Consider the following 72089-nt stretch of genomic DNA (forward strand, 5'->3'; position numbering starts at 1 on the left):
ACTGCCCCAGTAATGGAGCAACATTACTTTCAAATGAGGCTGAAAGTTATTTGGAATGATAATATCGAGAAGCCTCGCTCAATTCTTTATTAATGAGGTAATGCTTCACCCTTAGAGGGACAAAAAATAAATATATAGCTGAAGCATGTAGCGGTTTTAGATGCAAGTCATGTGAGGACTTAGAGCAGATCCTTGCTTGGATAATAATTGCTTTAAAGCCATTTAATAAGCTGTAGGATATATTGTTTTAACTCAGCAGTGTTTTATGTTTTATTGGCTTTGTAACAATCTGAGAAAAACATTTTTCATTTTTAAATAACCCTTACTTTTATTTAGCAAAGACCTTTTTCCCAAAAAGGGGAGGTGTGAATGTGTTGGAGTCTCCTTGTTGTTCTCTTTGGCTCTTTTGTCACAGTGTCACAGTGATGATGCTGACAGTGCTGTGGTAATGACCTTTCACCATTGCCATGCCAACTTTCCCAGGTCCCTCTGGCCAGCAGTGTCCCTGTCACCTATAATCAGCACCACAGTCTGGCCACCGAGCTGACTTGCGAGTACGACCAGTGGAGACACAGAAACAAGCCTAGAGACTCGTGCAATTTGTCCCTGAATAGAGGTGAGCGGGCCGTGAGCACCACTTCATTCAGTGGATTAATGCTGGCTAATGGAAATTAGGCATGTAATAATATTCACACTATTACACGATTAAATGTGGCATTGGCTCCCCCTTTTTTTGGTCAATTAAGATGACAGCCATTTCAGCTGGACCAAACAGGCCGGGAATAAACAAGAGACCAAGACATTACAAAGGATGGGAACGGATGATCTGTCGGTAATTACATTAATAACTGTATGAGGGCTCATTCTGATTAGCCTGTGTACATGAAGGTTTGATACCGTCCAGTACTGTTGTGGTTTAAGTGAAAGGAACAACAAAGGCCTGTAAGCGTACCAGACGTCACTGGAATATATAAATCAGAGTGTTGGTAATGTAGCGTTGGCAATCTCACATAGTGACAATAAGACAAACCACAGTCGGCCTGAGTGTCTGTGATAGTGAGGGTGATGGGGAGAGGACTAGGTCAGTCACTTACTAACCCAGTCACTGTTACTGTGGGGAGCTTTCTGGCTCAGCCATAACCGGCACTGCTTGTGAACTCTATGAGGCCCAGCTTTGAGGACGATTGACTTCTAACTCTCACGCTCGCTTTCATGGAGAGCCCAGTCCAGGTTCACTCTGGTGGAAGATGATGGAGGTATTGAGCCATGTATATGTCTGACTGATATCTTAAGAGAAGATGACACACATCAAAAACTGTGTGTGTGTGTGTGTGTGTGTGTGTGATGTCTGACTGAGGCTGACAGTTAAACCCATGTCCTCAGGGGGGGTGGCTTGTTGATGACGATTGCTGACATGTAAACACAGCAGCCAAAAACAAACACATTGGTTCAGTGTTGCAGAAATGCACAACATGCATCTGTGCAGGCAGAGCTAGAAGTGAGCAGGGCTGAGTTCAAGCAAGGATAGAGTAATGTGATTGATGTTTGAGTAATTAGATTGCAACCTAGCATGATGTGCTTCCTAAAGTTAAAATGTGCATTTGTTTCGTCACTGCTTTGGATGCGCATACAACAGTTGAATATGTGAACATTCGTCTTGTGCTGTGTACTTTACGTTAACAGAAGCAGTGCCTCAGATTCGTAGGCAGAGCTTGAGGGAATTCCTTTAAGCGTTTGTTCGGCTGAAAAATCAGCTGTCCTGGATTTGAGCTGATCAGATTGTATTATTTAAAGCTTCAGCTAGTGACCAGTGACAGCAGCAGGAGGAATTCACTTCAGTTTTGTGATGATAGATTTCTTTTGCCTCACATTGGGCAGAATCACAAGCCCAAACTCTGGCAGCCAATCCACGTGGGTGTGATTTACTCATTTTTCAGATTTTTGTGACATGAGGCACAAATACATTCCTGGCAGCTGAACTTAAATAGTGGCTAGAGCAGGAGGAATACATTATATTGCATTTGGCAAATTAAGTGTAAGCTTGTTGAGTAGGGTTGACTTTGAATATTGATCAGACGCATCATTTACACTTAAGTGAGTTTATATCATAGTGTTTCACTGTACATTAGCTGTTTTTTCAGTCCAGTCCTTGGACCTGAACATTTTTAGATGAGTATTTTTTGTTTGCTAAGCTGCTTAACACATACATAGTATTCTTTAGATCAGGGGTGGCCAACTCCAGGCCTCGAGAACCGGTGTCCTGCAGGTTCTAGATGTGTCCTTGATCCAACACAGCTCATTTAAATGGCTAAATTACCTCCTCAACATTTCTTGAAGTTCTCCAGAGGCCTGGTAATGAACTAATCATTTGATTCAGGTGTGTTGACCCAGGGTGATGTCTAAAACCTACAGGATATTGGCTCTCAAGGCTTGGAGTGGGCCACCCCTGCTTTAGCTGAATATACAAGAATGCCGAAGGTAACACAGTTTGACAGGCATTAGATAGAATTTCTGCACCAGCAAAGTGATTACTAAAGAGCTATTAGCTGAAAAATTGGCATATCTCAGTATGGTGTCCAATGAGGACAATAGGACTAAAAACTGCAGCAAATGACAGTATCTGAAAGTCATGTCCTTAAGAAATATGGAAGCAATCGACCTGACACAGGACCTGAGAGATGCATCTGATCCTTCAATTGATCCATCTACTGTTCGCTGAGGCCTTGTCCATTGTCTCAGTGCAAGGGTGGCTGTCAAGAAGCCATTCTTCAGGGAAGGAAATGGCGTGACAAGGATGCCAAGTTCTACAAGAACTGGACTGAAAATCAGTGGCAGCAGGTATTATGGAGTGATGAAATTTGTATTCATATATTTGTTAATACATATGGAGGACGTCAGGAGAGAGGTACAACAGTGATCATTGGAGAACTATTCCTGGAGAGTACTTAAAGAAATGACAAAAAAGCTGTCTGAAAGAGTCCAACCTGTGCTGAAGAATAAAGATGGTCATACCAAATACTGACTTTCAAGCTACAAGAGTTGAACACTTGTATATTGCTTTTCTATTGGTTTTGCACATGTTTAAGAAATTACTATGGCGATGTCCCAATTTCTAAACAAAATATGAAGAAATCAGGGGTGACTCAAAAATCTTGAATGAATTACAAAACACTTCACAAACAGCTCAAAACAGCTCTTTAGTGTGGTAACTGAAAAAAAAATCATTAGATGGCGTGTTGGTAAAATCTAGATAAGTGCGCCCCAGGAGTAAAATGATTGGAATTATCCTTTAAGGCATATTTCTGTCTGAGATAAATGGATCTTTGAAGAACACATCAAGTGGAGTAAAACCTACAGCATATGGCAAAAGCCGAGCAGCCTGGGAAAAATATAAGAGAACGATGGATCTGAGTAAACATGGAAACAATCTGTTACTCCTGCTCGTATGATGCACTGTGTGCATCCTCTCTTTTCTGCATAAACATTGTGTAATTGGGAAGATGGTCTGATAATGGCTGAGTAGCAGGGACACGTCTCAGGTACTTGAGAGATTTCCATTTTGTTAGTGTGTTTATTTTGTATAGTCTGTGCATGTGCTGTGTGTGTGTGCGAGTGAGTCATTGGTTGCTTGGCAGCACTGGTGCTGGGTTCATTACCCTCCTAACGACAGACTGATAGAGGTGCCTTAAGAGGCTGTCCTTTCTCTCGCTCTCCTTCTGTTTCTCTTCTCCCTGCTTTCATCTTCGAGACACATCTCCTGCTGATTGCCATCTCTGTGACTTCGCAATACCAATATTGAGAGAGAAAGAGGAGCGAGACGCTGCTGGCCACCTATGCTTGATTCAGCCTCACCTTATTTTTCATTCCTGCTCTGGCCGCCTGTTTATGCTCAGAAAATTCATGTTTCCACAGGGAAGCCGCACGTTCTCCATCAAACCTGAAACTAGTCTCATCCTAAACACTGCGCGCAAACACATTTAAATAGCGCTGCACTAACAAAGCAATACACATTCCTATCCGCATTCGGTGTGTGCACTTTAATGCGTGCCACATTGCACGTGCATGCACACAAAAAGTGTGTCAATACCCGTGTCAAAATCCAGTTCAGACCAAGAGCTCTGTCTGTTTTGTGTCTTCTGTCATTTTACATGAAAAGAAGTGGTACGGGAACAAAAGGGCCTGGCAAGCCACCCCGCGCTGCTACTCACAGATAACATTCACTTATTAATTTGTTCCCATTATAAAAACAGCCAGATTGTACATTTAAAGCCCATGGCAGCCCATGTCAGATGCTTCTATTCATTTTACAGAGAAATGAGGGGGCTGAAATGCCCACCGCTTGGAGAATTTACCAGAGAATTAACCGTGATGGTGGTGGAGAAAGGCAAAATGAGGAAAAGAAACAGGCATTTCTTCAGTGTGCACTCAGAGCTTTTTATTTCTAATTAACCATCTGCCCATATTTCTCAGACTACAGTCCAGAATTGTTTATAACAGGAATAAAGACAACGATTAAGAGAAGGCAGTTACCATTTGCTACTTCATGCCTTCAGCATTTTTTCCTTCTATTCTATACGATCTTTTGTTTAACTCCGGTGTGGTTGGCACCAGGAATGGAAACGTCCGCCATGAACAAAATAAGCACATCTTTTAAACATATTTGGCAAAAGTCCTAACCATCTAAACCGAGCTGGATCGATTTAATGTCCGAAGCTGAGACTACTCAACAACATCAAACTCGTGTGTGAATGTTGTGTCCAAGTGTTAGCGCTCGAGTGCCTGTGCTGTGACTTGTGTGCTCCTTGGAAATAATCTGCTCTGCCCTCCCCAGCATTGCTAGTTATGCCTTTGGCATAATATTTCTGGAGCTACTTGTAATGATGTTTCATTGGAGGCCTTCTGGCTCTGCTCCATTTGTTTCAGCCCATTTTGCTCTCACATGAACACACACTCACGCACACAAACAGAATGCATTGTCTTTGTAACCATTCACGCACACTCATATGTGTGATATCCTTTCTTCCCCTCCCTCGCTCTTGCTATCTGCCTTTTCTCATTCCATTAGTAAGGGATTTTCAAGGCCCTGGCAGCGAAAGCCCATTTTCTCCATTTTCCCCCGGTGGCCTCATCATCAGAATTCAGCCGTACAGCCTCAAGCTAATGTTTTTAATTCAATCCCAGCAATCCATATCCAAGCACCCATTCCTTTTCCTTCCTACTCTTTTCCAGTGGGGAGGAGGGAGGCTTGAGAAAGGGCATGTACATGTTTTTATGTATCCGTGTGCACGTGTGTGCGTGCACGCGCATAAATGGGACCCCTCTTTGACCTCAGGGCTCACATCTGGCAACCCTCGATAAGAACAGTCAAGTGTCACACACATGCCCCAAAGAAATGAATCAAATGTGCGTGTACGCGCACTCGCAGACAGACTTTTTCTCTTTTCTGCAAATGCACAAAACGAAAAATGTTTGCGAGAAAAATAAAAAATACAGAAAATCAGCAAAACAGAAAGATCCATGACCCGTGGCGAAGAGCGCTGGACAACCGAGGCAAAAACGAAGTATTTACATCAGCTTGCTTTCTCTCCCTTTGTGCTAGAGGCGAGTCAATGTGCCAACTATTTGTACATAACAGAACACAAATGGCTGTAGCCTTCACTTTATGCCTGCTGAAGTAGGGAACTGTCTGGCGGAGGTAGCCGGCGAGAAGAGGGGTGAGGGAAGGCAAGGTAATAGGGTGCATAAACAAGGAAAAAGTGCGCGAGCATGTGTGCATGCAGGGGATTGAATCATGCTCCGGTGCCTATGGAACCCAATCGTGTGTGGAGTGTGTTGTTTATGAATTAATAAAGGCAACGTTTCAAGCAAAGCAGAGATGATGGTGGTAGAAAGAGAGAGAGGATACCGGAGAAGCAAGATGGGATGAGAGGAATAAAAAGAGAATGTTAACAAAAATGAGGTGAGGGGAGGACAAACAGAGGAAAGGGCGAACAAGAGACACTGTTGTGTTTTCGCCAGCAAATAAATTGGCAAGCTAGCAGTCAAAGAGAAACCTAGCCTACACAGCACCTGTACCACACACGCGCGCACAAGCACACACATGCACATATATATACACTACATATACGCACCCTGTCGGTCCAGATGACTATCATTACCCAGGTAAATACATCTGGCCTTGGGTGGTGGGCGCACTCTCATCGTTTCTCTCTCTGGTGATGTGATTTTTCTCCCTAACCTTTTTCATGCTCCACCTCCTGCCCATTACTTTGCTCCCCCACCCCGTATGAGGCGCACACTTTGCAGGAATACATGGCAGAGCGAGATGGAGAGAAAGATGGAGGTGCAGAGATTCACCTGCCTCATCAAGTAACCAATTATTTAGACATGATTGCATTTGCATTGTGCTGTACCAAAAGGCACTTAGAAAGGTCAGTGCTTCTGGATGTGTTTCTGTTTTATGGTCTTTAATACACAGACACACACGCACACATCCATACCACACATACTACATGCATATCCACTAAGATGACCTACACTTCCCCTCCGCCTGTCCTCCTGTCCCCTCAGTTGTCTTTTTGTTTATTTAAACTGTGGATTTTTTCTCTCTCGTCTTTCTTCTTTGACAGCCGCTCTCTCACTCAAGCTCTCTCCCAGGGGTCTGTTTCACAGATGAGTCCCCTAGTTACAGCATCACTCATTGATTTAAGAACTGCCAAGGGCATTGATCTGAAACATGCTCCAAGGTGCAGAAAAAGTCATTTCTGCTTGCTAGACTGCTAATGACATGATGAAATGCGCCCTGCCGTCCCAGCACATACACAGAGACACCCCATGAATCACTTGCTAACGTGCTTACTAAATGTTTACAGACTGAATGAGTTTTGTCACACTTAATAAACAACAGGGATTTTCCTTATATCCTTATTTCTGTAGTTACTGACTGAACATGCAGTGTGTAACATGTGTTTACATGTTAAATTTAAAGAGACAGTTTAAATAAAATCACAAGCTTGTAATGACCCAAATACAGTAAGCACTCACAGGGTTGTAGTTTGACAGTATATACAGTGGGGCAAAAAAGTATTTAGTCAGCCACCGATTGTGCAAGTTCCCCCACTTAAAATGATGACAGAGGTCAGTAATTTGCACCAGAGGTACACTTCAACTGTGAGAGACAGAATGTGAAAAAAAAAATCCATGAATCCACATGGTAGGATTTGTAAAGAATTTATTCGTAAATCAGGGTGGAAAATAAGTATTTGGTCACCTCAAACAAGGAAAATCTCTGGCTCTCACAGACCTGTAACGTCTTCTGTAAGAAGCTTTTCTGTCCCCCACTCGTTACCTGTATGAATGGCACCTATTTGAACTCATCATCTGTATAAAAGACACCTGTCCACAGCCTCAAACAGTCAGACTCCAAACTCCGCCATGGCCAAGACCAAAGAGCTTTGGAAGGACACCAGGAAAAGTATTGTAGACCTGCACCAGACTGGGAAGAGTGAATCTACAATAGGCAAGCAGCTTGGTGTGAAAAAATCAACTGTGGGAGCAATCATCAGAAAATGGAAGACATACAAGACCACTGATAATCTCCCTCGATCTGGGGCTCCACGCAAGATCTCATCCCGTGGGGTCAAAATGATCATGAGAACGGTGAGCAAAGATCCCAGAACCACACGGGGGGACCTGGTGAATGACCTGCAGAGAGCTGGGACCAAAGTAACAAAGGTCACCATCAGTAACACACTACAACGGCAGGGAATCAAATCCCGCAGTGCCAGACGTGTTCCGCTGCTGAAGCCAGTGCATGTCCAGGCCCGTCTGAAGTTTGCCAGAGAGCACATGGATGATACAGCAGAGGATTGGGAGAATGTCATGTGGTCAGATGAAACCAAAGTAGAACTTTTTGGTATAAACTCAACTCGTCGTGTTTGGAGGAAGAAGAATACTGAGTTGCATCCCAAGAACACCATACCTACTGTGAAGCATGGGGGTGGAAACATCATGCTATGGGGCTGTTTTTCTGCCAAGGGGACAGGACGACTGATCCGTGTTAAGGACAGAATGAATGGGGCCATGTATCGTGAGATTTTGAGCCAAAACCTCCTTCCATCAGTGAGAACTTTGAAGATGAAACGAGGCTGGGTCTTCCAACATGACAATGATCCAAAACACACCGCCCGGGCAACAAAGGAGTGGCTCCGTAAGAAGCATTTGAAAGTCCTGGAGTGGCCTAGCCAGTCTCCAGACCTCAACCCCATAGAAAATCTGTGGCGGGAGTTGAAAGTCCGTGTTGCTCGGCGACAGCCCCAAAACATCACTGCTCTCGAGAAGATCTGCATGGAGGAATGGGCCAAAATACCAGCTACTGTGTGTGCAAACCTGGTAAAGACCTATAGTAAACGTTTGACCTCTGTTATTGCCAACAAAGGTTATGTTACAAAGTATTGAGTTGTATTTTTGTTATTGACCAAATACTTATTTTCCACCCTGATTTACGAATAAATTCTTTACAAATCCTACCATGTGGATTCGTGGATTTTTTTTTCACATTCTGTCTCTCACAGTTGAAGTGTACCTCTGGTGCAAATTACTGACCTCTGTCATCATTTTAGGTGGGGGAACTTGCACAATCGGTGGCTGACTAAATACTTTTTTGCCCCACTGTAGTTTGAAATTATTTCATTGTGCCATTTTTATCAAATTGATTAGTTTTAATTATGTGTGTTGGGAAAACATCTTGAGCCACCTTCAATTTCTTTATATTTTGCTTGAGAAATGTTGCAGCTATTTACTGAAATACAAACATACATGAAAATACAGTACATAAGGAAAAAATACCAATCCAGTGCTTTCCACATAGTTTTCCATGGTGGATCAAAATCTGACTGTACTTTTTTGTGTTAATATTTTCATCATTTGCAACACCATCTGCATTTTATAAATGGCTGTAGACACTTGCTACAGTAATTTCAACCAATAATGCAAAACGTTTGGATTCCTTACTCCATCAGGCCTGTTTTCACTGATTCTTTCAGTGACAGTTCTTGTGTAATTTGGGCAACTTCGGCCTTTTCTTAATTTTTGCCTCCCTGAAGAATCCACTGACACCATTTCTGATGAGGCTTCAGTGAACAGTAGATGGATCAACTGAAGGGGCCAGATCACAGGTCCTGTGTCAGGTCTGTGCTGGATTTTTTTCACCATATTTCTTAATATGGAGATCCAGGCTCGGCTGGAGGAGGAGAGGGCCAGACTGGAGCTTGAGCGGTAACAATGGATTTCTAACTCTTATTATGGCCCTTTATTATTTTATTTGTGATGGAGATCTGATATATCCATGAGAAGTATTAACATTTTCAGTTGCTTCTTCCCTTTTTCCCCTCCTTCAGGTTGCTGCAGGCTGAAGATGAAAAGAGGAAACATTTCCAGCTCCTCCAGGAGCAGCAACGTACAGTGGGGCAAAAAAGTATGCCTCATCATAAGAGGCATAACTGATCTCACCGTAGTCCCATGAAGACTCAAGATGAGTGTTTTCATGACTGCCATCTTGGTGTTTTGAAATCAGGCATGATGAATGAAGGGAAGAACTGTCTGTTAAGGTTCTCAGTCGTTCAGGTCATCGTAGTCTAAGGAGCTTGGAAAGATAAGCATCTGGACTTCTTTAAGTTTCTTGAAGAGCGTTTCACCTCTCATTCAAGAAGCTTCTTCAGTTCTCTGAAGAAATTGTGAACTGAAGAAGCTTCTCAGATGAGAGGTGAAACATCTTCAAGAAACTTAAAGAAGTCCAGATGCTTTTCTTTCCAAGCTCCTTAGACTGTAGTTAAACTTCACACACTGGACTTGTCAGTCACACATCCTTCGCCAGTAGGCATTCCCAGAATGATCTTTCCCCCTCTGACGCTTAGAATGACCAAATATGTGCAAAATGGACAATTCAACATGCCACCATGTCGGTCTTTTATTAAATATGACATGGAACAAATGACTGAGCCATTAAATTTGTCACAAAGGTGTTCACCTGATTCCAGGCAAATGGAATAGACTTCTATGGGACCATAAGTCTTTTTGCACTTTGACATTTGTTTTACTTTTCAGATCTGTAACCTATAACTTTTATACTGTATGTGCTTTGATCATAGGAGTCTACGGGGACTTACTTACTTTTAGCACGTTTAGCAGTTGATGTTGGCTTCTTTTTTCAGTACTGGAGCTTCCTGCTCATTGAAGACTTTTCTAAAAGGAAATGCTTAATGCAAAATGGCGTTTTAAGGGCTTGGATTAATGTCAATTTCAGCAAATATTCTTTCTTATATTAAAAGAACATGGATCTCTGTCAGTGATAACTTCTGACTTTATAACTCAAATTTTGAGAGCTTCACTGCTAAGCTCTCATCTGTGTGGGTGTCACGGTTCGCTTGAGGACTCACAAGCAGGACTCAGAGGCACAGTCAGTATTTATTACAGTTCCACCAGGTGCAGGGGATAGTGCTATATACATATATATACAGTGCTATATACAAAGCGGTGACAGGGAAAAGGCTCCGGGGAAATCCAGGTAGGGAAAAGCCACTTGCTCCTCTTCTGACTCTCTCTCCAAACACTCACACAAAAAGGGAATCCGCTCGGGGAATGCAGAGTCGGGTCCAGGGGATCTATGTACAGAAGAAAACACACGTTAGAGGTTTTGCACAGGGAAGCAAAAGAGAACTTGCTGCACTGGCACGAGTCACACACAACGGTCCAGCGATGAGTAGAAGCCACTCCCTGGCTTAAATGCTGGCTGCACTGATGAGGCCCAGGTGTTTCCTCTTCAGAGGGGCGTGGGCCGAGGGCGTGAACCCACCATGAGTTCCGCCCTGGCGAGAGAGCGAGAGACAGAGAGCAAGAGAGAGAGAGAACACTACTAGTCAGCGGCCTGCTGATCCCCTGGCCGTGACAGTGGGGTTCAAATCCCTTATTCAGATTAAGATTTTATGTGACATTACATTGGCAAAAATTAAATTTACTTGAATAATGTGAGTATTGGAGTAAGTACTTGAGTAATTTTTGAATAACTTTAATTTTGTAATGTGCATATTTTATGAATAATGATGTTTCAATACTTTAATCTACTGAATAAGTAAGAATTAGACTTAATAATCTTTTTACTTCAAAAAGGGAAATTGTGTACAATCTTTTATTCTCCAAAATGCACATAATAAAAATGTTTTGGGGAATGTATATGCTTTTTAAGAACCAATTGCTTCTTACCTGATGCATGCTATAACTTGCAGCAAAACTGAACTAAAATTTGTTAACAAGCTTACCAAATAAGAAATGTTTTGTGAATTTTCTTTGCAGAGCGACTATCAAAGCCCACATGCCCTAAAAAGGAGGGCGCGCTGGCCAGTAATGAGTTCATCACTAAGTTTAAGATAAGAGTTGATCAGAATAGAGGCGATGATGAAAGTCTGGAGCATCAGTTGGAGGCTGCCAACCTGTCTGATGAATCGTTCGAGGCCCAGACAGAAGTCAACGGACAAACATGATCACAGACATTTTAAAAACGCGAGTTGAGAGTTAAGGGGGAAAAATATTGTAATAAGTATATATTTGAATTGCACACTAAGATATAAAGTGATGGCAGCGAGCACAGTGTTGCAGGATTGAATTAAAAACACATCTGACTAAGACCAACTGAAATTTAGAGTTGTGTATAATAAAGTTTATTCTTGATTAATAAAACAAATCTGTAATATTTTTCTTTCACTTTTGTCCATTTGAATCTCGCTACAGCTTAAATAAAAGAAAAGAATGTGTTTTGAATAAATTAAACTCTATTCTCTTTTTTTTCTTTCTTTTTTTCTTGGTGGGTTTTCTTTTGCAATCAAACGCAACATTACACAATTATATAGTATAGTAAGAAATATCCTTTAACTTAATTTAGTATTTGTTTTTTAATTTTTGTTTTTATTGTTTCCCCTTCAGTTTTGTGCTTAAAACATGTTCTAATCTGACATATTATGCAGTAAATTATTTTTGCAATAACTTAACAGGCCATTGTGGGAGCCAACATTCACTTATCAAAGACATATTTGTATATTCTGTGGGCTGCTTTATGGTTGTGTCATTTAGAAACATAAGCCACAACAGACTTCCACCGGAGAGTACTTAAAAATGTATTTTTATGTAAAGATATTTTAATTAACTACTATATTAAGAGAGAACCTATTGTTACATGGATTAATTGTACAAACTGTAGAGAAATAAGTTTAAGCGTGCAACTTTTTATTCATTTTTAACTGTATTAATGTTTTTATGTTGATACAGATGCCTCATATCTGTTTCCTGAGTGTTTTTTAAACCATGTACTCCATCTATGAGTAAGAACATGAATGAATTCCTTTCCAAATTTGTAGTTCTTTTTTCTTTTATGCTTTTACAACCCACTATGAGCAAACACTCAGCAACAGTGGGAAGGAAAAACTCCCTTCTTGAAGGAAAAAACCTCTGGTAGAACCAGGAAATCTGTCTAAACTAGTTGGGGGTTAGAGCAACAGATGCAAGTCTTCAGATCATTTGCAGTGTGACTGTCTTTGTGCACACTTTGACCTGATTCAGTTTTCTTATTTGTCAAAATGCACCATGGGTAATAAAAAACAAAACAAAATAGTAACGAAGGAGAATCCTCAGCAAAGATGAATTAAACAAGTTTTATTTTGATCAAATTTTTCTTTAAGTAAAACACATCTTAATTTGATGGCATTAAAGTCATCAAATAAAGACAGTTTTGATGGAGCTCCTGACCCAGCCCAAGCTCTCTATGAAGACGAGGAAAAACTCCCCAGGGGGCCAGATCGATGGGAAGAAACCTCGGGAAAGCCCATTCAAAGATAGATCCCCTTTCCTGGGATGGCTGGGGGGGTTACAGGAGCTCCAAAAAAGCTAAATTTTTATTTATTTATTTTTTAAGATTGACCCATCCTATCTATTCCTGTCCAACAGAAAAAAGAAAGGAAGTTACCACAATGTATCACACTTGCATGATAAGGTGTGAATTGTGTGTTTGTGTGTGCTATCTTAGCCAGGGGTGAAGCTGGAGCTCCTCCAGTGTTGGGCGCTTCTCCGGGACTGTAGTTAAACATGCCTCCAAGAAATTCCGGCATCCTTGAAAGAAAGAAAAGATCAAAAAGATGAAGATGATAGTTCTAGTGATCCAAGGCATCAGTGAATCTGGAAGTGTGAAGTTTTCTTACCTGCGGACAGACGCTTTTTGATGCTCAGTTTCTTTGCGAGGAACCTCTCGGTACTAAAGTCCCGTGCATGAAGCGCTTCATACAACACCACTCCCATTTGCCACACCGTGGTGGGTCCACACCTGTAGCAGCTCCTCCTGTACCACTCGGGAGGGGTGTGAAGAGGCGTGCCTAACAAACAGACACAATTACAATTTCTTCTAAAACAAAAGACACAAATTGTTACATCTGTGAAAAGCAGGAGCAGAATATGTTACCATAGAAGATGCGATACAGAGATCGCTGTTTAACAAAGCAGCTCAGTCCAAAGTCGATGATGCGAACTCGAGGCACATCTGAGCCGGTCTCAATCAGAATGTTTTCTCCCTTGATGTCCCGATGAAAGATGTGTTTATCCTCAAGTTCCTTTACAGCATCAACTAGTTGCTTCAGAATGACCTGGAAAAGATGAAAAACACAATAATGAGTTAATGCTTTTCTGCCTTGATTGAACGCTGTACAGTCCAAGGCTCTCCCAGTCAACCTACCTTGGCCTTGTCCTCTGGTAAAGTTCTTCCTTTTTCTGCTTTGTATTTTTGCAGGTCCACAGCAGGGACAGGTCTCTCCAGCACCAGGATCAGCTCTTTGCCAATGTCGAACCACTCCAGCAAGGACACAGGTGCTGATATTCCCACTGACCCTTCTGCTTCACCTGCAAGTTTAAGCATAATGGCCACTTCCACCGAGAGCTTCTTCCCGCTTTCATCCTGAAATGTTACAACAAAGTGGATGATGAGGAACGCCGCATTCAATCCAGTAATGTAAAACTGATTCAAGTGTTGGACGCTTACCGCCACTTTGCAATAGACTTTATTTTTGGGAATGTGTTTGATGGCAACCTAAAAGACACAGAGCATTGGTGAGCATTTCCTCAGTATGACATAATGAAAGGTGGAAACACAGCAGACGTTTCAGTTTACGATATTATCCATTATCTGCGTTACTGCCTGTCTTACTACCATCATCTGAACACTTACTGGAAAACGATCTTCTATCCGGTAGCCCGCAAACACTGCTCCGCAGCCTCCTTCTCCGAGCTGGTGCTCCTCCACATATCTGGCTTGGAATTCACCTGAACAGACAAAACAGCAAATCTTGTTTTATTACAGCTGTGACACAAATTACTCTCCTCTGTAGCCTAAATGTTCCTTTTGCCCTTCCCCTGAATATAAAACCCAAGCTGCTTGCTACTTACGTTTTTGGTCTGCCACTGATTTTTTGCCCTGGTCCACATTCCTTCTTTTTTTCTTGGGTGACTCTCTGTTGTCTCCCGTGGCCTTTCTTTTGCCATTTTTTGTGCACACCCGTTTGTTGTTCAAGTCTGGAGATGTGGAAAACACCAAAAGCACATCAGCTCACTGGATGATAGACACAAACACTAAACACCAATATCTTAAACCTAGCAACCACACTTAATCTACCCCCTTATTCAACTAATTAGCCTACCTTTACCAGAGTCCAACGAGGAGGATGCTTGCTCCTTGTCACCGCTCATATGATCAAGCAGTTTAGCCCTCTTTGCTTTCTTTGTTGTGCCCTCTTCATCTTGCACAACCTTGCGTTTCACTCCTTTGACCACATCTGAGCTGGTGGAAGGACCAGCCTGGTCAGCGACCCTCCTCCTTTTTATTGGGGTCTTCTTTTCAGGACTGGCCTTTCTTTTAGCAGTCCTGCTCTTACAATCTATAAACGACAACAACACAGTGGTGAAAAAGAGTCCCCGACATCAGGACTGGAAGTAGTTTGATGGCAAAGAATTTGAAATTGCTTTTGCTTAAATTATCACAAGTTTATTCTTGGGATAAAAAAAACTGACCAGTGCGAATTGATACTAGGTTCACTAAGTCTTAGATCTTGATGACACTTGTTGGTCTGTTTTTACTGTTGAGTCCAAGAATAAACTTATTACCTTATTTTACCAAAAGACCGGTAACCTTTCTTTGATTAGACATCTTGTATTAAAGCTATTTTCAATCAAACATATGATTCAATTGCTCTAAAAATGATTCACACAGTGTCAACAGTTCTAGGATTTGTATTTTACCAGGATTTTATTTTATTATTTTACTTACCTTGATCTCCTGAATCTTTCTTATCGCCTGGAGTGGTCATTTTTCTTGTTTCCTCTTTCATTGTAATTTCGGAGACCCTTTAAAATCGAAAATGTAAACCGTAATGAGTTAATACTGACTTAATATTCCTTCAAATGTGCACCTTTCAAATGCTTGACTTTTCTAACTGAATTCTGTAAGTGAGCTTTATAAGTAAACTGGAAACTACGGCAACACAACATAGAATCTTGCCTTTCAGTGACTTCACTGACTGCCAGCAGTTCAAAGTAGTTTACAGAAAAACACTCTGGCAGACAAAGCCATAATATTTCATATGATTCAATCATTTCATATCAATTAAACAGTTTCTTTCATTTTCTTTCATCATTTGTATAAAGACCTCATGTATGGATGACAGTATGAAGATTTGTGGTTGACCACACACTAATAAACACAGTGTCAGCTACATTGTCATCTGATTTAAAGTATTTATTATGTACATTTAACTGTCATGGTACTGAGTCTGTGACCCAGTGTTTTGTGTTTGTTCATTTATATTCATTGATTATTCTTATGTATGTTTTTGGTTCTCTTTATTGTTTTCTTCTTGTGTCATATTCTTAGGCTTTAGGTTTCTGTTACTTTGCCTTGCCCCTGTGTCCCACGTGTCATGTCTAGTCACTCTTAATGCCAGTAGGCATTCCCAGAATGATCTTTCCCCCTCTGACGCTTAGAATGACCAAATATGTGCAAAATGGACAATTCAACATGCCACCATGTCGGTCTTTTATTAAACATGACATGAAACAAATGACTGAGCCATTAAATTTGTCACAAAGGTGTTCACCTAATTCCAGGCAAATGGAATAGACTTCTATGGGACCATAAGTCTTTTTGCACTTTGACATTTGTTTTACTTTTCAGATCTGTAACCTATAACTTTTATACTGTATGTGCTTTGATCATAGGAGTCTACGGGGACTTACTTACTTTTAGCACGTTTAGCAGTTGATGTTGGCTTCTTTTTCAGTACAAATTCAAATTCAAATTTTATTTGTCACGTACACAGTCATACACAGTACGATATGTAGTGAAATGCTTGGACAACTGCTCGTGACCTAAAGAAAACAAAAAAGGAAAAGGCTATGAAAAAGATAGGAAATAAATATGAAAAATTAAAAAGGGTAAATTTAACTAGGAAGGAATAAAATATAAATTAAGGTTAAAAATGAAATAACTGTACAACACAAATTAGAATGAAGGGTAAATTTAACTGGGAAAGAATAAGATAAAATATATAAATTAAAGTTGAAAATAAAATAACTGTACAACAAAATACACAATATAGAACTATATAAGAATGTATGAAGAAATATAAATAAATAAATATATATATATACACACAATAACAGCAGCTGTACAAGTATTAACCGGAAATGAAGAATGTAGTGACCAGTGACCAGGAAGATGGCGGCGTGATCAGATTTGCCAAACGGAGGGCGGGATTGTGCCTTGTAGCCGTCCTTGACCGTAGTGTAGCAGTGGTCCAGTGTCCTTTCACCTCTGGTGGGGCAGGTGATGTGTTGATAAAACTTCGGCGCTGCGCGTTTGAGGTTGGCGCTATTAAAGTCCCCCGTCACAATAAGCGCAGCGTCCCGGTGTTGTGTCTGGTGCTGTGTGAGTGCCTCATGCAGCTCGCATAAGGCGGTGACCGTGTCCGCTTGTGGTGGAATATAAACGGCACTTACAATGACCGATGTAAATTCCCGAGGTAGATAAAAAGGACGACACATGATGGACAGAAGTTCCAGATTTGGTGTGCAGGAGCGTGTGAGAGGAACAACGTTCGCACTGTTGCACCAGTTGTTGTTCACCATTAAACACACGCCGCCTCCCCTTGACTTCCCCGAGTCCCGTGTCCTGTCCATGCGGTGAACCGAGAAGAACTCTGCCGGCTGGATGGCGTGGTCCGGCACCGCTGGGTTCAGCCATGTCTCGGTGAAGCAGAGGAGATTGCAGTCCCGAATGTCTCTCTGGAACTTTACCCTGGCCCTGAGGTCGTCAAGCTTGTTCTCCAGTGACTGGACGTTGGCGAGCAGGATGCTAGGCAGAGGTGTGCGGTGTGCACGAGCTCTCAGCCTGTTCCTGACGCCGGCTCGCTTCCCTCTAGGCCGCCGCCGCTTCCCTTTGTTCTCCCTCAAGATCTCACTCGGCCAGCTCGGATCCGGAGTTAAAAACTTCGAATTGTGAGTACATTGTATACCAATAGAAACAAGAGTGTCACTGTCATACCTAATGTACCCAATGGTGATGATTTTGCCGATTTAGAAACGCTGAAAACTAACTTAAAAAACAAAGACAAAGAAAAAGTGGTCGGAGCAGTCGTGACGGCAGCCGACCTCACCGGCGCCAGTACTGGAGCTTCCTGCTCATTGAAGACTTTTCTAAAAGGAAATGCTTAATCCAAAATGGCGTTTTAAGGGCTTGGATTAATGTCAATTCCAGCAAATATTCTTTCTTATGTTAAAAGAACATGGATCTCTGTCCGTGATAACTTCTGACTTTATAACTCAAATTTTAAGAGAGAGCTTCACTGCTAAGCTCTCATCTGTGTGGGTGTCACGGTTCGCTTGAGGACTCACAAGCAGGACTCAGAGGCACAGTCAGTATTTATTACAGTTCCACCAGGTGTATATACAAACAGTGCAGGGGATAGTGCTATATACAAAGCGGTGACAGGGAAAAGGCTCCGGGGAAATCCAGGTAGGGAAAAGCCACTTGCTCCTCTTCTGACTCTCTCTCCAAACACTCACACAAAAAGGGAATCCGCTCGGGGAATGCAGAGTCGGGTCCAGGGGATCTATGTACAGAAGGAAACACACGTTAGAGGTTTTGCACAGGGAAGCAAAAGAGAACTTGCTGCACTGGCACGAGTCACACACAACGGTCCAGCGATGAGTAGAAGCCACTCCCTGGCTTAAATGCTGGCTGCACTGATGAGGCCCAGGTGTTTCCTCTTCAGAGGGGCGTGGGCCGAGGGCGTGAACCCACCATGAGTTCCGCCCTGGCGAGAGAGCGAGAGACAGAGAGCAAGAGAGAGAGAGAGAACACTACTAGTCAGCGGCCTGCTGATCCCCTGGCCGTGACAGTGGGGTTCAAATCCCTTATTCAGATTAAGATTTTATGTGACATTACATTGGCAAAAATTAAATTTACTTGAATAATGTGAGTATTGGAGTAAGTACTTGAGTAATTTTTGAATAACTTTAATTTTGTAATGTGCATATTTTATGAATAATGATGTTTCAATACTTTAATCTACTGCATAAGTAAGAATTAGACTTAATAATCTTTTTACTTCAAAAAGGGAAATTGTGTACAATCTTTTATTCTCCAAAATGCACATAATAAAAATGTTTTGGGGGATGTATATGCTTTTTAAGAACCAATTGCTTCTTACCTGATGCATGCTATAACTTGCAGCAAAACTGAACTAAAATTTGTTAACAAGCTTACCAAATAAGAAATGTTTTGTGAATTTTCTTTGCAGAGCGACTATCAAAGCCCACATGCCCTAAAAAGGAGGGCGCGCTGGCCAGTAATGAGTTCATCACTAAGTTTAAGATGAGAGTTGATCAGAATAGAGGCGATGATGAAAGTCTGGAGCATCAGTTGGAGGCTGCCAACCTGTCTGATGAATCGTTCGAGGCCCAGACAGAAGTCAACGGACAAACATGATCACAGACATTTTAAAAACACGAGTTGAGAGTTAAGGGGGATAAATATTGTAATAAGTATATATTTGAATTGCACACTAAGATATAAAGTGATGGCAGCGAGCACAGTGTTGCAGGATTGAATTAAAAACACATCTGACTAAGACCAACTGAAATTTAGAGTTGTGTATAATAAAGTTTATTCTTGATTAATAAAACAAATCTGTAATATTTTTCTTTCGCTTTTGTCCATTTGAATCTCGCTACAGCTTAAATAAAAGAAAAGAATATGTTTTGAATAAATTAAACTCTATTCTCTTTTTTTTCTTTCTTTTTTTCTTGGTGGGTTTTCTTTTGCAATCAAACGCAACATTACACAATTATATAGTATAGTAAGAAATATCCTTTAACTTAATTTAGTATTTGTTTTTTAATTTTTGTTTTTATTGTTTCCCCTTCAGTTTTGTGCTTAAAACATGTTCTAATCTGACATATTATGCAGTAAATTATTTTTGCAATAACTTAACAGGCCATTGTGGGAGCCAACATTCACTTATCAAAGACATATTTGTATATTCTGTGGGCTGCTTTATGGTTGTGTCATTTAGAAACATAAGCCACAACAGACTTCCACCGGAGAGTACTTAAAAATGTATTTTTATGTAAAGATATTTTAATTAACTACTATATTAAGAGAGAACCTATTGTTACATGGATTAATTGTACAAACTGTAGAGAAATAAGTTTAAGCGTGCAACTTTTTATTCATTTTTAACTGTATTAATGTTTTTATGTTGATACAGATGCCTCATATCTGTTTCCTGAGTGTTTTTTAAACCATGTACTCCATCTATGAGTAAGAACATGAATGAATTCCTTTCCAAATTTGTAGTTCTTTTTTCTTTTATGCTTTTACAACCCACTATGAGCAAACACTCAGCAACAGTGGGAAGGAAAAACTCCCTTCTTGAAGGAAAAAACCTCTGGTAGAACCAGGAAATCTGTCTAAACTAGTTGGGGGTTAGAGCAACAGATGCAAGTCTTCAGATCATTTGCAGTGTGACTGTCTTTGTGCACACTTTGACCTGATTCAGTTTTCTTATTTGTCAAAATGCACCATGGGTAATAAAAAACAAAACAAAAACAAAACAAAATAGTAACGAAGGAGAATCCTCAGCAAAGATGAATTAAACAAGTTTTATTTTGATCAAATTTTTCTTTAAGTAAAACACATCTTAATTTGATGACATTAAAGTCATCAAATAAAGACAGTTTTGATGGAGCTCCTGACCCAGCCCAAGCTCTCTATGAAGACGAGGAAAAACTCCCCAGGGGGCCAGATCGATGGGAAGAAACCTCGGGAAAGCCCATTCAAAGATAGATCCCCTTTCCTGGGATGGCTGGGGGGGTTACAGGAGCTCCAAAAAAGCTAAATTTTTATTTATTTATTTTTTAAGATTGACCCATCCTATCTATTCCTGTCCAACAGAAAAAAGAAAGGAAGTTACCACAATGTATCACACTTGCATGATAAGGTGTGAATTGTGTGTTTGTGTGTGTTATCTTAGCCAGGGGTGAAGCTGGAGCTCCTCCAGTGTTGGGCGCTTCTCCGGGACTGTAGTTAAACATGCCTCCAAGAAATTCCGGCATCCTTGAAAGAAAGAAAAGATCAAAAAGATGAAGATGATAGTTCTAGTGATCCAAGGCATCAGTGAATCTGGAAGTGTGAAGTTTTCTTACCTGCGGACAGACGCTTTTTGATGCTCAGTTTCTTTGCGAGGAACCTCTCGGTACTAAAGTCCCGTGCATGAAGCGCTTCATACAACACCACTCCCATTTGCCACACCGTGGTGGGTCCACACCTGTAGCAGCTCCTCCTGTACCACTCGGGAGGGGTGTGAAGAGGCGTGCCTAACAAACAGACACAATTACAATTTCTTCTAAAACAAAAGACACAAATTGTTACATCTGTGAAAAGCAGGAGCAGAATATGTTACCATAGAAGATGCGATACAGAGATCGCTGTTTAACAAAGCAGCTCAGTCCAAAGTCGATGATGCGAACTCGAGGCACATCTGAGCCGGTCTCAATCAGAATGTTTTCTCCCTTGATGTCCCGATGAAAGATGTGTTTATCCTCAAGTTCCTTTACAGCATCAACTAGTTGCTTCAGAATGACCTGGAAAAGATGAAAAACACAATAATGAGTTAATGCTTTTCTGCCTTGATTGAACGCTGTACAGTCCAAGGCTCTCCCAGTCAACCTACCTTGGCCTTGTCCTCTGGTAAAGTTCTTCCTTTTTCTGCTTTGTATTTTTGCAGGTCCACAGCAGGGACAGGTCTCTCCAGCACCAGGATCAGCTCTTTGCCAAGGTCGAACCACTCCAGCAAGGACACAGGTGCTGATATTCCCACTGACCCTTCTGCTTCACCTGCAAGTTTAAGCATAATGGCCACTTCCACCGAGAGCTTCTTCCCACTTTCATCCTGAAATGTTACAACAAAGTGGATGATGAGGAACGCCGCATTCAATCCAGTAATGTAAAACTGATTCAAGTGTTGGACGCTTACCGCCACTTTGCAGTAGACTTTATTTTTGGGAATGTGTTTGATGGCAACCTAAAAGACACAGAGCATTGGTGAGCATTTCCTCAGTATGACATAATGAAAGGTGGAAACACAGCAGACGTCTCAGTTTACGATATTATCCATTATCTGCGTTACTGCCTGTCTTACTACCATCATCTGAACACTTACTGGAAAACGATCTTCTATCCGGTAGCCCGCAAACACTGCTCCGCAGCCTCCTTCTCCGAGCTGGTGCTCCTCCACATATCTGGCTTGGAATTCACCTGAACAGACAAAACAGCAAATCTTGTTTTATTACAGCTGTGACACAAATTACTCTCCTCTGTAGCCTAAATGTTCCTTTTGCCCTTCCCCTGAATATAAAACCCAAGCTGCTTGCTACTTACGTTTCTGGTCTGCCACTGATTTTTTGCCCTGGTCCACATTCCTTCTTTTTTTCTTGGGTGACTCTCTGTCGTCTCCCGTGGCCTTTCTTTTGCCATTTTTTGCGCACACCCGTTTGTTGTTCAAGTCTGGAGATGTGGAAAACACCAAAAGCACATCAGCTCACTGGATGATAGACACAAACACTAAACACCAATATCTTAAACCTAGCAACCACACTTTATCTACCCCCTTATTCAACTAATTAGCCTACCTTTACCAGAGTCCAACGAGGAGGATGCTTGCTCCTTGTCACCGCTCATATGATCAAGCAGTTTAGCCCTCTTTGCTTTCTTTGTTGTGCCCTCTTCATCTTGCACAACCTTGCGTTTCACTCCTTTGACCACATCTGAGCTGGTGGAAGGACCAGCCTGGTCAGCGACCCTCCTCCTTTTTATTGGGGTCTTCTTTTCAGGACTGGCCTTTCTTTTAGCAGTCCTGCTCTTACAATCTATAAACGACAACAACACAGTGGTGAAAAAGAGTCCCCGACATCAGGACTGGAAGTAGTTTGATGGCAAAGAATTTGAAATTGCTTTTGCTTAAATTATCACAAGTTTATTCTTGGGATAAAAAAAACTGACCAGTGCGAATTGATACTAGGTTCACTAAGTCTTAGATCTTGATGACACTTGTTGGTCTGTTTTTACTGTTGAGTCCAAGAATAAACTTATTACCTTATTTTACCAAAAGACCGGTAACCTTTCTTTGATTAGACATCTTGTATTAAAGCTATTTTCAATCAAACATATGATTCAATTGCTGTAAAAATGATTCACACAGTGTCAACAGTTCTAGGATTTGTATTTTACCAGGATTTTATTTTATTATTTTACTTACCTTGATCTCCTGAATCTTTCTTATCGCCTGGAGTGGTCATTTTTCTTGTTTCCTCTTTCAATTTAATTTCGGAGACCCTTTAAAATCGAAAATGTAAACCGTAATGAGTTAATACTGACTTAATATTCCTTCAAATGTGCACCTTTCAAATGCTTGACTTTTCTAACTGAATTCTGTAAGTGAGCTTTATAAGTAAACTCTGGAAACTACGGCAACACAACATAGAATCTTGCCTTTCAGTGACTTCACTGACTGCCAGCAGTTCAAAGTAGTTTACAGAAAAACACTGGCAGACAAAGCCATAATATTTCATATGATTCAATCATTTCATATCAATTAAACAGTTTCTTTCATTTTCTTTCATCATTTGTATAAAGACCTCATGTATGGATGACAGTATGAAGATTTGTGGTTGACCACACACTAATAAACACAGTGTCAGCTACATTGTCATCTGATTTAAAGCATTTATTATGTACATTTAACTGTCATGGTACTGAGTCTGTGACCCAGTGTTTTGTGTTTGTTCATTTATATTCATTGATTATTCTTATGTATGTTTTTGGTTCTCTTTATTGTTTTCTTCTTGTGTTATATTCTTAGGCTTTAGGTTTCTGTTACTTTGCCTTGCCCCTGTGTCCCACTTGTCATGTCTAGTCACTCTTGTTTCCATGTTCCCCAATTTCTCCCCAGTCAGTCATGTCTCTGTGTCAACTCTGTGTCTTTGTAAAAGTCTCTTGTTTGCTGTTTTACTTTGATAGTCATGTGTGCTATGTTAGTTTTTTCATGTCTGTGAAGGTTTTCAGTCATCTAGGTCATCGTAGTCTAAGGAGTTTGGAAAGAAAGCGTCTGGACTTGAAGTTGCTTGAAGATGAGAAAGAACTTAAACTTTGCTTGAACGTCTTCAAGCAACTTAAAGAAGACCAGACGTTTTCTTTCTAAGCTCCTTAGACTATGTTAGTGTTTTCAGTTTTCCTTCCCCATGGTCTTGTTGTTTGTGATTTCTCGCAGCTGTGCTCTCATCCTGTGTCTTATTCCCTCATTTATCCCTCTGTGTATTTAAGCCCATTGTTTTCCTCTGTTTGCTGTTGGGTTGTCTGTGTATCCATCCATGACAATTAAATTAAATAGCAAATGCAACTACAATTTCAATGAGATTCATTCCTGGCATACTGCGGTGGCTGAAAGTAGACACCAAGCATTATCACTGTAACTGATGTAAATATTGGACTTGGAGGGGATTCATCTGATAGACTGATGCAAACATTACGGTGAGGAAAATTTTGAATCTCCCAATTTTCTTTTTTTCTGAAAGAAAGAAAGTTGGTTACTGTATCACATTTGTATGGCAAGATGTGAATTCAGTATGCGTGTGTGTGTTTGTGTCAGAGAGGAGTTTATCTGAGCCAGGGGTAAAGCAGGAGGTCCTCCAGCATTGGGCACTTCTCCAGGACTTTGTTAAAACTTGTTTTCAAGACGTCTGAAATGAAAGAAGGACAAGAGATATCCAGATGATAATTCCAGTGATCCAAGCGATCACATTGATTTTCTGCAAAATTTTCTTTTTGAGAGTCATTCGGCTGGGCAGGGGGTATAACACATCTGCAATGCAGCAACATCTGCCTACTGGGCCTGTGTGAGAGTGTTATCTCAATGGCGGGAATGAGGACGTTGGAATTTGGCATCTCAGGCACCAACTCATCTCTTTCCTTAACCGGGCTCACCAGAGACTGGTTTCAGCCTCTCTCCATGCTTTAAGGAGGTTGAGTTGATAAATCTGACTGGCCCCTCCCCTGTCTGACCCTATCTCTTCATAGTCAACACCAATGTTCTCACCGTGTGACCATGAACGGTCCTTACCACTTGGCAAGTAATTTCGAGCTAGATGAAGGGAGTAAGACAAGCACTTTATGTCCCCGTTAAAATACAATTACATTTTATCAAATATCACTAAGCAGTCCTTACCTTTAAATACAGCCTGGTTTCTTTCTCTTTCTTTCTATATCTCTGAGTGAAGTTAGCTCTCATTCTTTCTCTTCCTGTGAAATACAGCAAGTGGAGCTTTAGCTAGCAACACACTGTGACACAGTTAGTGTTTGTTGAGGTGATAGAAATGCTGCATTTGAAATTACCTGACACAACATTTTACTCCCTTTTATGTTCACTCCTTTTTTTTCTGAAGTACCGCAAATTATGGGCACGTGGGGTTGTTCTGGTGTTGTGCTAAAAATAAATAAATCAAAACTACGGTACATGGTTTGCTCTTTCATCTCTTTTTATGCGACATCCTCTACTGATTAAAACACGACTGCCTTTCACTGTTTAGGCTCAAATCTCATTGTTTGAAGGCCTGCAGTGACGTGAAATATTAAGAACGTGACTTTCAGATACCGTTCATCTGCTCTAGACAGTTTTTAGGCCTGCAACTTCTTGTCCTCCACTTGTCAAATTTCCTCAAATTTTTTAAGGACTCACTGCACAGATCGCAGATATATTCCAAGTTTTGAGCTAATTGGGAATCACTTTGCTGGTGCAAAATTCCTACAGACTTGAGGCTTGTCAAACTGTTATTTTTTGGCATTTGTTTGCAGATTGGTTCTTTTCCAAGTTGTGTGTTTTGTGTAGACACAATACTGGTTCCTTGACTTTGGTGGATTTCTTATGCTAGAATGATTCGTGGGTCATTGTTAAGTAGCTTAAGGAACAAAAAACACTCAAATCTTCAGTTGCTGTATTTGAAATGAGTGAAAAAACAGCCAAAAGGCAAAGCCCGGAGAACTCGAGACTTTTTCACAGTACTGTAATTGTGTTTGTTTTTGTTTGTTGGGCTTTTGAAGGCCACAAATCAAGTATGAAATCATTAGTGGATCATTAGCAGTAATAAACCATTGTTTCAAACCCTTAGTGGGCTAAGATGTTTACTTTATAGTTGTGGCTTCTTGGTTTCAAATTCAACCTCTAATCTTACATCACAGCAATGCAAACATTCTTTTATGCCCTGTTTTGTAAACTGTATAGTTTACAGCTAAAATGAAGAGTGAAGATCCGCTCTGGGAGCTCTACCTAAAATCATTTGCATGTACTATGAGTTGTGGAGTCACAGGAGGCTCTCTTTGTAGTTGATGCCCAAATTAGAATAGATGTCCATAAGTTGGGTGAATGCATTTCTTCTTTGCACACACACACACACACACACACACACACACACACACACACACACACACACACACACACACACACACACACACACACAGAGTCCTATACTTTAATGGTGTAGAGAGAGAAACACTTCTCACACACACATTCAACTATAGACATATGCAATCTTCGAAGTCCATCGGGCTGGGCAATACAGAAGCAGAAGCCCCACGAGAGGCAGTGGATGACAGGAATGAGGAACATGGAGAAGAGAGTCTGTTTGGAGGTGCGGGGGGGATTGGGGGTAAATAATGAATTATGCATGATGGCTAGCTCGGCCTGGCCTTCTCAGATGGATTCATTATGGGGGGCTGGCCAGGTAATATAAGGACTGTCAAGAAAAACACTAGCAAAACAGTGGAAATGGTACCAAATGAAAGGTGTGTATGTGTATGTGTGTGTGCGTGTGCGCGTGTGTGTGTGCGTGTGTGTGTGTGTGTGTGTGTGTGTGTGTGTGTGTGTGTGTGTGTTGTGCGCTCCACCTGCTCCTGCCCTAGAGCAGTAGTGGAGAGGTGACCCTGCTATGGTAATAATGTGCTGGGGATTACAATTTGATGGAACCAAGCCACAAGGGTTCTTTCCTGCCCACTCTAATGACAGCTTGTTGCTGCTGGGACCGCTATACAAGGCCCTCTTGACACACACATACACACAGACGTGCACATGTGCACACAAACGCACACAATCTTCCTCACCGTTTTCCTCCCGCCACGGCTGGTTGAAGTGATACAAAGCAAAGCGTAAAGAGATGGTTATGAGAGATTTGAGAGAAAGGCGAGGAAGAGATGAGACAGATGTGTGAGATTTGTGTAGCTTGAAGACACGTTTAAAGAAAATAGCTGTGATAGGTGGACATCTGAGAAGCTGATCACGGGAGCGGGAAAGGAGGAGTGTTTGAGAAGGAGTTTGAAAGTGGTTGTCCAGGCAGATAAGTGTCAGGAGAGTGCCGCTGACAACAGAGGTACCTGCTCCTTGCCTTGTCCGCCTGTCTGACTGCATTGATTCACTGCTTCACTGAGCCAACAGCGGCTGACTGACTGGGTTCCGCTGTCTCGCTAAAGGTATTTTCTTTCTTCCCATACTAAGGATTTGACAGACCAGACGCTTTAAGCAATTGTTCTGTTTCCCTCATGTCTGTCTTCAAAAGAACTGCTAAAGAGCTAAAAAAAATATATATATAAACCCAAAAAAGAACACAGTCACTTTACTGCATGTGAACATCACAAGTTTCACCTCTCCTTTTCTCACACTGAGAACAATTACAGCTCTATTTATCTGACTAGCAGCCTCGGCCTTAAACTCGCTTTTCTTGTCACCGCTAACTACCTGCTCTTGTAGCAAACACATCTAATTAATTAGACAAATGTGATTCTGTTGTCGAGGATAATTGTTTGCCAACGCATCGGGAAGCTGAACATAAGCCAGCCAACCAATTAGATGGAGACTCAGACACAGACAAACTGTCAATCAGCAATTACTCAGTCAGTCAGGTGGTACACAAACTGCTGCTGGTGAAGAGAGATGTGACAGCGCCTCTGAAAGGCCCAAGCACAAATGTCTTCTTTCATTAGATCCACCTCAGTCTCCTCATCCATCAGCCTGCGTGCGTACAGTATTCACAGTACATTTTCTAAAAAAGGAGGTCACCATCATCTTTCACTAATATTGCTCGTCCATCCTGAAGTTGTCTGAATTGAAAACAGTCTGGACAGAAAGTCTCTGCATTTTCAAGAAAAGACAGCGTTTAAAAACAAGAGCAGCAGAGACATGGAGACAAATTATGGAATTTAGCCAGTTCACTAAAGCTGTCAGCACTGTTTCTCAAGCCTGAGCTGGTGCTTAGGATTTAGTGGCTTGTCGTTACATAGGGGGGATTAGGCCCTTGACAAAGTGCCTATTGATTTACCTACCTGTTGTGTGTTGAATTAGACCAAATATATTAAATACCCCCACCCCCCTCGTAATAAGTAATATGGGCTGATGGAGGGTTTTGAAGAAATCGTGATTGTGTCTAGAGATGCCACGATACCACTTTTTTATGTCCGATACCGATACCGATATCATAAATTTGGATATCTGCCGATACCGATATGAATCCGATATAGTGTTTTTTAATCAACAAAACTGTTTTTTAAATATCTTGCTGCATTTTGTATAAGTTCATACTCAAGTTTAAAACAACAACTACACTAAAGCTATTCTGTTATACCTGTATGCAAAAAAAAGTTTCATAGTTCAGCAATACTGATCAATCTAATAAACTTAAACCTACACCATCCTCCCTATTCTGGTATTTTAAAGAGTACTTAGCATAAATATTAAGCAACCTAACTAACAGGGTTCCAACTCCCAGCAACAACAAAAATAAATAAATAAAAAATAGGGAACCACCCCTCACGCTCCACCTCATGATGTTTAATCGACGTAATCAACCTTAATTTGATGCAGTGTGAAAAAAAATGCACAGAAATCAATTATTTTTCAAGAAATATTAAATAGATTCAACATCTTTCTTCAACAAAATTGCAGACTGCACAGATGGTACCTTCCCAAAGGAAAAAGTACTATAGCTTACTAGGGTATATATATTAGACTTAATAGTTACTATATACAGTAATTGACTTCTATTCATTTTACATCAAATTGAAACTTTGGGTGTCAGATAATTATTTATTAAAAGCTTGACATTTTAAATGAGAATAAGAAAGAAAAGTATGTCTTTGTGCCCCCTTTTCCCTGTTAATGCCCTATCGGCCCCCCTGGCTAAACTTTGCTAGATCCGCCCCTGCACAGTTACCAGTGTCAGCTACGTAGAAAAAGATCCTCGAGTAGAAAGTAATATTAAATACATTCTAACAACAGCTGATCAAGCTTAAACGTGCTGCTGTTGTTCAGCCGCTGGTTTCCTCTTTCTGGTGCAAAGTGGGCCAAAAGCAAACTAGAGACACGGACTCGCGACAGAAAAGCCGATCAGCTGATCATTAAGCAGTTTCATGATTGAAGTAGCAGCAAGAAGAGGCAGTCGCTCCATATATCGTTTGTTAAGCTTAACGCAGGAATGCTTTACAAACATTCAGAGATGGACTTACACACTTGCTTTACTTCTCTCGGGGATAACTTTGTCGGAGATGAAATGCCGGGTTGCTAGCGAAGCTCCACATGCTATCCAGACCACCTACAGGTCCCGCATGCCACAGCCGCTCTATCACGTGATGCATACTGCTCCGACGTGCTAACGTTCTGAGGTGAGTTACGGCGTGTTGCAAGTTTTGTGAGGTGCTTTCGTGATATTTAATGGATCGGATTACATTTTTTATTTTTCTCCGATATCCGATCCAGTAATTTAGGTCAGTATCGGACCGATACCGATACGTAATATCGGATCGGTCCATCTCTAATTGTGTCAACTGTTGAAAGGCATCAACACAGACTTACAGCCATGTAGACACCATGAAATGTCAATGAAATTCAGTGACGTTCACTGATGAGAGTCCTGAGTAAAACTGAACTTGGTTTTAGCAAATAAAGCATCTGCCAACAAAAGTTCAGTGTAGCCTTCACTTAAATATCAAAGACTGTCAGTCACAAAGTGTCATGGTCCTGGGTCATGTGGGCCCAGTATTCTTAGTTTTCATGTATTTTTGTATTTTGTTCTTTATTTAGGCCATGCTTCCTGGGTTGATCTGTTACGTTGTTCCTTATGTGTTTTCCCTTCGTGACTCTCACCCCCTGTGTGCCCCTCTGTGTATTTATGAGCCCTCGTCTCTCTTTGTGTTTTATTCTATGTTTTCCCCAGCCCGTTATGTCTGCGTTCTCCCCGTGCTCTCTCCCCTCCTGTTTGAACCTCTGTGTACTTCCTGTTTTACTTTGCCCATCTCCCATCAGTGTTACGTTTACTCCTGCCGTGTCTTGTTATGATTATCAGTGTCACCTGTGTTCCCCGTGTGCATCCACTTCCCCTGATCATCCCTCATGTGTATTTAGTCTCTGTGTTTCATACAGTCTGTGTCGCGTCGTCTGTGTTCCCACCTCTGTGTTCCGTATTCCAAGCCATAGCTTTTCCTTAGTTTATTTCCAGTTTAGGTTTTCGTTTGAACGGTTACTCTTATGCTGCCTTCACTCTGTTTTGTTCCTTTTCATCAGCCATAATAAACGGCTCGCTTTTGTTTAAATCCACTCCTGCATCCTCGCCTGTGTTCGCACCTGGGTCCACCACACACGTTTCCGCACGGTCTGCCTCCGCAGACCCTGACACAAAGTCATACATGACCAGGAAGTTTGTCCAGGTGTTTGTTTGTCAAGGTGTTGCAGAGTGTGGTGCAGGACTATTGCTGATGCATCATCCATTGATTAGTTAGTGCGTTATGCAAACTGGTCTATAGTGTCCAGACCCATGTGGTTGATGTGTGTGAGAACCATTTTTTCTAGACACTTCATGACGACTGGTGTGAGTGCCACTGGCCCGAAGTCATTCAGGGCGGATGTGTCCAGTCTTTTGAGGACTGGTATGATGGTGGGGGACTACTGCCTGGGATAGTGACAGGTTGAAGATATCAGTTTATGCACCAGCTAGGCCTTCAAAACTCTGGACTACAGCTCTGCTTTCGACACCATCCGCCCGGGCAAGATGATCAAGAAGCTGACAGACCTCAGCATACTGACTCCCATCAGCAACTGGATTCTGGACTTCCTGACATGTGGTGAGAATGGGAGGACGGGTGTCTGCTGAGCCCCCCTTCAGCACAGGAGCTCCACAGGGCTGCTGCCTCAGCCCCAAACTCTTCACCCCGTACACCTATGACTGTGTCTCCACCCAGGACAACTCAATGGTCATCAAATACGCTGACGACACCACCATCCTGGGGCTCATCAAGGAGGCGGGGGGACGAGTCCAGGTACAGGACCCTGGTAGACAACGTTCTTGAATATGGAGAGGAGAATGACCTCATCCTCAACACAGACAAGACCAAGGAATTAATACTGGAGCCGTACTCTCAACATTAACACAAAAGTGAAAAAAGCCCAGCAAAGCCTTATTTTCATTCGGCTGCACAGGAAAGCCGCCAATATTCTAAATGTCAAAATGTGCAATACTATGTGTGTAATACCTAGAGTGCTATTTAGATTCTCGCCAGCGAGTACTTGTATTACCACCCTCTGGTTTTGTTAAGTTGTACACCTTTGCCTGTGTAGGGCCGTTTTCCTCTGGTTGTGATTTACTTGTTTTAGCGCTTCAAAGCTTGTGCTTGGAGATTATGAAAAACAGTCACATGGGTGGATTCTTAGATGAATTTTCTCACGATCTCAAAAAATTGCCAGAAAGTAATGTCTTTGCTTTTCACATCAGACATCGATCAATCAGTCTAACCTTTATTTGTCACATGCAAAGTTTACACCTGCAGTGAAATCAGAAATCGGCAAATGCGATGAAGAAATTGAAGAAGAATGTTTGATGTATGGTGAGTAGGTATACCTTTGTTCCTTAGTGCAATATGTGATTTGACTCTGTCAACTCAATGCGTGGACAGTGTGGAGGAGTGGTGCTAAAATCATTTATCATCATGGGCCACATACAGCTCTATTTCATCTTAAGTCGGCCAGACCAGTGAAGATTTTGTCTAATAAACTTTTTTTTTTTTAAATACACCTCCAAGTTGTTACTTTCAGTGTAAAGGAGATTAACTACATCATTAATCCTTGAGAGTCTTAACATTATACAGTTTTTTTTTTTTCAAGATTACAAAGAAATGCTGTTGTAGTATACCAAAGAAACCTATGAGAAGGGCTCACTGAGCTCATACTGTTAAAGAAATGAAAGAATTCCTTCTGAAAAAGGGGAATCCTATTGTACATAGTAAATAGGAATAACTTTTCTTTCATTAAATCGAATACTAACAATAAAAAAATCTAATATTTAGCAGTTAATGCTTTAGCTGGTACTTACTCTAACCAAAATCTCTGAGGTGTGTTTCCATCACCCTGTTGAATCTATGAACACGAAGAGTTAATCCAGTTCGAAGGAAGTTCCGAGTGGGGGGGGTTCCAACCTCGTAGGTTTGATCTACCTAATACGTATCATTGGCAGTGAGTCTGTCCCCAGGAGATTTGGGGGAAGGCCAAAACCTCTTAAGGAAAGACCAAATTTCTGTATACAGAAAGATCCTGGTTTTATATGAACATGTTTGTTGTGAGCAATATGCCGGCTTCATATTCTCAGCATTAGCAAGTATTCAAGGGGCTATAACTCACCATATTTACCAGTCATAACTATCAAATCCATCTACAGAAGGATGCATTGTATGTTAATGCTGGCTATTGCCAAAGTACGTTTCAAGTTGCTTGTTACTATACAAATGGGCACTCAGACTGAATATAACAAGTAGAACCGGTTGATGCTATTTCAACATATCACTTGTTTGAGATTATACACATAAAACCTGAGTGCTTGGCCTTTGCTTTTGCTTCTCTCAATCCAAACCTAAAAGGTTTTGCCACCATTTTACAGTCCTTACCCCTAAAATTAGAACAAGCCGCAATTATTTCCCCAAATCCCTCTTAAATGTTCATAATCTCTTTTGTTACACAAACTGTCTGCAGTGTTTTTTCCTCCCATTTTCATGTGTTGACTCATTCACTGAAAATAAGCTTTAATCCTTCTCTTGTGGCTGGGTTTTCCCTGAAAGCTCAAAGAAATTAGAACATAAGAGTAAGAAAGAGGGCAAAGTACTTCAAAAAACACTTGCTGTTAATGGAACTAAATCACTACTAACAATGTTTCTGTTTGCCAGGCAATGTCTGATCTCCCATTTCTTTTTTATAAGGGAGGAGATTAGAGCTACGTGCTCAATTTCCAAAAAGCAACTTGTAATCACACAAGTCCCATTATGCAAATAGGCAACGAGAAGACAATACCAAAGCCAAGGATGCTTTTTTTTAGATGGGTGGGAGCCGGTTCCCATTTTTGTTCATCATTTCTCTCTCTTTGATTAAAGCCCAAGACAGGTAGGATGGATTTTTTTTCTGATCCCAGCATGAATGGGGATTAACACTCCAATAGCTGATTTTATATTCTATCAAATTATTAATCCCTAGCAATAAAATGTCAAAAATGGTACAGTGCACACCATTGTGTATTTTCTTTCCCCTACAAATGCAACATAACGTGTCACATGGCAAGCAACCACAAGATGAAAATGAAAAACAAAACAAAAGAAAGCAGAAGTCTGGCACAGTACAGGGGTGAGTAAGACCAAGAAATGAATGCAGGAGGACTGCCAAGCAGCAGTGGAGAGAACTGACACCCATGATTGGGTCCATACCAAAGAGGTAAATAAAAGAAGCCCCCTAAGCCCTTGTAATCAGCAGAGGAACAGACAAGGCCGGGCTGGTTTTTCCTCCTTAAGCTCTGGTTGAGTTTGGGGTCCAATGCTAGTCTTTGAGGAGGCCCAGCCAAATGGCACAACACATCAAAGTCTTTAGCTGTTAGCCTTCTTGCCTACTTACGTCAATGTCCCAGGGATTAGCATTAGCATAATTGAGGTTTATGTACAGATGCTTAGTGCAAGGGCTTGATGGATCTCTATTCTGGAATGGGAATGTGTTGTGTAATGTGGATTTTGCATCCATTCTGCTTAAGACTACGAACACCACCCCCGTAGCCCATTACACCATGTAGTGTGTGTGTGTGTTGAGTGTATGTGCATGCACACTTACACGCACAAGAACAATCACACTCTCACTGTAATACTGATCCCATGTGCACACAGCACACACACTTTATTCTGTCTATAGTTAGAGTCAAAGGAAACAACAGTGCAGTTTGTAGCCTTTAGATCATAAACATAACTTGCAATGCAATGCACTGCACACTATTATAGATGACAGACCTCTAAGTTTAATAGCGTCATGGTCCACACTCCTAACTTCACAGCAGGTCACACCAAAAGGATTATCCTTTGCAGTATTACTCTGTAGTTTGGTTTGGTGAGCAGAGGTGCTGGCATCCCATTTTTATTCTGTAATTACAGTGGCCAAAAATATCACTGTGTCAGACAACTATTAGTGATAGAATGTGGTAAAAATTATGTTTAATTTTTATTATATGAAAACTAATCCTAACATTGCTGCATTGTTGAAGTCTGCACTGACCTGAAATGAATAAGAATTGACATACTGTATGCAGAGAACAGTTTCTTTGAAAGTTTAAGATACTATAGCTGACTGGAAAGTAATAGGATTGCTCCTTGGAAGCTCAAGTCAAAGTAGGGCTGTGCGATATGACCAAAATCTCATATCCCGATATAAGACATCTATCATCCCGATAACGATATAAATCACAAAAATTTTACATTTTATGTACATTCTGAGAATCGCAGGCAGCTCGACTTGCATAAAGTGTTTCCAGCTGGGCGTCGTGTAGCTGGAGTCGAGTGTTTTAACCGAAGCATGAAACTATACATTTTTAGACATAAGTTGTTTCCTTTGTGAGTATTTATTACACGGCGTGCTGCGGGGAAAAGCCTGTTCTAACGTTTGAGTCTAAGGTTTATTTTTTAGCACCTGGCGGCTCTCTGGCACTCTGCATACTCTTTTACGTGATTAAGTTTATTTTGAAAAGTCTCAACAGGATCTTGAGCTTTATTGTGAAAGGTTTATGTGGAAGATAAACAAGCAGACACGCGATGGGCTTACTGTCGTTGTTGCTAACAACAACGCATAAAAAAAGTGTGGTTATATTAAATATAAGAGAAAGAGAGAACTTTAAGAAATGAATATAGCCACTACAGTGACCATCAAAAACATATTGTCGTAAACAGTTTATTTTGCGACACGACAAAACAAACGATAGCGTAAAATGAAACGATAGACGTTTTTATATCGTTATCCCATATATATCGTTATATGGAACAGCCCTAAGTCGAAGCATGAGCTGAGATCCCTAATTCGACTGAGCTTTTTTAAATAGTAGACTTTCTTATACACATAGCAATCTGAAGTAGACCGTTACTCTGTGACTGCTACTGTGTAATGTAGTTGCCTTGTTTTGCAAAGTTTATGACATAAGTGAAAAGCTGGTGCTAAGGGCCCAAAAGGGTGCCAAGGAAATATACCTCACACCATTACACCACTAGCAGCAACATGAACGCTTGATACAAGGCAGCATGGGTCCATGCTTTCATTTGATTATGCAAATTTTGACCCTACTGTTTGAATGTCACAGCAGAAATTGAGACTCACTTGACCAGCCAACGATTTTTCCAATCTTCTTTTGTCTAACTTGGTGAGTCTGTGCATATTGTAGCTTCAGTTCCCTGTTTTTAAGTGATAGGACTAGCACCTGGCTTCTGTAGTCCTCAAGTTTCAACATGTTATGTAATCAGAGATGCTCTTCTGCAATATCTTGATTGTGATGAGTGGTTATATGAGTTCCTGTTGCCTTCCTATCAGCCCTAGTATGGGCTAGCTCCTATCCCGACCATTGTCAACAAGACATTTCCCTCAAATGACTGCTACTATTTTTTCTTTTTTCCATTATTTTGTGTAAATCCTGATTTTCCACTCAGGAGAAACAACCATGCCACACTAAAAGTCACTTAAATTACCTGTCTTGTGATGGTGATGTTTGAGCTTCAGCAGACTGTCTGCATGGCTAAATGCATTGAAATGCTGCTGTGTGATCAGCTGATAAGATGTTTCAGTGAACAGGCAGTTGCAGAGGTGTACCTAATGAAGTGGCTGGCTCATAGCTTGAGCAACTTTTCTAGGGTTCATCTGTATCCGGCATTTGTCCAAACAAGCCCGACCAGCTGACACTTTTTAGACTGCATCAAACGATTCAGCCGTGAACGCACTATAAAGTCCAACTAACTACCACTACTGTTGCACACGCAGTGTGTTCCTATGCAGTGAAACTAGTTTATGTATGTATTAACTAACACCCGCGTTACTGAGTTCTCAACTAACCAGCCACAGCAGTGGCCATGCTGAGTCTGTTTCTGGTCCATGACAGGTGGGGTAATTGAGCTGCGCCCTCTTTTATGGAGGTGCTGCAGAGCCCCCGGGTGATGTCTTTACTTAGACCCTGTTTGTTGGACGGGACTCGGAAGACAAAGAAAATGAAAGATGAGGCTTGTACATTTGCCTATGATGCGATAAGCATGTGTGTACATGTTTGCATCTGTTTGCATAATAACATTTGTATCAGCAAATTTGAATTTTGATTGTGATGCTTCCTTCACGCACCTGGATTAATCTTTTATTACTGGTTGCTATATATTTGCTGGCAAAGAACAGGTGTCAGGAGGACGAGAGGGCTTCTACATCTCGTATTGAGACAATAAAGTTTTGTTTATAAAGAATAAAGTACTTTCATTTTTAGGTAATATTTGAATACAGTGGAGTAGGTTAGTAATTATTTTACAGAGTGGTGACCATGTCGCTGATTTGCATGTCGGTACAGAGTTCGTGATGTGTGTGTGTCTGTGGGTGGAGGGTATTTGCTGTTGAAACGACTGTGCATGCATTAGGAGGAAGGTACTGGGCTGTGCAAATGAGGTGGTCATTCCACCTGTTATATATTTGCATAGGTTTAGGGAAGTTTTCAACAAAAGTTCCCATTGGACTATTAATGGTCATTGACTATAGGCTTGATATCAATAGAGGGGTGAGGTAAGGACAGTCCTCTAAGAAATTCCTTCTTTAGGAGAATGAAAAGGTCAAAGGTAATGACTCGTTATGGTTGATTTGTTTACTATAATGACTTTATAATAAAAAAAAAACCATGAGAGTTAAGGCCTTTACACACCGAGTGCGTTGTGAAAAAACAACATGAAATTCAGAATTTTTTGAACACAAACTTATCACGTTATCGTCTATAGATATATTTTTTGCAGAATATTCGTCCTCATAAAGCGCACTATGAAAACAATGGAGTCAACATTAAACCATGATGAGCTGGTCTTGATGTTTCTAAACAAAAAAACGCAAGAAACAGATCCTGGCTTCATCCAGTTCCCAGGAGAAGGCAGCAGTGATTAGAGTTTGATCCAGGAGTTGAAGCTGTATCACAACAGCGTTCATACATATTTCAGGATGTCAGTTTGAGCACTTGTTGGCAGAGCCGGAACCACATCTGAGAAGGCGGAGGAATATCAATCAGCATCTACCTGCGTGTCACAGGTAAAATAGTATTATTCTTCTATTAACATATTATTGTATATTCAGCAACAGTGCATCATTCTGAGGGCGATCATTGCTAAATGCAGCGGCCTGATTGGTCAGATCTATTAACTCGTATTTCAAAAATTGGAAAAATCCAGCTTTAACGGAAAAATAAATGCCACAAAATCGTTCAAATTCTAAATCACATAAGCCCAATGTCAATAGCTGGCATTAAGAATGGTTGAGTCCACAAAAATAATTTTAATGCATGAAATATTTCATTTCATGGACATATCATGTTATGGTCACACTGCTGAAGCGTCAATTTGGCAGAAAACAGCCGTTATTCTGATTAGCTTTGGTTCTAAAATTGACTTTTTATTATGATGTAGAAAAAACCTGTTCGCCACTATGTGACAACTAGGACAAGATGTGAAACAAAAGAAAAACAATACAATAGGATGTAGAAGATCAATAAATTACTTTAAAAGCAGAGAATATGTTCTCCAAATTAAAAGCAGTCTGCACTTCTTCTTTTTTTTTTACAGCGGCAGGGCTGTAGAAAAAAATTAAATAAACTCTCTTTATCCATCCACTCATCTTCTTCCACTTATCTGGGGCCAGGTCATGGCCCCAGATAAGTGGCATGGCAGCCTAAGCAGAGAAGCCCAGACCTCCCTCTACCCGGCCACCTCCTCCAGCTTGTTTGGTGGAACACCAAGGCATTCCCAGGTCAGCCGAGAGATTCAATCTCTCCAGCGTGTCCTGGGTCTGCCCCGGGGCCTCCTCCTGGCGGGACATGCCCTGAACACATCGCCTAGGAGGCGCCCAGGAGGCATCCTTATCAGATGTCTGAACCACCTGGCTCCTTTCGATGTGGAGGAGCAACGGCTCTACTCTGAGCCCCTCCCGGATGGCTGAACTTCTCAACCTATCTGTAAGGGAGAGGCCAGCCACCCTTTGGAGGAGGCTAATTTCTGCCACGTTATGCGTGTGTAAAGGGAGGCAATAATATGCTCACAGATTAGTCATAACAACCTGCTTATCCAGTGATATGTGGTGGCAGCTTAGTTTTATACTTTTCTCCTGTTTTCTGGCCAAAACCTGATCAATACAGCTTTAAAAGTCTGAGCTAAGTCAGTGCAGAGAAGTGCTTCAGTGTTGGGTGTGAAGGACTACGTTTTATTTTACGCTTTATCCACAAGGTTTGTCGAAGCCTGGCGGTGTAGGTGTCCATGTGAAGACTGGTGGCTGCTTGCAGTCGATACAGGAAAGTGGTGGGTACAGGATAAATCTCGACAGATATCATTTATATGAGGTCATTTCTTACTTGCTGCACTTGTATTTTAACAAGCCTTGCACTCGTCGTGGACATCTGTCAGTGTGCACATCTATGTAAATCCGTGAACCACGCATCAAGGAAGTGGGAGGGAGAGAGAGACGGGGGAAAAACACTAGAGAACGAGGGTGAAAGTGAAGATCAATGTGCTTTGCCTGAACAGCATGTCTGAGCGTGGGAAGTTTAGAAAAACTTCTCCTGGGCCTCACAGCTCAAAGCGATTTGGTGTGTGTGTGTGAGTGAGCTCTTGAACATACTGCCAAGGCATTTGTCAGTCTTATCGCCTCTCTCGCCTCTCTGTGGTGGTGCTGGTGCTGGTGGAGAGTAATTGAGTGCTTAGAGTTATAGATGAACTAATTAGTAGGCGCATTGAAAGCTCAGCTCATTAGTGGGAGGGAGAGAGCCCTGTGTCGCCATGACTCTGAGGACTCTCTTTCATATCCAGTCTCAGCATAGGGAAAATTCTACTCCATACAACTTCATTAAAGAAGCTGCAGGGAGGAGAGGATGAGGAAAAAGGGTGGGTGTTAAAGGTATAGAGAAAAATGCTGAAATTTACTATATTAGTGAATGCGAAACAATACATGCATAATTAGAAGGCCTAAATGTGTATAGACTGGATAGGAAAGCTTTGGAAGTGGGATCAAAATGTAAAAATTCTGCCTTCTATACTAGAATCCACAGCATCTTTCTTCCCTGCTCTGTTGTCTCTGATACTGTTTACTGCAGCTAGTAAGATTTGTTTTAATGGTCTGGCCACAAAATTCCAGAAAATAATGTTTCCTAGAATTGAAGGTGATGACTTTGTGGGAATGTTTTGGCTTCATTATAGCTCAAAAATAAAAGAGAGTTCACCTACACAGGATGAAGTAAGGCAACAATGCTTGCAGCAGAGAAGCTGGGCCCAGTAAATAAAATATGGATTTTTAAGTCCAATGTTACCTGAGAGTATACACAAAATGAGCTTCTCCATCAACCTCCATAGTGAAATCTGGACCGTCTGTTCTCTGATTTGAGCTCCAGAGATTGTGGGGTCAAAGCCACAAAGCGCATTGATGTGAATCCTGCTCCACTCGAGCACACTGGATGAGAAAATCTGATGACAGTGATCATGTGAATCATGTCTACTCACATGTGTAGAGTCTGAATCATACACGACGTGACCCAGACTGAACAGTGTGTGCACAGAGTTTATATTGAACATGACATCATGATTATTTCTTTTTAAAGCATTCTTTCGATGCAGGAGTTGTTTTTTTCGGGGCTTACTCATTGATTGAGCGGAGTGGCTTTTTATCGTGTCCATCAGAAAATGGACTCGGGCTTTTTCGTTTTAGATAAGACTAAAGATTTATTGACTGCAGCTAGGTTGACAAAACACGCAGTGCAGAGTTCAAAGACGGCAATTGCCTGAATTGATTAAGGCCCGTTTCTTCTTTGTTAATTACCAGAATATCGAGGGACAGTAATGCTGACATGATGAGGAATTATAGGTAAATATCCATTTGTATTCCCCTCTGTTTGCAGAGAGCGCACCAGCAATGTCACCAAGAAATGGCTAAAAAGAAGAAATGGAGGGTAATGGAGTGGCCCAGTCAGATTTTAATCACACTGAAATGTGGGGGATTTAAAAGGACATGCACATGCAAAGAGGCCTTGCTTGTAATGAAGCAAAGTGAGGAAATCTGAGATGGAAAAGTGTTAGAGGACGGTGGAAAAAAACACAATATAAAAAGTTGTTTCTATCAAAGCTGAGAGCACTGCTGAAGCTTTGGATGCCAGATATAGTACTTTGTTATTATAGCTAGTAATAAAGATGGATAAAGCTACCGTGATGTCATCCACTGGTTTGTTGTTCATTGAAATCTTGTTTCGAAGCCGTGAGATTAGCGTTTTCACTGCTACCGTCTTGGTTTAAAGGATGTGACCAGAATAGAAGGACTGACTGTGAAACTGCCTGCTCATTGGCTAATAGCATGCCAATCACACGTCATTGACACATGGTTATGACCAAGATTTACAAAACAGACTAGTTGCTCTAATCCAGAATGCTTTATGATTCCTGTGTTTTTTGAACAGAATTGTAAAGTTTGTTTGTTTTTGTTTCATTTTAGATATTTTTGGGGGTGGGGATTGAAAAAATAATTTTACTCCTTCTTAGTCATTTTGTTCAAGCCACACCCGTCTTCTTCACAGTGCTGGGGTGTGTTCACTTCCAACAAAGCGTAGCAGAATATCTTTGGTTTTCCTTTGTTTGTTTTTTTAAATAGAAGTGGCGTTACATTGAACAGCCGGTTATGTTACAATGGCAACTAACTCGCTGTGTACACTGCCCTTTTATTAGCGCAGGTTTGTGCATATAGTATGTAGTACTTGGGACACACCCACCAAACAAGGGAAAACACACTTCAAAGGCCGCTGCACAACACTGCTCACTGTTTCAATGAGATGTGTCGATCAACCCGGAAACCAAAGCTGACTGAACATGCTGTAACCACCGGTTCACGCTTTGCCCATTTCACCTCTGCTTTTTGTTGCATCCGTTCACTTTTACACTTTTCAAAGTGTTAGTTGTCATCTGACGAGGATCACAGATCACCACGCCACATCACGCACGCTGCAACAGATGCCAAGCGGCCAGTCCGAGCCAGGTTACCTCAAAGCATTCTGGCCTGCAGTAGCTAATCTGCCTCTTCCAGCTTGTGTCTGTCTGTGCCACAATACATCACAGTTATGACTCCCCAGTACCACAGTGGGCGGGCACCATTAAGCTGGATGGATGTGGGAGCAGCGCCAGTCAGGGACTGCCATATGAGCCTCTCTTTTCTGCTTCTTCTTCCAGCTTGGTGCCCTTTAATGGGCACTTAATATGGCTGACAAATTTACAAGGCATTTAAAAATGACCCAGTCAGCCAGTCAGCAGAGGGAAGAAGAGGAGGAGGAATGAGAAAGAGGAAAGAGTGTCCAATCTCATTTTCTCCTGCCGACCAGTGCAATAAATGCTAGATATATATCAGAGCAGTGCCATGGGATGGTACGTGTGTGTGCGCGTGTGTGTTTAGTGCGCACACCCTGCCTCCCCACTACAAATAATTCACCCTGAACACCTGTCAACATGAGTCACGACACCAGAGAATTCCTGCAATTGAGCACATCCAACTAATTGGTGGCAACCTGCCAGACAGGCCCCTCTTTCTCTCTTTCTCTCGTTCCCTCTCTTTCTTACACACTCTTTCTTTTCACACATATTTATTCCTTACATCTTACTCCTCCTCCACTCCGCCCCTCCTTTCTCTCCCATTTTTCCCCTCATCTATTTTAGCATAACATTTATGGATGAATGGTTTAATACTGGTTATCAAACCCATCATTGTAATCGCATCTCTAATTACGCTTAATTAAAACCGTCTAATGGCTGCTGCTGCTGCTGCTGCTGAGTTGGTTTTTGAAAGCGAATCAGCCGCTCCTTTCTCTCCCTAGAATTCCTCCCCTGACTTAGCATTCTGTATACTCGCTCAACACCTCCGACAACCAATCAACTCCAAATCCTCTACCCGGCTCTTGTCAGGTCGTTAATTAAGCTCCCGAAGTGCCTAATGATTAAGATAACGCAGCAATCTAATGGTGAGCAGGCTCTTTCCTCCCTCTTCTTTTTACAGCTTTCGATTATAGCACCCTTGAGGTGTTACTCAATCTTGATGAAATGCAGACAATTGACAAATCAGTTGCTTTGAGCAAGGGCTTATTACCCTGCTGCATATTCATGAGTTGTTTGGGGAAGAGTGGGGTGATTTTTAATCAAAGTCACAGAAAAGGATGACGTGCACGCGGAGACCCTCCTCTCCCCCAACCCCAAAAAACCCCTCCACCCGCCACCACCGGCAACCCTGCTTCTCCCCACCTTGCTGTAAATAACATGCATCATTCATTGGATTTAGTTCACATTTGCTTGCATGCAGCTGGCAGTGGAAGGTGTGTGTCTTTGTGTGTGTGTGTGCTTGTGTATCAATGTGAGGACTTGCTTCAAGTAGCGTTGGACAAATGGAGGTGCCACATGGTCAGACCAGATGTTCTGGTTTCTTATGTGCATAGCTCATCAAAAACAACAACCGGTGCCACTATTGGGCCCCTGCTATCCGGTAAGGCCAGCCAACCCATCTGCTTCCTCCCTGCCAGACCCAGTGCATTCTGGGTCTGGCTATTTCTCTCGTGCATTTTCAGTTTCCAGCCTGTTTTGTATCTGATGAGAGCGGGGGTATCAGCACTTCTGCATTAGCAGTACCTCTTCAGCAGAACTGTGGTAGCTGTGTCACTATGTACAGTGTGTATTACAAGGTAGCACAAAATTTAATGTACGAGCAACCACAGAATGCCGGGGTATCAGCAGCACAGCGGTGCATACTCATTATCGAACACTGAACATTGGACACATATTGCAAAACATACACAAAACATATTGCACTTCATAAAGAAAGGAAATCCAAATGCATCCATTATCACAATCTTTCCTTGCCATTTCCCAGAAATTATCCTGTCACACTCTTGTTTAGCACCTTTGCAGATCAGCTGTCAACAAAGCTCATTTAAGTCTTAATTGTTGGCATTTGTGTCTCTGCCATTATTGTGCAATAAGGTCGGTTTTAAAATTCTTTCCAGTTGCTCCGTATAACTTGTGGCTGACGTGGAGAGCAAGAGACAGAAGATGAAGTGATTTTCAATCTGCTGGCGAAAAAAATTGAAGGTGCATTCATGCGTGGGTGTGAGAGATACTTTGACCTTCACACTTCTCTGAACGTATGAAACACAGTAGAATGACTTTTTACTTCCTTGGGCTATTAGAGTCCTTAAAATTCTGTCCAACTGTTCACCCCTTCACTTGCAGCAACAAATAGTTTTGAAGACAAGTGCATAAATCATACTAATATCTTCCAGCACATGTTGTACTAAAGCCTAGTTTCCTGAAATTGCATGTGGCGATCCTGCCCAAGCTTTGTGAGTTTGTTATCCTTTGTTGGCAGACTGTATCTCTTCCTTTAGCCTCCTTTTCTATGTGTGTCATTATGAAGGCAGACTGCGGTCTGTTGGTATGTACACTGTCTTGCTATCATTAGCACTTGGCAAATGTTAGCTTCACTGGGGTAAGCTGATCCATAACCACATTTATTTTTGTTGCCCAGTGAGCTGCAGCGTTATGATGAGTAATTTCAGGGGCCTAATTGTTGTTAGCGTGAGCGACTTGCGTGGCTTGAAATAGCAGGAGGGGATATTTTAATGATGTGCAGTTAATAGATTGAGGATGTGCTGGAAATTGCACCCACATAAAGGGCTGTCATTTTGGGGGGTCTTCATTCACTATTAATGACATTTGATGATAGCTAAAGCAGTCCAAAATAAGCACATGCAGTACTGTGCGAAACTCTTGAGTCACTCCTTACTTGTTTGTATTTTGCTAGGAAAATGGAAAATACATGATACAGTGATTTATTGAAACCTGTACAAACATACAATATACTGGGCAAAAACAGAGATTATATAATTCTAATGAGCTTGAAATTCAATATGTGGTGTGGCTACTTTTACTCTTCAACTGCCCGAACTCTCTTGCAGCTTTCTTGTCATTTCTTTAAGTAGTCTTCAGGACTAGTTCTCCAGGCTTCTAGAAGGACATTCAAAGCTCGTTTTTAGATGTTGGCTGCCTTTTTGCTCTGTTCTCTGATGATTTAAGATGATCCCACACAGCTTTATTGAAGCTGTGTGGGATCTATCAGCCAATCCATGACTGATAGTGTCTGTGAAGGTTCTCAGTCATCTTAATCTAAGAAGCTTGGAAAGAAAAGCATCTGGGCCGTCTGATATCAGGAAATCAAATGATAGGGTGGGGCTAGATTTCACAATAAGTTCACCCAAAATTTTGACTGATTGTGACCTATAGCCGTTTTCACACTCGTGTGCTTAGGTAGAGGATCATTAGGGGGTCCACTGTCCCTCTTGGGGGGGAGAACACTCCCAGAGGGCTTAAATCTGGGACTCTCCACCATTTGACCTTAGAACTAAAGAAGCTTCTCAGATGAGAGGTGAAATGTCTTCAAGCAACTTGAAGAGGTCCAGATGCTTTTCTTTCCAAGCTTCTTAGAATGCAATACTCTCTTGTGACAAAGTTGTATTTTTACTCAGTTATATATAGAATTTGTGTTCTATTTTTATCCCATTGTATATTTTATTCTATTTTATTCTACTGTATATAGTATTTTTATTTTATTCTATTCTATTCTGTACAGTTGTGTACAGTATATTATTCGTATTGTATTCAAATTTTTGCTATATAACTTTTGCACTGTCCACTTTCTGCTGTGACAAAACAAATTTCCCACGTGTGGGACTAATAAAGGTTATCTTATCTTATCTTCTTAGACCTCGATTGATAGTGTCTGATTGTTTTTTTCTATCCAGGTGTGTTTTTACTTCAATGGCAGCGTCTTTGGGGTCGTTGTCATGCTGAAAAGTGAAGCTGTTGTCAAACAGATGCTTTTCACATAGATTAATATCTGACAGTACTTTTCTGGGTAATCGTATCAGTTTTGACAAGATCCCCAACACCACAGCTTTAAACCATCACAGACCCTCCATATTTTTAGAGATGACTGTAGATACTGACTTTATACCTAATCTCCTCCGTACATAGTGATGATAATTTAGCTAAAAATCTTGAATTTGGATTCATCAGACCATAACAAGTGAACAGCAGATGGATTAGGGGAAGGGTTGGATGAATCTCTCGGACCAGAAAAAGCAGAAAGAAAGAAAGAAAAACTGGAGAGCTAATGCTCAAGACCACAAGATGGTCTTTAGAAGCAAAAAATGAGCGGTGGCTCAAGACTTTTGCACAGCACTTTTGTGGCGGGGCGTGGTCAGCAGTGCCGCTGCAGGGTAGGCGAACGCACCTGCAGGGCATCGGCAATCACGCCTCGCCGGGTTAAAAGATTTAACTGGCTCATGTCAGGTTGTTGTTGGTGGTGGTCTCAGCTGCAGCCATGTCTGTAAAACAGCAACCGTGAATAAATTATGCTGGAAAGCATGAAAATGTGGTCGGGTCTTTATTTCTGATTTTAACTTGTTTATTTAAGTTTTGAATTACATTTTTCTTTACCTTAAAAAGTTCAGACAGAATCCTCTTGACATTCTCATAACATTAGATAATGAAAAAAAATTACTTGAAGTTCTTAATATGTAAAAATACAGTTTATTAATATCATACATTTTACATGCATACAAAAAACAGGCAAGAGTGATGAAAGAAAGTTGTATAACAACAGCACAAGTTAGGAAGCTATTTTGGTGTGGGTCAGGGTGCCAAATGCAGTGTTAGACCCGTGAGCTGTTATTGGCCTGTGGAGGTTATTTTCTTCACTGTGCCAGTTAAGGTTGGTGGGGATGCCAAGTGAGCAACTCACTGCTATCTTGGTGCCAAGTGTTGTTTTGTGTGGTCTGCCACCTGCCTGCTCAGAGGAAGTATATAGTTGCGTTGCATAATGTTTTGGTCAGTTTCTTTCGTAAAGGCACGTGCACATAAACCTATTTGCAATACTCTGTTTTTTAAAATGTGGTTAAAAAGAAACCTGTGAGTTATTCGTTGTTTATAGTTTTGCTAAACATTCCTCGAAATCGCATTCTTACTTTACATTTCTCTTCACATGGATTATTGGTGGTAACCAGTCTCTAACATAATTTTCTTTTATTAAGTGATCTACTGATGTCATGTGTTGCATAAAAACACTACGAGAGGGAAGTCACTGCTGATGATGGAACATTCAAATGAGCTCAGTGAGCTGTGAAACATGACGACTGTTAGTAAAAAAAACATAGTAAGAAGCTAACTGCGTAGGATTACTGGTGATGTGTCTGTGTCCAGTGTGGCAACAGTGCCAGCGAGTCCTCCAGCTACGCTCTGTGAACCGAAATTTAGGCTAATCACCATGTCTAAAGCTAAGAAAACAAAATGTCATTAACATTAGCAGGGCTGGTAGTGGCTTATTATCCATGTGCCTTTACGAAGCGTGGTTGTGCAGCGCTGTGGTCGAGGGGTTTTATGTTAGTTTATTCCGTCACAGCATTCATGCAATGTTAAATTTAATTTCCTGAGATGTCCCCTTCCACTCTGCTCGTTTACAGCTTACATTATGGCTCTTAGCGCAGGGGTAGCAACATAGTGCAAAATCAACTGCACTCCTGGGTAGTACGCCTGGCTAAGTCAACAATAAACAGATCAATAGTTTAAGAAACCAGTATTTCTGGTGGCAGCTACCAAGGGCAACAAGGAGTCATTGTTTAGTCCACGTATCCCTCAATAGCTATAAACACCTACTCCCCCCTTTCACCCTTTTAAACACAAATAAGCTGGTGATATGCCAGGAAAACTTTGTGCCAATGTGCAATTGTAGTGTGCATGTTTATCACTGTGAAGTGGATAAACATGGATTTAATGGATTTAAGCAACAGGCAGCAGTGGTTAGCAATGTTTCCTCACAGCACAGTGGGTTTGAATCCCTCCCACTGTCCAAAGACATGCAGTTAGTCAGCCACATTTCGTCCCTCATCCATGTGGTTGAAGAAGTCACCTGGATAAGTAATGAAACGTTTCTCTCACTGAAAACGTTACGGCTACATGAACAGAATCAACTTTTTGGGATTTCCTTGATTCATTGAGCAAGAATCAAGACATTAGTGAGGTTAGGTTTATAAGTGATTCTAAATTGGCCATACATGGGAATTTCAGTGTGAATGATTGTCTGTCTATTAGCCCTGCAACAGACCACACCCGCTCTGCAACCCTGAATTGAAGAAAATAAATGGATGTATGGATGGTTACGTTTCTCATGGAAAATATATTTAACTCGGTAGATGACTGGAGTGCAATGTTCATGGTGTCAGATTGCTCTTGTCCCCTTGCTCTCATACATCTGACCGTGAAGATGGTGTCCTCCTGAACAGGGGGAAGAGAGTGCGCTACATGGCATCAATCCAGGATGTGTCCTCTGCAAGGACTTCACCGTTGAACCTTAGATGTGACCAGACTGCAACTGTTGGAAATTCTCCACTGGTGTTATTAGGTGTGTGTGCTTTGTTCTTTACCTTTGCTTTTTGTTTCTTTTATTGCACTAATCATTTTGACATAGGGTCCAGGTCCTAAAGTTGTATTTATCTGTTTTCTGGTCTGTTCTGCAGCTGTAGTCTGGTTGCAGATCTAATTTGACAGAACTACTTTTAATAACAGCTTTTTGCAAGTTTGTGATTGTTTTGCTTGTAAATAGTGAAAAGATTCAAATTTAAAAGACGGGATAGAACTTCAAGTTAAAAATTGGAGCTTCCAAGTGTGAATCTGCGACTACATGCGTCCTTTGTGATTATTTTACTACATATGCCTTTGTTTTCCTTGCACACCATTAGAACCTGTAGAGTCTGTGCCACTCAGTGCCGATGGATTATACTTTCTTTTTTTTTGGTAAGCAAGCTCTCGAACTCACATATAAATCATTAATGTGCTTCTAAACCACTTGTAAATCCATCTGTAAGAAAAATCTCTGAATCAGAATTTAAAAAAGAGAAGAAGGCATCAATTATTCACTTTTCTCCCCATAATAGGATTTCAGTGCGTCTGCTGTTTGCTGTTTTTTGCATGAAGCGAATTCATTGATCCGTTTTCCTTGATAACTCATTCTCTTTATTCTTTTGATATGGCACTGCTGTCACTCCCTTCACCCAATCTCTCATTTCTGTATCCACTGGAAGCCTTCTTTCTTCTCGCTGTTTGTCTGCCTCCATTTCTCTCTTCCCCTCTTTCTCCAGAGATCAGAGGGGAAAAAATAAAGCAGGCGTCCCAAACACAGCATCCTGTCATGCTTTCCCATTCAGTTTACATCAAAAGCATAAACGTGCTACATTATAATACAGATGATCTCCTACAGATATTGCTGAATACCCTTTTTCAGTGATGGAAGTTTTCCAGCCTGGCAACGATAACATCACCGAGTATACTTTGGGAAAACTCGGCTTTTAACTGCTTTTTTTTTTTTTTTTTTTTTGAGTTTTATGCTTGTTTTGCTGTGATAAGTGCATTTAAATGTTGATGAGGAAAGTGGGTTTATGTGCTCAGAGACAGGATGGTTTGGTGTGCCAGGGCTTTGTCTCCACCTTCTGCTCCCAGAGGGCAAACTATAGCTTTACACACAAAGAGGGGAAACTTTAGCCTGAGGATAGAGTTCGAGACGATGATAAGAGAAGCCACTCTGTGCGCCTGTGTGTGTGTTACGGTGGAGTTTGGTGATAAGTATAAACCGTTTGAGAAATTCTTTTACCCTTCAGTCTGTGCACATACAGCTGGATTTTGTGCGTATCAACAGCCTACCTGCATAAATTCTTTACACAGAAGACTCTGAGAGACAACACCGACACATCAATCGTAGCCAAGCAGGATGTGGTCTGGGTTGCCTCAGCTGGCATCTGCCTGCAGAGGTTGGCAGACTTTTTCACCTCACTCTGTTGACACAGCTTCTGCAAGGTGTGCACAGAGTTCAGCAAGAAAGCAAGACGAGTGAGAGAAACAGGAAAACGAGTGCCAGCGGTGCCTTTTTAAAATCTGCAGATGCAAGCCCGGGCCGAGACGTTGAGATCAGTTATATTTAATGACTTGCAAAGAAGGACTGGTGTTTATTTAGCTAACTATGTGTCAACAATATGATTCTAAAGCTATGAAAGACGGAGACGTTTTACCAGAAATGACATCTAGTAATGGTGACAGCAGCAAGTATAAACTTGTTCCCTTTTGGAAATTAGAACTTGTGAGAAAAGGACAACATTTGTTTCAAGTTAACAGTGAGGCAATGTAACCAACAGAGCAGCGTTGCTTTTGTCAGCAAATTAAGCTTTGGTTTTAGTCAGAGTACTAAAAAAGTACAAATCTGAAGTTGATTCAGTTGACTAAAAGATGAAGTGTGAAGCTTGTGTGAGAGTTGCTCCACACGGTTAACAAAGCACCTTATTTTCCTGTCTACTCTTCTTCTTCTTCTTCCTCCAAACCGTTGACATTTTGTCGTGTTCTCATGAGACGAGCGTAACAGCTAGCTGAGCCCCACCACCCTGTTTCTCAGGAGCAGATTACGTCTGATTGGATCATAAACTCATCCCACAGTTTATGATCTTTCTTGTTTTAGTCAGAAAAAAGAAAGTCATTGAACTATGACGAAAATTATCCTCTAAATTACGGCTACAACACAGAGGCCTAAAGTGCAGTCTGTAACAGCATTTCACATTGTTATTTCACTCTGCCAAAGAGATATTCACCTAAAAAGATGAAGATTTTTATTGGGAGAACCAGTTTTGACTTGAGACCTAAGTTTACCTTCCAAAAGTAATTATATCTTATGTGATATGAAGGCTCTGTAGGCTGACTGGCTGGGGACATGAGCTGCAGGCTTTGAGTAAATGACCACATATCTGAGATCTGAACAGGCTAAAAACCGACGCTGGTGACACAGTAACAAACAAACTACAAATACTTCAAATCTACCTTACAGCTTTTACAATTTGAGCTGTGTAAAATCTGAAAGAGAGAACAGACACAGACTGAGGAAACCCTAAAATATTGCTTTACCAGTATAAACTGTATCTGAATGAACTGCTCAACACTTGTGACGAATTACTCCATCAAAATACGACAAACTGTGGCAAACTTTTTAAAAAACGTAAGCATGAAGCACAAGCGAGCATAATGCCATCTTAATGACACCATTATACTTTTTATTTTCTCACAAGGATTTGTTTATCTGAGCCGAACACAACTATAAAAGCAGCGTTAACGTATTCCATCTGCAATTCTAACTGAATGCAGGTCTAAATGCAGGCAGTGACCTGAAATAATTATGTGCCTTTTACCATCTGAAAATCCCTTCTGTGTGCTTCATTATGAGATTAAAAAAGACCGTATAGTTTATAGCGAGGTTTAACTGCTGTGAATTTCAACTGTGTGTTGATTGGTTATGAATTTAGCTGAATAAAGTAATGAGTTCTGCTTCCATGTTAGACTGCATTAGTTCCCCTGAAATCATTTCACACATAAAAGCCTATAAAATCCATATCCATAAACACCTGAAGTTGCCTGTTACCTGCACTGGAAAGCCCTGGTGGTAAAGCAAGGGCTCTTAGGGACAATAAGCCCTTTGCTATGTTATTAATCCTGGCCCAGTTTTTTTTCCTCCATTGTCAGAGCTGCCATGTTTGAACAGTGCTGTTGTCTTCTCTGTGTTTGCTCATTTAGGAACAAACATTTGCCCGAGCGCACTGCTGCTGCCGCAAACAAGCTCTCCTAGGAAGTGTTATTAATAGGATAATTAAGCAGACGGTAATGAGCTGGATTATGCCTAATTATGACAAGATTTGTTTTGGCATTTTGTCTTGTAAGGAGCCAGTCAAGTGGTAAAGTCTACCTTGGAGTTCATTATGCTAGATGTACGTGCACCTGAGTGCACAGGACAGGCATCAGGAACCCAGGTGGGGGGTGTGGGGCACAGGGAGGTGCCATGTGTGCCAGCACAGATAGCATGGCAGCGGACATCAGTGCTGTCTGGCTGCCTCTCTAACTGGCTGGTTGGCAGAGCAACAAGCTTTGACCCCTGAGATGCTGCCAGGCTAAGAGACCAACATGTGCCAAGTGCTAAGCTGCAGCTGTCTGACAGTCTTTTTGTTCAGGGAACAGGCCGACCTATTGGAAATCTTTCCCAGCAAGAAGATACACAAGCATCATTAATGGCTTCTAATGAGAAAGGATGAGTGCTCAGTAAAAAAAAAATTTAAATGAAAAAGTTCCATTTGAGCATTTTAGTGCAAAAAGAGCCAGATCACACCGTTAACTAGCAATTACTCAGAGGCTTGGCTGGAACAAAAATCTTATCATTCTGGCCCCGACGCACAGACCACAATCAACCCTGGATATTTATACAAATGCCATTTAATGAGTATGAAGGAATAAAGAAGGATTAAGAGGAAGAATACATAATGAATACCTTTAAATAATGCAGAGGTGTATGCTCCACTGCAGTGAATCCTAAAACAACTGATGACATCCTGTCTGTGTGAGGTAGCAAGAGAGAGAGTCCACATGGTAAATCATTTATCAGATGACAGGTGATTTCCAAACAAAGTAGGTTTGTAAACTCTCTAAGGCAAAAAGGATGCCTTTCTCCTTGTATGTAGTCCTTAAACAAACAAAAAGAACAAGAATGGAAATCCTGAGTGGATATGATAAATGGCCGGGCCAAAAATCATTGTCTCCCGAAAAGAAGTAGCACATCATAACCTGTAAGCCAAAGGTTGAATTATTGAGAAAACAAACAATGGGTTGTTTTGCACAATGCGAAGAAGCTCTTTTGACCTGACAACACAACACAGGTAATGTAGATATAGGGCCAGATTTACTAAACAGGGAAAGGTCCATTCAGGTCACCAGGAAAAACTATATCTGGAATAAGCTGGTCAAAGTGTATAACGCTTCTTTGATCTACCACAAGCACGTCTTCTTTTATATCCACGTGTGGGAGCCAAGTTCGACGATGCTTACTCGATGTAGACCAGCGCACAATTTATTCCACAGCTGCCCTGAATTAAAAGTATTAATAATCACCAAAATATTTTTTATGTTTTTCTAATGGTTACTCCACCAGTATGCACAAACTCTTTAAGAAAAATATTTTAGTGCAAAAAATATAATTATTGTTGAATTTAAAGTGTTACATAAAAGAAGAAAAGTAGTAAAATATGTGAATGAAATGTGTGTTTTGTTTTTTTGTTTGTTTGATTGACTTTGTGACAGCTGTTTCAATAAATTTAAAGCACTGTATTTTTGCTGTATGACTCTGCTCTGCTAAATCTCTGGACTTCCATGTGCACACAAAACAAATGACATTGTTTAATCCAGACACATCATAAAAGGAGGAGGTGGGTTGCAAAGTGGCTTGCAAATGAGATGTAGCAATGCTATGCAGGCTAAAGCACTTTAAATAGCATGGCTTGTATAGAATCTGCCCGTGGATACGCAGAAAGAAATCCGACATAAATTGATGTTTTCTGGATTTAGTTCAGTTATCTGCTCATGTACTGGGATTATAAGATGAACTTGACGTCATTCCCTCTCGTCTCAGTTACTGCTTCTTTTGTTCATGCGTTTAAGCATATAAACAACATATGTATATGTTAGCAAGGTTTCAAATGTGAACTTCATTAAACAGCTGTTTACATGCAGTTGTTGATCATGTGATGTTACATGCAGATGGTGGAAGGCATATCGGGAGCCTAAGGTAGATCAACATCAAAGCTGTGTTTTCAGAAGAAGGGAGCAGCATCTGATTACAAGAAATTACTGTCCGCTTGTAAGTGTGGGAGTAGGAAATACTCTGCTTTGGTGTTGTGATGGTGCTGATAGTGGCCCAGGAAATGCCACGTGGATAGAGGGAGGATCATGAAATGCCACAACAGGATACAAGCACAAAGCAGACTTCCAAATCTGCAAAGATCTTCTAGAGGAAACACAAGCTCAACCTGTTGGAAGTGGCTTTTGCAGATGTTCATCAATGACTTGAACATCATCAAAAATGTACCGGGGCTTTTTATAAACTTGCTGTTTCTACAATACGAAGAGTGTACAGGGCATAGAGTAAGCAAACCCAACTCTTTACGGCCACCTTTCTGCAGCACCTGATCTCAGGAACCCTGTTAGCAGCTGATAAGGTAGCATGATGTATTGACAATAAATTGTGTAGGCATTAATAATTGATATGTTAGTATCAAATCCCATATGCATTAAGATCAGGCTCATGCAGACGACACAAACACACAGAACAATATCCACAAGTGAAAAGGCATCTGCTCTAATGCGCATTTCTGCAGACGGCACAAGGGACGGGGACGTGCAAACCTCCCTGCTCACTCATCACTTAATAACACAAGCTCACTGTTCAAGTAGACTTTGGAGACATTGGAGGCAGCTGAGCCTGCTGAGCTCATTTTAAGAAGGATAAAACATTATTTCTTATTAATAATAATTTTAAAACAGGGCTTTTTTTCCCTCGTGTGTTGTTGATCAAGACAAGATCGTCTGTTTCTACCACTCGGTTCTTACTGGTACTGCAGCAGCAATTACAAATGCTACTGAAACTAGCAAAATTCGTAATGTTGGTACTTCTTTTTGGCACTGTTGTTTTACACATTATGGCTGCTGTTGCCTTTGCTCATGAAGGCTTAAACAACTAGTGTCCAAAATATTACTGCAACTGCTGCTACCACAACTGAAAATGACTTAAAGTATAGTTTAGTATAGTATTGTATTACTAATCAAATTATTCAAGGATTGCTACTGCTGCTAAGAAAACATCTACATGTCAAACTGCACTTGGATTATGTGCATATTTTATGTGTGCTAGTTTTGAAGATGTAACGTCCTGGCACAATTGAATGTCTATAGTCTGCTTTGAAGTAAAGTTGAAGGTGTCTACTGTGATCAGAGGACGGTGTCAAAGTTATGTGGGGCATGAAATGCGTGGGCTTTCTCTGTTTATGTTTGTGCTGCTGGTCCTTTAGCTTAACCTCCAATAAAGGGATGACAGAAGTGATAATATATACAAAGATCATTGCTGTGATGTGAAGCCAAGTGCTAAAAACAAGGAAAATTGCACTGATCTCTGTCTGCTCCTTTTCTGCCGAAACAAACTATTCAGCCAATAAGCATTACACCTGCACATAGTATCATCTCTGTCAGGTAGCATGCTGGTGGCTTTTTGGAGGAATTTGTGCAAGTGTACCTCCACAACCTCTATACTTAGGGAATCCCACAATAGACAAGGAGTAAAAAACATACACCAGTCCAGCATTATTAACGGCCTTGGTTCTTGCAAAAGTAGAACTACCCATTACCAGAGATATTTATTCTCTTCAGGTGCGGCCGTTGCTCAGGAGGAGGTGTTGCTACCAGTCAGAAGGTTGGTGGCTAGACTGCCCCGGCTAACTGTGACTGTCAAGGATACTTTGACGGTTTCCTGTCAACCTCAAATTGCCAATAATGCGTCTCTGTGCATGAATGTGAGGCAAAGCCTGGGTACAGCAAAAAGTGCTAATATGATTAGGTGAACGAGGCTTGTAGTAAAAAGCATTGTGCAGCAAGTCCTATATACTCATCATCCTTCAGTCCTATTATTCAACACAGGGTACAAAAAGGAAAAAAGTTCTTATGCATTATTGAAAAAATAGTCCCGAAATTATTCATCCGTGCAAGGACAGACATTAGGTGCTGTCCAGAAAATATACGCTTAAGTCATATAAAGTTTGTGTAAACATCCATTTATAGCTCAAAATGAGTAAATACAGACTCTGAATCTGGGAATGATGGATTTCCATATTGTGCAATTCCACCACTGACAGCAGAATGGCAGTGCATCTTCAGTCAAATTTATTAGAGTCGAGTGTCTTAATTCTTTTAAAATGGTTTAAGCTTAACAAGGCCTTTGCAGCGCTTATGAAATTCTGCTGGTGTGTAGGGAGGGAGGGGAGAATAAAGAAGTCTTAATGCATTTGCATTTACTACCCAGACAACACACCCGCATGCACTCTCATGCAGACACAAACTGCAGCCGCACACGTCTTCTATTAAAGCGCCCCGTTCGCTCCTGCAGCTCTTGATAAGAAAGCTAAGTCTGGGATTTAGAGCTTTAGCTTATCGTCATCTTCATGAAGCTTTCTCTGCAAAGTGCAGTAAGCATGGGCCAGCAATCTGCATAGAATTTACAGGGCATGATGGGAGAGGGGGAGAGGAGGGAGGTGATTAGGAGGAGGGAGGTGGTTGGGGGAGAATGGCGACAATAAACACATTCATCTGAAAACCCGTCTGTTCGGAAACAGGTGGATTTACATTCCTCAGAAATCAAAGCTGTCTTGGTGGGTAAAACCTGGCCTACTGCTGTGGTATTTATGAACTAGTGAACACAGCGTGTGTGTGTGTGTGTGTGTGTGTGTGTGTGTGTGTGTGTGTGTGTGTGTGTGTGTGTGTGTGTGCGGGCATTGAAAGAGTCAGAGAAAGGGAATACAGATTCATACTGCACACAATACACGGTTAATTCCTCAACACACATTCAGAGAGAGAGAGAGAGAAGGCGAGAGAGAGCTCAGTTCTGTAACAGGCGACTTTTCATTTACTCCGAGGAGGGAAAAAACGCAAAAAGATGAGATTATGGAGAGAAAGCTCATTTCCTGCTAAACTTGGACTCTGGTTTCCCAAATAAAATTGCTTTTATTCTTCACAACATGTGTTCCCAGAGATTAAGGCCCTGTAATCTTGCAAGGGCTTAATAAGACTCAGTATGCGGAGTGCAGGCTAAAACAGAAAATGTGGAACGAGCCTCGCTTAGCTCTGTTCTACCCAATGACTTTAATCCTGTTTATTAAATTATAAAGAACCTTAAAGGATAAAGATAAAGAATATTGAGTCGTGGATTTAAATGATTCGGGGTTATTTTCTTCCCCTCCTGTCTTAGCGCGAGTTATTTGATAGCACTGGATCATGTTTAAAGATGGCAGCAGGCGAGAGCTGTGGCAGACTTTGTTTTTACAAATGGAGCTCTCTCTCTCTCCTAAGTGCAAACCTGCATTAAGTACGGACTCAGCCTCGGCCGGGCTCTGATTCTTGGGTATTAATGTGTAAAGCGTTTCCCACATGGTAGTAATCCTGAGTGTCACTGATCCCTGAGACAACTTTCAAATGGTGACATGAGGAAAAAATTAAATTTAGAGCGCGAGCTGAGGGGGTTTTGTGCTCTCGCTCAACCAGCAAGCACCAGTCCAGATCCTTAAAATCCTGCAATCTAGAACAACACGGTGTCCATCGACTCCTTTTACTCAGCATACAAGTGGACGTGTTTACAGTATCACTCCAGGATGTATGTAAAAACTGTCAGAGCCAGATATAAGGAGATTACCAATAAGCTCTGAGAGTTAATGGCCAAGAGAGGGAGTCTGTGCGAGCTATGTGGACTTGTGAACTTGTCACTGAGAAGTTCTGCTGAGCTATTGGGCTAAGAGGATTGCAGGCCACTAATCCAAATCAAAAGACATACCATGTGAATTATTACATTCTGAGACAGATTATTTTACCCCGAGATTAAGCGCTGATGCCCGCCAAATCTTCTCGTCTTGCCTGATGAGGAATGGAATACGCACATTTTGGAAAATCGGCCTCCGTTTCCAAGTGTTTTTGTTGGTTTATATGAGGACGTCACATCTAGAGCGATTGCTTTGATCCCGGTAATAGCTCCATGATACAACTTATCCACGTCATAGGAGGAATGTCGCACTTCAGTATCTTTCTGCATATGAACAGAGTCTGTAGGCAGTGGGCAGGATTTTTTTTCAGTCTTTTTTTTCTTTAGTATGGCAAGTTGCCTGCCTGTTACCTTGACCAATCAGGTTTGAGCAGGATTTGGTTGCATGTAGGTAAACAGTCCACGTAGGGTGATCGCAGTGGAGGAAATGCAATATCAAAACAACTGGCTATTGTCTGAGGATGATTTAGCACTATTTTTCAGGCTACAGTCCCAAACTTTTATTCATGATTGTTCCTTGTGTCGTTTCATTGATGTCTTTGAGAGATTCTACTGTGAGGCTGAATCAGTCGAGTACAGTGTAACGACTTTTGGAAAGCAAAAGGCTCTTTGCAACTATAAATTTCAGAAATCTTTTAACACTCCTTTCAATGTTTGTTACAATAGTGTTTATGAGTGAATGAAGCTGATGTACCATTGGTGTATGTAGTGTTCACTTCGGTCAAATAAAACCAGCCGTGGCCGTTCACAAGCAGTTCTCTGCTACGCAGCCATTTAATCCTCTACTTGATGAAGTGAATAATGCTTTGTGTGAAGCTAAAAAAATTAAGCTGCTCTTTTCTGCCTCTAAAAACTTTGGAAATGCGAGATATCCCTCCCCCCTCCCCAGCGGCGACGGCGTCTAGTTATATGGATGATGCAGCATACAAAAGAGTGAAAGAGAGTGACTGCATGTGAAAGATGGTATTTTTGGCACTCTGTGGAGAGGGAAGTAATCCCCTGGATGATTCACTCTGTCTCTCACTTTGTAGACAAGAGGAGTCGGCTGGAGATTGAAAAAACTCAGTGGAGAGGGGGGGGGGAAAGACAGAAGCAGGCAGACGGAGGCAGAGTGTTCTCGCCAAATAGTCGGGTATTTTCTGTCCAGTACGACTGTGCCATACAGAGCTGGCTAACTAGATCCCGTCCTTTTGTTCCCAGGCAACCCCTTGTCAGTAGCATCCTACAATGTGGATGAGAGCGCCTACAGACAAGCAGTCTGTGAGCGATTAGCTGCTGAGAGGATTTACTGTACTTTAGCTGCACAGTGTAAGGTCCTCTGTGTGTGTACCTTCCATAATCCAGCCTCTATTTACAGGATATCAGGTCAACTACTTGGTGATGTCTGTTCATTTGCTTTCGATCAGAGAGCACTGCAGAAGCATATTTCATGCCACACATTTAGCCACAAACACACACACACACACACACACAGAGCTCTCTGCTGCAAAGAGGTGGAAATTGAGTGGCAGTTCAATTCTTTTCCTTTTTCCTCACCCTGAGCCATCATACTTAATTTAACAAGATCAGCGAGAAGAAAAAAAGTGGGGGGGATTTTTGAAGATGCCAAAAGGGAATTAGAGGAAAGTATGATTCCTGACCCAAGACTTGAGTAGTACAGCCTGATAAATGAATGTCATATTGAACGTGATCTTTTTGTATATCTATGAGATGTGAAGGGAGGCCGTGTTATTGTGGCTTTAAGCAAAGTGGTTTTAGCATACCATTATCATCTCTAGGGCAAAGATGTGCACACAGCAGGGTGAACTAAACCTATCAAATCATTTCCTGTGCTTTGTGGCTTGGTTACAAGAAGAAAATCAAAAACAAATAAAATGCACTACCACTGGGAACTTAAACCGAAGTAAGATAAAAGGCTCTTAAAGGAGCCCGATATTAAATGACTAACTTGTTAATAACTGGCCATCTTTTGCTGAAATGCATCATAAAGTCTAATGAATATTCAAAGACCAGCTCCTTGCTTATTTTAACTGCTTTAACACCTGCTTTTTGGAAAATAATGTGGGTTATATAGCCACATTTTTTTAAAGCTTATCTTATTCAGAGATTTTACTATAAAACATCCATAGCACATTCCTCCTGCCCTCAGTATGTGCACCTAAACAGAGACTGACTGTTTTTATTATCTCTGAAAGATATATGCCTTCTTCTGATAAAAACTGGTTTTACTCTTCACGTCGTTCATTATAATGCTGTCACAGCTAAACCACAGACCACAGTTTCATGATGACGCTAAATTACCACAGTACCAACTAAACTTTTCTCAGCGTCAGAGAGACTGAAGATACAGTTTTATCATAGGACTGCTGTAGTGGAATTCAGTTCATTGTATTAGGTGTGTCCAATAAACCAAGCATCTACAAAGACCACAAACAGCAACTATTGCAAACATCTAGTGTTGCAGAGTTTTCCTAACATCATTTGCATCCTCTGTTTCAGCACTGGCAGTTAGATCAGGTAAAGCAGTCCCGCTTATATAAACACACACATGCACACACGCCCTCTCATCGACATGCAAAGACTTGCTTGATAAAATATCTATTGCAGTTTTTTCTTCTGTAAGAGGAACCTACAACGTTCTTGCCTTAATCTTCTGAAGTGCTTGTAAGTGCACGTGTGCTGTGTAAGTGAAGGCCAGTGTTGTTTTCCAGACCCCAGACCTATGGGATGTTCAGTTATGACGTCACACTTATTTGATCAGTGACAAATGCAAACACGGTGCTTTGAATGCAAAATGAAAAAGGTGGTGCTGGTCTCCTATTTGCATAGATAGCAGGTGACAGATGGCTGCTGGTAGATTCTCACATAAACGGCCACTAAATACAGCGGGATGTAGCTGACACTGTTACAGGAACAGACGGGAAGTATTGCAAATAAACATTTCACAGCTACATGCTCTCTCTCTCACACACACACACACACACACACAGACATGAGCAAACAGTGGGAAACCCAGGCTTTGAAAGCACACTGAGAAGTGCAATGTCTCCAACAGTGCATGCAGACCACACAATAACCCCACTAACAGTCATTCATGTCTGCCATTGCTGTTAGTGGTTCAATAATCTGTCTCTGGTTTCCATGGCTCCCACCCATGTTTGTCAATCATCTACCATTTCCTTAGTGGGAGCTAGCTGGCACAATTTCATCCTGACAGACAGCTCAGTGTGTGTGTGTGTGTGTGTGTGTGTGTGTGTGTGTGTGTGTGTGTGTGTGTGTGTGTGTGTGTGTGTGTGTGTGTGTGTGTGTGCTTGTATTTAGTGTGTGGGTGAGCACACAGAGGTGAAAGATAAGTTTGTTTTTTCAGACAGGATTTTGACTTCAAACTTACAGAAGAAAATTTCCATATCCAAATGGGAATTTTATAAACATATTGGGGGAAATGAGAGAGTGTTCACACTGAATCTCACTAAATAATTAAGGTGTTTCGGTATAATAATTGGTGCATTTACTAGAAATAGATGCGCCATTTAATAAATAGCTTTAATTCCCATGGAGATAGGACTGAGTGTAGTAGAGAGCATATGCTGTCATCGTGAAATCATAAAGAGTAAAAGCTTTCTAAAGTGACAGGAAACATATATTTAGCAAAATATAGTAGTACGCTCACTTCCTTAACTGTTAGACTATGAATATCTAACCAGCCAATCACATGACAGCAACCCAACATGTTAAAGCATGTAGGCGTGTTCAGTGTGAGCTGCTCAAGTTCAAACTGGGCATCAGAAAAATGAAGAAACAAGAAAACGACTTTGAACATGACAGGGTTGTTGGTGCCAGACAGACCAGTGTAAGTAATTCAGAAACTACTACCTACTGATTTACTGATCTATTACACAACCATCTCAAAGGTTTTCAGAGAAAAGAGATGTCCAACCACGACCCAACCTGGACGTCATAATGAAGTTGAACATTTGGACTTTGGATTGGGTAATTTTTTTTAGACGAACTGTGGACATCTATGACAGGTCCAGGAAATTTACACGATTAATAAATGTAGGACTGCTGCACGGTGCCTTTTTTTATTTACAAACATCAACATTGTTGTTATCAACATGATACCTGTGAATACAGATTATTTATAAGCAAACATGATTTATTATGTGTTAGTCTGATTTATTCAGTACATGAGGGTGTCCAGGAACAGACGGGAAGTATGTTTTAGAGCCCACAACATCTTGGATATGTCCACTGATCACTCTGCATTCGTTCACACATAACTGTTATCATCTAATCCCATTTCAGAGGGTGGCATACTGTTCCAGATCATGTTCCAATCACTTAATCTGATTGTCAGATGATAACTGGACACGCATACAAAGGTGTAAACAAAGCTGTAGTCTATATTAAACATGTCATCGAACCCTCTGGAAACATGGGACTACTGAACCGTATAAAAACGAAGTCTAAAATAAGTCTTAGTTTGACATTGAGAAGACATCCACAAGGACCACATTTGGACTACAAATAGCCCGTAAACGGAGGTATGGATGTCAACACTAGATGTTCAGCAGACGTTGAAAAAAAGACGTTGCTAGCCGTTACAAAACAGCCCCTTCAGTGGACCAAAACTGTTGACCAAAAATAACATAAAAGACGTCACTCCGATGTCACTGCCTGGTTTGTGAAAGAGAAAATACAGAGTGAGCGAAGGGCTCTTTGGGTCAAAATACATTGTTGATGAGGGAGGTCATAGGCAGGCTGACGGGAAGGCAACAATAAATTAAATTAAAATTAATTACTGTTTATCCAAAAGAGCATCTCTGAACACACAGCACATTGAACCTTGAAGCAGAATGGCTACAGCAGCAGCAGACCAAACTGGGTGCCTGCCTGTCTGCTAAGAACAGGAAACTGAGACTATGATTTACTCAGGTTTAACAAAACTGGACTGGATCAGTCTTGATTTCTCTTGTAACTTAATGAAAGCATGGATCCATCCTGCCTTGTATCAACACTTCAGGCTGCTGCTGGTGTAATGGTGTACGGGATATTTTCTTGGCACACTTTGGGCCCCTTAGAAATGACTGAGCATCATTTAACCTCCACAGCCTACCAAATTGTTGTCTCTTTACAGCCACACTGTTTGAGCCTCTTAGAATTCAGGCACTGCTTATAAAAATAAATAGTGTAATTCAGCAGCAGTCGTATATTTTTGTTCACCCTCTGGAATTAAATCTGAAAATCTCCAACTTAATCCCTTGCACATCGTGTTGCTATGTTATAACTGTATATATTTTTGTACACACTGGTGCCGGCATCCAAGAATATTTGGATCCATCTGTACAGTATGAAGTTTTAAACTGCGTTTATCTGACCGTGCTGGTCCCATTTTACACAGTTCAGTTCAGCAGAAGTTATTTTCCTGCTTGCAGATGGAAGTCACAATCTGGTTCAGCATCACATAAATACGTTGACTGACTGCAAAAGTAAAACATTTGGGACTTGGCGAACATTATAGTGTTTTTAGGCCAGACTCCCTGTGGGAGCCGAGTGAAGGCAAATCACCAAGTTCTGACTTCACCTTCGTCTCGTGTTAATCTCGTACTGTGTATCAGTGATGTTAGAGCCATCATTTTTTAAATATAATAATAAATATTAATAGCACATCAATTTCACACTGGATAAAGACCCCCCCCCCCCCCCCCCCAACAAAAAAAACAATATGAGCTTTGATTGCTTATTGAATCTGACCTTTGTGCTTAATCTCAAGCTACCGCCCCTCACTGAATGAATATATCATATATATATTGCATTTCTGTCAGTCCTAGTAACTGTAATCTGCTCTTTGAAGGAGAGTCTGATCGAATAAAAAAACCACAGTGACGTCTTTGTGTGGTGGCGCTACCTCGGCCTTCAGTGTCACTTAGTTTAATCACGGTGCCTGTCTGTGCTGCTTAATTACCAGGACCAGCTTGGTGTCCACAAGGTGAAATCAGCATGGAGCAGTGGACCACAGCCAGGCACAGGGATTTGGCCATGGCACTTTCTCTGTTTCATCCCAAAGTCTTTGTTTATGTAAAAACAGTAGTGAGCCTTTTACCCCCAGATTACTCCCTGCTGGGAGGATAAAGATACACACACACACAGCCTGGGAGCGGGCCCTGGGCCAGAGGTGGCTCAGTCCAGGGATAAAGAGATTGAGGCACAGAGACAAGAGGCTTGACTACAAACCTTCTACCCTTTGCCACAAGATTTGCACTTGTTTGCACTCTATTTGAGTACTCTGGAATCAAATGTGCTTGCTATGAAACGCTTACTGATAACAGAGGAGTGAGAGCCACAAAAATGAAGCTTTTTAATGTGGGAGGCTGCAACTTAACTTTTAGCATCAGTGCAAGAGAGGAAGGTAGCAAAGGTTAGTCATATTAAGAGATTCAGTTTTTCTCGTAATATGGGTTTGTCCCTTCTTTATGGTAGCCTTAAGAAACTGTTTATATCAAAACAAACAATGACAAAGCAAACACAAGTTTTACTCCTTCGTTGGTACTGACAGTAATCAACACTATTCTGTCAGTCTGTGTGTTAAGGAAATATTCTTATGGAGATTTTTGGAGCCATTCAGGTCATGTTTGACTTTCGAGGCATAATTCCTGAGAGAGACAGTGCATGTGCTCTTTCACACTCACAATGCCAATGTTGCTGAAGGCTTTTCTTTAGCAGGAGGACCTCATTCAGCACCATGGACAGTACCCCTTTTTGCTCGTGCAGAAAGTGCACGCTCTGGGCCCCCCTTTGTCCATTTTGTAGAAAACCAGTTCAAACTAAGATGAGCCGAACAAGTGCTTAACTTCTTCCCACAGTTTTAAACATTTGAAATGTCTAACCAAGCCATAGTCTACGAAAACTGATTTTCTCTCTACATGTAGCCGAGCTGTCCTAAACAAACTGCTGTTTGCTAACCAGCGTCAGGGTTTTTCTAAGGACCGGTATGGACTACAACAAGCTGAAGGATTTATATGCTAAAGTCAAAATGGTACCATGGACATTGGTTAGGTCTGTATGCTTTGTAACGTGTCATTTCTGACAAACAAGAAGCATCAGCTGTGACCGTGTGAAGTGACTTGTTTACCCACAAACAGGCAAAATTATGTCTGCAGGTCTGATGGCTTAAGTCACAATTGTCACAACCGCTCATGCAGCTGCTGCACTTTCAATAATTTAAAGAAAAGAAGATGTAAATGATGGTGGGGGCAAATTAAAGGTAAAATGTAGAGGAAGACGATTTGACTTTGTCTTCTGCTCGCTTGTATCCTTCTGACAGTTAAGCAGAGAAACAAATGATCTGTCTTAGCAGCTCGTAGAAGTTGAATTAATTGATGTGAATTTCCAGAACCTTCTGTGAACAATAAACAACAATCTACTCCATCTCACTTTTGCTGAGCTTTTGCATCAAAGCGTGCAGTGTATGTATCACAGAAAGAGTCAGAGTCAGCGGCTACGCTGCTGCTGCTGTCGCCGCAGATAAATCACATTTAAGCAGCGGTAATGCCTAATAGAAATATTAGATAACTTAAGAAGACATTTATATATTTTTTACAGAAAACAGCCAATATTCTTACTTTGGTGGATTTACATGATATTTTTTTTACAAACTTTAAGTGTGTCGTGCGCCTGGATATTTCAGATTTAGCCATGTTAAATCCGCTATCATCTAGATAAAAGGTGGGCAATTCATTTTCCTGTCCACGTCTGAGGTTAAAATGCTCTGTGTGTGTTTTCCTATAAGTTTAGCTTGTGTGATATTAGCATGGTATGACACATGTCACGACAAGGCAGCAAATACAGTTGCCAGGTGAAGATTGTGTGTCATGATCTAGTTACTAAGTGTCAGAAATAAAGAGCTTTTCAGTGAGTTACCTTGTTATAAATCTCCAGGCTTTATTTAATAAGTTGAAGATGGTATCACTCTGGTCTTACTCTAACAGAAAACATTGTAAACATTTAGCATGTTTTTCAGCATGTGGTTGAACCACATGTTAATAAACTGGGAATTAGCAAGAAATTTGTAAAACATCTTAAATTTAAGTCTCAGGAGGTCAGATTGTTACTGTATTTGAAGCCTTGCTTAAAAGTGCTTTGTTTCTATACAGTGTCCCTTTATAACCTCATCTATCTGGATTTACCTTTGCAGCAGTCCTCTGTATAGATTTCAAATAGGACGTGTGTCTTGGCAGCATCAGATTCCTGTCTCCCTCTCTTCACTTCTTCATCTCCTACCCTGCTACTCTACACCCAGCTAATCTACAGCCGACCGCTTAACCCTCTCCACTCCTCCAGCTACGAGCACGTCGTTCAATACCTGAGGGATGTGCAGTTCGACTCTAGCTCACCCACATCTCTGATAAGCTAGTCCATTTGGCCTCCGCTCTACCTTTTAATCCACCTATACAATTACAAATACCCCTCCTCTCACAGCAAATACAGGCTGCAGGTTAGATTAGAATTCCTCTCAGCTCATCAAGTTTTCCGTAGCGGAGGCTAAACAGACTTAAACTATGCAAAGACTAAAAGGGAACACACACATACACACACACTAGTGCAGTCTTTCTCCCGGGAAGATACACAGACACAGGCTACGAAGAGCTACACAGAGGATGAAGGAGTTAAATTTGTAAATAATTCTCTGGCCTCTGATGGTTTAATGATGATTGTCAGTGGCGCTGATTGTCCGATAAATGCATGCAAATCAAAACCTTTCTCTGACTACGTTATGAATTGCTGTTTATCTCTCCCATTGGGCTGGAGCGACAGAAAGAGGGTTACCAGTCACCCACCCATCCATGCTTGAAGCCTCTGGAGGAAAGAGGGAAAAAAGAGAAGGAGCCTAAAGTAAACAGAAGAGAACAAATGAGCTCTGTGACGGCTCAGCAAGCACTGCCTCCCTCCTTGCCTGTCTGAATGCCCATTCTTTGTTGATAGCTGAATAGGGGGCTAAATATCCCTTGAAATCAGAGCCAGAGCTACCTCTCTGGATGATATATTCTGAGGCTGAAGCTATTCATATGCAAAAAGCAGCTGGGTTAGGATTGGTTCTATACCCTAGTGGGTCGGCGTGCTATAATGGACATAGCATTTAAGATTAGAGGATGAGTAATGGGGCAAAATCTAAGCTTCTCATCCTCAGTTAGCCTGTGGAGCCTTAGATTCTCCTTTTCAGGTTTTAGCATTGTGTGCTTACTCACGCTGGTTTGACAAGATCTCGTTTCTTCTTGGTGGGAGGAGACCAGATGGTGTCCCATGAACTGGTGTTTAGCGTTGCAGCAGGAAGAAGGGTTTGTGGTGAGAGTAATGCTTAGTTACAGTTCACTGAAGGATTAGCGTGTTTGTGTGCGAGAGTGTGTTTGATGAGGACACAGCTATGTGTGTGTGCGAGCTGTGGCAACTCATTCATTAAGGCGTAAATCACCGACTAATGCCCTCTATATTCCCAAGTGGGTTGCACGCTCAGAGCACAGGCATACTATCTGTGGTGACTTTGGTGTGAAGTGGAAAGCCACCAGACGGTTCTGCTCTCTCAAGGCTATAGTTACCAAGAGCTCAGCCTCCCAAACAGCCATTTTATTCTGAGTTTACACATTAAGGTGGATCAATCCGGAAAATACTGTTTACATGTGAAAATGATTTCCATCCAAACCAGCATTTCCAGGTTGTTTTCATCAAGCGTTCTGGCCCCAAGAGTCAACAAAATGGCTCATCTCCCTTTTCATTTTGGCAAAGAAATTATAATCATCCAGTGCAACGCTTTGACGTCAATGTGAGCCCTGTCAAAAATTAGGCAAAAAATCATCATTTGGCCGTTTCAGAAAGAGAAGGGGGGGGGGGGGGTTCTGTCTATGAAATAGCAGCAGACTACCGAACGGAAAACTCATAATATCCTCAGATTGGTAGTTGTCATGGAAAAAAAAAAGAGCCATGCCATTTTCTCCAGCCTTGAAGCCTTCTTGAATGACACTCGACAGTTTGCATAAGAGCAGTCAGAACATTGGCTTTTGTCTGCAGCAGAAATGAGGGCAATTACCTGTGCCTCTTATAATGCTCTCCATCTTCTGTAATCTTGCTGTGGAGAGGCTGAAAGGAAAACATGAAGGGTTACTTAAGCACATCCAAACTCCATCACGACATGAAGCAGTTTTCTGTTTGGTCGCGGCAGACTAATGGAGATCAAGGTGATCCTCAGCTGAGGATTTAAACATTGATGTGTCCCTTTCTTTCCTCTTTGGCTGCCTGCGGAAATTGTTTCATAGGCTGGTGTTGTTAAAGCACTGACCTGTAGTCATTTGTATAGGCTACGGTTGTGTAGCTGCTGCAAACGGTAAATGTGCAAAAGTGTTTGCAGTCCAAAAAAATCCTTCACAGGATTTGCTAGCAGTCATTGATAGTTTTGAAAAAGTGCTTCACAATCTGAGCGCTGTAAATATTAGTCTTTGTACTGCGTGCATGCTGCAATTACAGTGGGGCAGTGCTATTAGCTTATGTACATGGAACATCTGAAACAAAAGCCTTCCTTGTACAGCAGGTTTGTCCTCCATCCATCAACTCCTCCAAACAATAACACATGTACAAAACATGCCTGAGACCAGACAATGTGTCATTCAGCCTGCACAGAAACTGAAATCAGTTGATTGTAGCAAGAATGTTTGATGTTTTCTTTCTTTCTACCTGCCTGCTGTACAGATAACATCAGAAGATAAAGAACCTTTGTAATGCAAGTAACAACATAACTGTGGCTGTGATGTAACTGCTGAATTTAGTAAAGAAAAATGTCATGTGTAACAGGTTACGCCCAACCCTGCTAACGGAGCATGAACTGTGCAAACATCTGCTCAGACAGCATGCTAGCACCAAGCTAGCAAAGAACCCAGAGTGATGTTACGGGTGAGTGCATGCTGACCTTGGCCCTGCAGCCAGAGCCTTTTTTTTAACCGCTAAACAAGACAGTATGAGGAGTTGCGCTTGTATGGTTGTAGCCTTGTTTTTTACCTTTACAGCAGAATCACAGTAGTGAGCTTCGACGCCTCTTTGGAACAATTTGAACTTTGCTTTGTGTTGTTTCCTTTATGAACACTAAAACAGCCTATTATTTATGTCCTCATTAGGATAGGGATTAGTGCCACTATGGAGCCTAAGGTTTATATAGTCAATTGGTAATTATACTATTAAACATAAAAGTAATGCATCAAGTAGTGTGACAAATTACTTTGTCTGGAACATAATTAAATAACATAATGCGTTACTTTTTAAATAAGTAATAAGTCATGTGTAATACATGACTTTTTGAGCATGGACCCCAACACTGTCTCTCATATTAAAGTCAGAAGTTTTACTGACAAGTCCATCCACTCTAACCTCCTCTGTCTCCCGACATTCACTCCATATTATATCACTTGGCCTTTGCTCCTGTCATACTACTACGCACGGCTCTGTCACTAGAATAAAAACACACAGTAGCTTACAAAAGCTTTATGCACTAAACACAAAGCAACAACTAAACAACAAAGGGCCAATAAGTTGCCATTTGTAGTCACCACACTTTTCCTTCGAAACAGCAGCAGTTCATCTGTGTATGCTTGTTTTTCATGGTACTTTGATGCCAAGTTTTTTCTCTGAGAACTTGCTACAGCACTTCCACTGATTTGGAATCTCCCACTGGCTCTACATGTATTCCCAGAATGACTCCATGGTCTTCATATCCGGACTCTGTGGGGGCCACGGGGCTGCTTATTCTTTGTTTTGCTAAAAAAAAAAAAAATGCTTTATGATTTTGGTTACATGTGTAAAGTTACTGAATTCTTTCTGCAGTATTTCTGGTGGAACTGAACAAGAACAAGAATCTGAATATCTTCAGCTTTGAGAAAGTACCCTGTGTTTTTTGGAGGGGAGACTTCTTGAGAAGTCTTGTGATGAAACTTGATCATATCCCTTTTTTGCATTGTGACTAGGTACAGCAACACATCGCTGGCACAACAATTATTCACCTGCCTTATAGAGAATGTGCTTCCAAAAATCCAACTTCAGCAGTAGAGATAGACCATGAAATGAAACATGACAGCAACTGTCTGGGCAGGCTGTATGTTTGAGAACTTCTGCTACTAAAGAATAATGGAGGCCAAAATTGCAGTTTTCCACAAGGTTGGAATAAAGTTCGTTTGCTAATCATTGATATCTTCAGTAGCAATAACCCCGTATTGCTTCTTATTTCTTCTGCCACTGAAGTCACGACCTCTAGACCTGTGTGCTATCAGTTTCGAAGTTGGTCGCGCTGATTCAGGAGTTCTAGATATCTGCACCTCAAGCACTCTACCACCACTCATGGGATAAAGTTGGAACTGAGCCGCTTTTTAGCTCTAATAAAGTAGGACTGGGGGCACCTATGCCAAAAGGAAGAACCGATTACCTTTAATTTAATTTTAAGGTATCATAATCCTCATAAACCACAGTAAACACAATATAGGTCTTTAACTATATTGTGTTGCCAAGCTGTTTGGGGATTATCCTTTTTGTCTTAACACTAAACAAAGTCTGTTATAAATCTAAAGTCCACTGTCTTTTTGTATGAGAGGAAAAATTATTAATCAAGTTTCTGCTGGATAAATGACAAACTGTAAGAACCTGAGGCACATTTGAGACAAATCAACAGTGAATCCGGACTTATCCATGCAGTCGAAAGAAGCTTGTGAAAAACGAGAAGCCTGCAGATCATGAGGTGCTTGATGTCCTGTCGTGTAGTTTAGTAACGAGTGAATTATTGAGGGTAAATTCCAGGAAGATGTGTCGACAAGGGACGTGCCATCTCATTAAAAATCCACTTATTTGATTCATCGGTGTGAAAGTCATAGAGAAAGGCTTAGAGATTAGTCGAGTAGAGAGCCACCCTAACACCCACACACACACACGCACACACGAACACACAGCACGTACACACATACATGAATTGCTTTATTTGGTGACGCACACACAACTACTCCCTCATGCTTTGCTTCTCCGTGACACACACAGACACACAAAACCCTTTTTCACTCTTCCTGAGGACAATAGCTGTGCAGCGAGGTGAGACTGCAAGAGGAAAAGCATTTATCCTAGCGGAGTAGTGCTGATGACCCTCCCTGCTGGCTCTTCTCCTGCTCTCTCTTGCTCTCTTTCTCCCTCCGGGCTTACACAGGAAGCTTTTGTGTCAGCTGGATAGAGTCGGGGTTGGTGGTGGTGGGGATGCGGGGCTTGCAGCGGGCGGACTGCTGTCACACCACACACAGCTTTTTCAGGACATAGGCTGTACTTTTGACATGTGTCTACTGACATTACCCATGATGCTGCCCCTCCTCTCCCTCCACCCCGCGGCTAGGTTGTCTCCTCGCCTCACAGGGGTAATGGTGTGTGAGACAGGTCGAGAGAGGGAGAGGGAATATGCTGTGTCTGTGAGTGTGTGTGTGACAGGGATAAACTCAGGCTCAGAAACATGGCAGAGAGTGGATGTGCTTGTGTTTCTGCTGTTCCTGAAATTGCCAGTTTGCATGTTAGCATGTGGCAGTTTCTTTCACGAGCACAGCTAATAGCGTGTTTTAGTGCTTACTTGAACGCTTAGAAATGCCCAGATTTCTCCAAGAATCTCTGTGAATTCTTTTGCTTTTAAGTCGCAGCAGCATTTCCTTCATTTCTGAAAATGGTTGAGGAGATATAACAGGCGCACTTGTTACCTAAACAGCTAGCTCCATTGCCAAGGCGCTAGCTGTAAGCTTCTCGGCCCACAACCGGAGTAAAACTGGCTCATATTTTCTCCTGCAATCTCATCATCACGTCACCATAGAGATAAAGATTTTTCTCTTTGATGACTACAAATTCAGTTATATGTTAAACATGCTGGACGTGGTCAATAAAGCCCTGCTTCCAAATCCAGGCGCCTGAGCATCATCCCTCGCTTTTCAAAAGAGGTCTAATATCTCCGTTTTGCTGTTGTTCCTGCATCATCATCATAACAGTGTTGGCCCAGGCTCGACAGTGTAACAGACCACTCACGTTGTCTGAGCCTTCAGCTAGCGTTAGCCAAGACGTTGGCTATTGCTATTAAAAATGATCGAAATCAAACTAACATGAATAAATTTGGCTAACAGCAAAACTAGCTTGATAATATATTCATTATATTGCATAAATCGCTAAGGAAAACACTTGAAATGCTTACCATTTGTTCCAGAAGAGAAAATTATGTAAACAAAAGGATTTTTGACGCTTTGACATCACAAATACGTGATTGGCCAGTTACAATGTTGGTCTTGGACAAACATGATTATGATGTGGCAAGAACAACACCAAGAGAGAGATGCATTTATACAATCTATACAAATCTCATCACCTCTAGTAAGCTAAAGATTTGCACAAGTAAGTTAGGTTGGTTAAACGCAAACTGTGGATCGTGCAGCTGTCCACTCATAAGGTTTTTTGAATTTTCTCAGGAATCGTGGCGGTTTTAACACTCGCTGAAAGATAAGCATTCAACACAACAGCATCCAACTTTGCCAGGCTTGGTTATCAGCACCAGAGTTTGCTGATTATGTGACTGATCTCACAGATTAAACCGAGTTTTCAAAGTAGCAATGCATTCAGTGTGGTCCTGCGTCCGCTGCTTTGGATTGGTGTCGGTCGCAGCCTCCTCCCTCCGCTCTGCCGCCCCACTGACAGCCACACTGAATGGGTAGTTTCCCCTTTCGCCTCTCACTTTGCATAAAGCCCATAGAAATCCCAGGAACAGGCTCCCAGTCATTTGCCTGTCACATTAACTTGGCACCTCACTTTCCTCTGGCTCTTTAACCACTGTGACCCACCCAAACAAATGACCTGTTCATTCAGCACAAAGCCTCCTCCCCTCCCCGTCAGCCTTCCGGCCTCAATTCGCTTCTCTTCTAACCTCTTGTAACCTTCCCTTCAGCCTTCGTTTCCCTTGTTCTCTTCTAGCAGTTACTTCAGTACTTAAAAGTAATTAATTATGTTTTTTTCGCATAGATTTTATGACAGCTAACTCACTTTATTTTTAAACTCCAGTCCAGTGCAGTGAAAGGTGGTAAATAAATCCCATTCACCTGAAGAACACACGCAAACTCCATATAAATCAAAGATCAAAGCATAGTTTTAAAGATGTTCCTGCATTTTTTGTCATTTTCTTTCAAAAATGTCCTTTTTAACAACTTATATGCAGAAAAGCTCGGAGAAGTTTTCTAACCGGTTACACCTGAATGATACCATGTATAACTACTACAAAGGCAGATATATTTACCACCTTCCAGTAAATACACAAAGCTTACTGGG

At 41.3% G+C, this 72089-nt stretch overlaps 2 protein-coding genes and 1 long non-coding RNA gene across 5 annotated transcripts; all 3 read right to left on the reverse strand.

The window, feature by feature from the left end:
* Positions 1–12682: 12682 nt before the first annotated feature.
* LOC113019312 (serine/threonine-protein kinase pim-2-like) lies at positions 12683–15548 on the reverse strand. 2 transcript variants are annotated; one of them, XM_026162932.1, is made up of 9 exons: positions 15356–15548; positions 14730–14966; positions 14479–14604; positions 14261–14355; positions 14075–14122; positions 13772–13990; positions 13502–13682; positions 13245–13415; positions 12683–13155 (listed from the first exon to the last, which is right to left on the reverse strand). In XM_026162932.1, the coding sequence occupies exons 1-9, from the start codon at positions 15414–15416 to the stop codon at positions 13064–13066; spliced, it is 1230 nt and encodes a 409-aa protein (XP_026018717.1). In that variant the 5' UTR covers positions 15417–15548; the 3' UTR covers positions 12683–13063. The 2 variants fall into 2 exon arrangements, with proteins under 2 accessions (XP_026018717.1, XP_026018708.1); XM_026162923.1 differs by having other exon boundaries at positions 13772–14122.
* A 2437-nt stretch (positions 15549–17985) lies between these two features.
* Positions 17986–18651, reverse strand: LOC113019333 (uncharacterized). The gene is made up of 2 exons (XR_003272004.1): positions 18277–18651; positions 17986–18194 (listed from the first exon to the last, which is right to left on the reverse strand). It is a non-coding gene; the product is annotated as an uncharacterized LOC113019333 (long non-coding RNA).
* A 1577-nt stretch (positions 18652–20228) lies between these two features.
* Positions 20229–23681, reverse strand: LOC113019323 (serine/threonine-protein kinase pim-1-like). Of its 2 annotated transcripts, XM_026162954.1 has the most exons (9): positions 22902–23681; positions 22276–22512; positions 22025–22150; positions 21807–21901; positions 21621–21668; positions 21318–21536; positions 21048–21228; positions 20791–20961; positions 20229–20701 (listed from the first exon to the last, which is right to left on the reverse strand). In XM_026162954.1, exons 1-9 carry the CDS (start codon positions 22939–22941, stop codon positions 20610–20612), a joined length of 1209 nt encoding a protein of 402 aa, XP_026018739.1. In that variant the 5' UTR covers positions 22942–23681; the 3' UTR covers positions 20229–20609. The 2 variants fall into 2 exon arrangements, with proteins under 2 accessions (XP_026018739.1, XP_026018730.1); XM_026162945.1 differs by having other exon boundaries at positions 21318–21668.
* Positions 23682–72089: the final 48408 nt, after the last annotated feature.

Source organism: Astatotilapia calliptera, chromosome 1, assembly GCF_900246225.1.
Source record: "Astatotilapia calliptera chromosome 1, fAstCal1.2, whole genome shotgun sequence".
Lineage (NCBI taxonomy): Eukaryota > Metazoa > Chordata > Actinopteri > Cichliformes > Cichlidae > Astatotilapia > Astatotilapia calliptera.

Excerpts from the sequence above, each read along its gene's own strand:
- LOC113019312 (XM_026162923.1), bottom strand. The coding sequence starts at position 15,416 with ATGAAAGAGGAAACAAGAAAAATGACCACTCCAGGCGATAAGAAAGAT. Across the intron at positions 14,605-14,729 it reads CTCGTTGGACTCTGGTAAAG|ACTTGAACAACAAACGGGTG; the intron begins GTAGGCTAATTA and ends CCACATCTCCAG. Across the intron at positions 13,683-13,771 it reads TACCAGAGGACAAGGCCAAG|GTCATTCTGAAGCAACTAGT; the intron begins GTAGGTTGACTG and ends CATCTTTTCCAG.
- LOC113019323 (XM_026162945.1), bottom strand. The coding sequence starts at position 22,941 with ATGACCACTCCAGGCGATAAGAAAGATTCAGGAGATCAAG. Across the intron at positions 21,902-22,024 it reads ATCAGTGGCAGACCAGAAAC|GTGAATTCCAAGCCAGATAT; the intron begins GTAAGTAGCAAG and ends TTGTCTGTTCAG. Across the intron at positions 21,229-21,317 it reads TACCAGAGGACAAGGCCAAG|GTCATTCTGAAGCAACTAGT; the intron begins GTAGGTTGACTG and ends CATCTTTTCCAG.